At 37.3% G+C, this 72,089-nt stretch overlaps 2 protein-coding genes across 2 annotated transcripts; both read left to right on the top strand.

Annotated features, from left to right (window-relative positions):
- Positions 1 to 13,022: 13,022 nt before the first annotated feature.
- Serpinb2 (serpin family B member 2) lies at positions 13,023 to 26,543 on the top strand. The gene is made up of 8 exons (XM_051147204.1): positions 13,023 to 13,170; positions 17,874 to 18,050; positions 21,744 to 21,863; positions 22,268 to 22,396; positions 22,877 to 22,994; positions 23,288 to 23,430; positions 24,067 to 24,231; positions 25,712 to 26,543. The coding sequence occupies exons 2-8, from the start codon at positions 17,883 to 17,885 to the stop codon at positions 26,114 to 26,116; spliced, it is 1,248 nt and encodes a 415-aa protein (XP_051003161.1). The 5' UTR covers positions 13,023 to 13,170; positions 17,874 to 17,882; the 3' UTR covers positions 26,117 to 26,543.
- Positions 26,544 to 33,426: 6,883 nt separating this feature from the next.
- On the top strand, positions 33,427 to 47,618 carry Serpinb10 (serpin family B member 10). The gene is made up of 6 exons (XM_051147203.1): positions 33,427 to 33,623; positions 37,224 to 37,361; positions 39,169 to 39,286; positions 42,215 to 42,357; positions 43,644 to 43,799; positions 46,815 to 47,618. The coding sequence occupies exons 1-6, from the start codon at positions 33,456 to 33,458 to the stop codon at positions 47,217 to 47,219; spliced, it is 1,128 nt and encodes a 375-aa protein (XP_051003160.1). The 5' UTR covers positions 33,427 to 33,455; the 3' UTR covers positions 47,220 to 47,618.
- The last annotated feature ends 24,471 nt before the right edge of the window (positions 47,619 to 72,089 follow it).

Raw genomic sequence — 72,089 nt, 5'->3', positions numbered from 1 at the left:
CAACAATGAGTGCATGTTCTCCTTATTCCACATCCTCACCAGCATGTGCTGTCATTTATGTTATGTTATGTCATATTATATTATGTTCTGACAGGTGTAAGATGGAATCTTAAAGTATTTTTGGTTTGCATTTCCCTGATGACCAAGGATATTGAATATTTATTTAAGTATTTCTCAGCCATTTGAGTTTTCTCTATTGAAGTCTCAGAATTCTCTGTTTATATATAAACATTAGAAACCCCATCTCAATTGTGTTATTTGTTTTTTGATAGCCAGTTTCATGTGTTCTTTATACATTTGGATATTAGTCTTCTATCAAATGTAGAGTTTGAAAAATATTTTTTCATTCTGTAGGCTGCTGCTTTGTTCTATTGATGGTGTTCTTTGTTTTAAAGAAGCTCTTACATTTTATGATCTCTTAATTTTGATCACAGTGCCTGTACTAAGATTCTGTTCAGGAAGATGTCGTCTGTGCAGATGAGTTCAAGGCTATTCTCCACTTTTTCTTACTTCAGATTCAGGGTATCTGGTTTTATGTTCAGGTCTCTGATGCATTTGGACTTGAATTTTGTGTAAGGTGTTAGGTATGGAACTATTTGCATTCTTCTACATGCTGGCATCCAGTTTGTCAAGCAGCATTTGGTGAGGATGCTGTCTATTTTCCAGCATGTATTTTTGGATTCTTCATTTAAAAAAAAAAGGTGTCCATAGCTGTGTGAATTTATGTTGGAGTTTTCAATTCCATTCCATTCATCAATGTGTTTGTTTTTAGTCTAATACCATTCTCTGTTGTTTGTTTTGCATTTGTCTGTTTGTAACAACTTCAAAATCTGTAGTACAACTTAAAATCAGGAACGGTGAGATCTCCAGCAGTTCTTTTGTTGTTCAGGATCACTTAATCTATCCTAGGTTTTCTGTGTTTCCATGTAAAGTTATGAGTTGTCCTTTCAAGGTCTTTGAGGGCTTTGAGCAACAGCAGTGAATTGTATCCACTGTTCTAGGGTTTAGGTGAGAGAGAATAAGAGAGAGCAACAGAGAGAGAGAGAGAGAGAGAGAGAGAGAGAGAGAGAGAGAGAGAGAGAGAGAGGTCGGGGGCGGGCAGAGAGAACAGAGTAGGGAGGTAGGAGTGGATCTGGGGCAAGTTTGAGAAGGAGGAATGAATGTGACCAAAATATGTAATATAAAATTCTCAAAGAATTAACAAAATATTATTTTAAAAAAGAAATTATAAAATTAAGATAAAACTGCACAAGTCATGAGCAATGCAAATTAAGAATTAAGGAAAAAACACTTAATGAGTTGAATTTAAAAAGAAGAAATCACAACAGATACTATTTAAGAATATAAAGAGAGATGACGATTTCTTGAGAAAAGAAAAATTATCATAATTGGCCCAGGATGAAGGAAAAAGATTAAATAACCCATTAATTAGGGAAGAAAAATTAAGCTGTATATTCATACCTTTAATTAAAAATTAAAAGACATATTATAAAGGTGATATATAAGAACAAAACAATGTATTAAATATGAATATCCTCCCATGCAACCAGCCAGCCCAACAGCAAGACAAGTGGAGAACTACAATAGTGCTGAGAACTGGTGAACTGGTGAAAATAAGACACCGTTTGTAACTCTTCATCATGGTATTCAATCCTCGAGTGCATATTAAGTTTGTCATCCCAGAAAGTGTTGCTGCTTGCCTATCAGAATGGAGATTAGGGTAGAGTAACTGCCCTGACACTTTGAGCCTTGGCTATGTTCAAATCTAAGCAATGTTCTCCTTTTATCTATAAACCATGTCACAGAAGACATAACTCATCACATATAAAGTGGCATGTCTTTCTACTCTTGTCTAAATGAAGATTACTGTTTTTCCTTAACATACCAAACATCAGCTTTCTTATTAAAAGAAAAAAAAAGACAGATTGGGCTTTTTTTCAGAACTATTCACTTTATCTTCATTTTAGTTTCATCTTCCTTGTAGAGAAGATTTACTTAAAACCCTTCCAAAGAATTCTCCCCACTTTGCCACAGTTCCCAATCTAGAACAACATTAACTATGGAAGTAATGCAATGTGAAGTGCCAGCTTACCATGATTATTGAGGACTACACAGTTGCTAACTTCAGTGCTCAGAACTGGAAAGACAAGTATTATTTGGACCACTAAGAGTCTCACAGCTCCCTAATCACAGAACCCAAAATGACCATGTCCACACTAGAAAGAACACGGAATTTACCAGTGAAAAGATCACAGACCTTGGATTTAACTTAATCTTTTGCCACTTACTATCAATGCATCAAATCCTGTGGCTGTTTCTCAGCTGTAAAACTTTTTTGTCTGTTTGCCTCTATGTGTATATGGCGTGTGTGGTGCGCATGCATTAGGCGTGTAGCAGCTTCCTCCTCTGAGCATAGAGCCTTCCATTGTAGAGGGAAGCTCATTAAGACACCAGATATTGAAAGGAAGGCCAAACATTCCATCCTGCAAGGAAGGCTAAACTCAGAACCCCCTGAAAGTGATCAAGTTCACTAACCCCTGACTCCCCAAGCAAATGTAAGCAGGAAGGACTGCTGAGAGACACTCCCAGACAAGCTTAGCTGCCTAGAAGAAGCAGGGACTAGCTGTATTGCGAGGAAGAGGCTACTGAGCTACCTACAGAGAACACTTCGAACTGTGCCTGTGCAGTGTGTTCCAGGTTCCCAGCTCTCATGAGCAGTCAGTCATGCTGGGCTGGACTGTAGAGTTTCAGCTGTCTTTGAGTCACTCCTGTTCCCATAAGTAACCTCAGAAAAACACTTTAGTTCTCAAGTTAGGCTTTGGTGGTGTCCTTCCTTTGGTCTATCATCAACTTTGTCTGAAGTGAGAAGATATTTATTCACGTCTCGAATGAGTAGAGTCACACAACAGCATGCCTGCAGAGGTCAAGGTCAACTGTCAACCTCAGGTCTGGAAGTAGAAGCCAAATAAATATTTTATTTCCAAGATGCTTTTACTTGTGATGTCTGTCATATAATATAGAAGCAGCTATGGGCCCACTATGTAACGGAAGGGAAATTTTAAAAAAGTCTTAGATACGTTCCCACAGCTTTTATTAGATCAGTGTAACATTCTAAGTGGAGGTCTTTAATAGAGTGTTTGTATCATAAAAAATAATATGCCAAGCATTTTTTAAATATCAAGAAACTTTCTAAACATGTCTTTATGTCATTTTATTTATAACAATATTTTAGTTTTACATAATATGGCATATAAATCTTTTTTTTTCCAAACCTTTATTTTATATACTTTCAGACATGCCTGTGTTTCTAACATCAATTTTCCTATACTCCCCCTGTCGATGGTCATTATAGAACTTACATTTTATTTTCTGTTCTCTTTGAAAACAGGCTGGATATTGATTATGGCTGAAAGAAGTGGTGAGACAGGAGAAAGCACTGCTTTGGAAAGAAAGCTGTAAAAAATCGTGATTAAAAAACATGAAATATTTTATCAGAGATAGCTTTGGGTCTTTTTTTTTTTTTTGTCTTATTTTATAATTTTATCCAGAAATGTTGAAACTTATAAGCATTTTACACACACACACACACACACACACACACACACACACACACACACACACACACACACAGACACACACAGGGACAAGAGAGACAGAGACATACAAAGACAGAAACATACATATATGCATACATAGACATAGGAATATATATATATGTACATATATACATACATAATTATACATACGACAGTACAGGGTGTTGAAATCAGCCATTGTGCAGAGTAGAAAAATACTCTATCTCTAGTTAGCATTACGGTAGCTTAAGATAGATTTGTATGCTTTTGAAGCGCAGAACTTGTACTTATGTTTCCACATCAATACAATTAGAAGAAAGGGGATCTTCCCTGCAAGATTATGATGACATGTTAGGAAACCATGCAATGTAATTTCAACATGAGTCACAGAGACCTGGGAAGGGGTCATTACTATTCAGTAGAAAAATGTGATGGCCAGCGTTTTGCATTTGTTAAAACTAATGCTGAAGTCCTCCAATTTTTTTCTTTTGAAATGGGGCTTGTGCATTCAGGTGTAGGCAAGTAAGAATTTGTAGTAGATTAAGAGTGCTTAAGCACTTACAACTCACAAGATACATGTACTTGAACACAGGGTAAGACTGCCTCTTTCCTGAGTAAAGGATAGAGTTTTAACCCCTTCTCTACAGAGTCCACATGGTGCTTATGAGGCCTGAGAGTGATATACTGTGTAGGCAGTTGTAATGACCCAAAGTCCACCAAACATGAGGGTGTCACAAATCATCACAATGTCATGCCTTGCTTGCTTATGAAAATAGAGAAATCTTTCATACTAAGGCAACAACTGTTTATGGGTGTGAATGCTGAAAACCACCACACACCAACACAACTGACATGCCATTGACATTGCAATAAAAACAAAACTCACTGAGAAGTAACATACTTTGGCTAGTCGTTCCCCTTGACTCAGACTTTAAGTAAAGAAGAACGTTGGCTATAAATATGTAGAGCCTAATAACAGGAAAAAATGGGGCATGGCAAGTTCTGACCTGACAGGAATCAGAGTTGTTCTGTTCTTTGCATAATTGCATTCACCAGTCCTGTCAATGCCACGAACATAAATCAGGTCAGTATTTTTTTTCTAAGGTTAATGTTCTTAATACTCCCATGTAATCTATTACCCAGGACATGATGTTTTAAAGCATCTTTAAAAGCATTTTTCTATATTTTTCATTTTGTCCTGTGTATGGCCACAAAAACCTTTAAAAAAATCTTTAAAAAGCTAATAAGCTATCCTTTCTCTGGGACTCCTGTTTTTCATATCATTGTTTGACACTTTCAACATTTGTATAATATATTTTGGTCCTTTCCTTTCACTCCCCTCTCACATCACTTCTCCTAAGTGCTTCCCCTTTCCACCTCCATGCCATCCTCTTGTGTTTTGGATTTTATAACTTAATTTAATTAGAATTTCTTGTCTATGAGTGGGGGGAAAGTTACTGGAATAGGGCATCTTATCAGTGGTTACACCACTGAAGACTTACTGCTCCACTACTAGTAGTCCTGTGGTGAGGAGTAAGCCTCCTAGACACCTACACATCCATGATGAAATGCTAGGGGACCCAACTTTATGTAAGTCTTATTCAGATAAGCACAGCTGCAGTGAAAGCATGAGTGCAGTAGTGAAATCATATCAAAAGGAAATCTTCATGGCACATAGCTTCACCTCCCTTGGAGCTTGCAGTCTTTCTGTTCCATATTCTTCAAGGTTTCCTAAGCCTTGCAGGAGGTGATAGGTGACTTATTTGCCCCACTTAGGGCCAAGAACTCCACCATGGTCTATACTTGGAACTTTGGCAAGTTACAGACTTCTACATTAATCACTGTACAATGATGGAAGAAGCTTCTCAAATGAATGCTGGGTACAACATTAATGTATAGGTTTAAGTGCGGGTATTTAGAAGGAAGTTTTAAATGTGACCATTTAGCAAAACAAAGAAGCAAACAAATAAAACAGTAGTGGACTTCATTGAAATGCCTATGGCCTCCCAGGCACAGCCTCTTGACCAGAGTTAGAGAACATGCATTCTCTCCTGTGGATCTGGCCTAAAATCTAATCTGAAAGTGGTTGGCTACCCCCTATAGTGATAATAACACTGTTTTCGCCAGAGGTACTTTATGCCTCATATGTCATTATTGTATCTCACAGAATTAAAAACTGTGTGATACTGTTGGTGACTTTTTCCTCTCCCAGCTGCCTACATAACACCTTCTGACATTATGATAACTTGCAGGAGTGGATTAAGCTTTCAACTCACTTGATTTCCCTTAGTCCTGTGACCAATGTTCAGACTCCTTCTCTGGCATTTTAAAATATTTACCACCTTTTGTTCTTACTCAATACTTTCTTACTGCTTAGAACTCTTTTGGCCTAGCACTTGTGTGTCACTCAACAAGCCCCTGGATCAGAGGATCCACTTCCCTGATGCTGCCACAGTCTTGGTGGCCAATGCGACCACTGAAGATCATGCTTTCTGTTCCTTTGTTGATGGGCTCCAAAGACTGTGAAGTTCCCACAGCTTCTACACTTAAGATCATTTCTGCCTCACAGTTATTTCCTAGTATGCAACCTAGATTAGAGGGGTTTTTTTCCATTTGCTTAAGAAATGAAGGAAAACAAAAAGGCCATACTTGTAGGCTCTCAATAGTACTATGGAAGACTCAAGTAAGTTGCAAAATTTGCTTTCAGTTCAGTTCAAAGGCATTAAATGAGCATATTCCATAATAGTATGTTAAGTCTATTTGTATAAAAACTAAAGAGTATAAAAAAGAAACAGGTTCTTCTCTCAAGTCTTACAGAGAAAAAATATGCAAGAGCAGAACTTAGATACAATCTAGGTACATTAATAGGGGTCAAGTAATAGTCATCATTAATACTACATGTGTCAGATATGGTGGGGAATGCACTACAGCATTTAATTTAATGATTAGAACTGTGGTAGTCCTTGCATGGATCCAACTTATATAGGCGCAGGCTAGATGTTATCTTATATTTATGGATATATGTTAAAAGTCTTTAAGGAGAGCCATGGCTGAGTCAGATTCATGCTGAAAAGAAAACAAACTTATCATTGGTTAAGGGATCATACACTAAACATAATCAGTTCAAGGCTGCATACATGACAGAGAGAGAGAGACAGAGACAGAGAGAAAGAGAGAGAGAGAGAGGGAGAGAGAGAGAGAGAGAGAGAGAGAGAGAGAGAGAGAGAGAGAGAGAGAGAGAGAGAGAGACAGAGACAGAGACAGAGACAGAGAGAGACAGAGAGAGAGAGACAGAGAGAGAGAGATGGAAGAAGGGAGAAAATTTAAAAACAACTGAAGGCTGTTGCTTTGAAGTTAACTTGGTGATTGCTAGACAAAGAAGAAGAAGAAGTAGATGTGGAGGAACAGTTTTGGGACAGGGACTTGCTGTGTCAACTCAGACAGGTGCACCTGAGAAAGCTGTAAGGTGGTCAAGTGGAGATGTCGATGAGGAGACTAGAGCTGCAATTCTCAAGATGAGAGGAAAGGTCAAGACTGGAGAGACTTCTGGAGTCTCGGTGTTGCTATCCTTCCCCCACCCATCAATCATCTTCCTGTGTCGGCATTTAGTGCTTTATGACTAATGAATGGAAATAATTTTTCCTCCTCCTCACTTTTACTCAGGTCTAAATAAGGCTGTTAGGATCAGAAGGAGACGAAAGTTCCAGCCCTGAGGCAATATTCATATAGTTGTCTTGACACTCATTTATTTTATTTTATTTTTTAAAATAAATTCTTTTTAATGGAAGTGGAAGAGGTATTAAGAATAGGAAAATTATCAATTTAAATAATAGAAATACAGAAAGGGAAGAAGGACATGACTATAATCAAAGATTATTAATTATATGCAGTTATGTAATGGTCAGAATGAAATGTATAATTAAGCATAATTAGTATGATTAGCATATGCTACTGAAAAGAATTGCATTATTTGGTCACAAAAATTTCAACAAATTTTCAAATGTGCATATTATAAAAGAACATGGAATTAAATAACAAATAAGACATTTTTAAGGACTGTTCAATTTTTGTGTCCTTGTTGACACTCATTTAAAATAAAAGATTTACTGATGTTATTTTAAGGAGGGTGGAATCTAAATTCCACGTATACATCATTTTTGTACATTAGTAGAGCTATTGATTGGTATAATATTTTATATACCCTTAAGAAAAAAGATATAGAAACCCATGAGAGGATAAAACAGAAGTAATTGATGCTAAGTTGAGGAAAGATTAATAATCTCCTAGTAGTTTGTCTTCTAAATGTATTTTATAAAATATATCATAAAATTTCTTTCTTTCTTTAGGCATACAACAATGGCTGTAGCAGAGAAGAATTATACAAGAGGAACAGAAACTAAATAGGCTATAAATAAATATTAATAAATATGAATATAAATGATCGCTCATAAATTATCCATGAGGATGATGTAGGCTGGATGATGAGTGCAGTTACATCTATATGAGCATAACGTTGTATCATTAGTCCCTCTAAGGAAACACTAGGGCATAGCATCCAGTTTCATCTGATGTGTGTGCTGAGTGAGTCACAGGAGGTTCTGCACTGTTCTGAGAGTGTTCCGTGCATGCCTTTAGAATGACAAGTCTTAGGGCCTTTACTGGCTCTCTCAGGTAGCTGAGTCATAGAATACTGGATCTTTGTCTCAACATATTCCCAACCAAGGCATATTGTGTTTGGGCTTTTACTTGGTAACAAGATAAATACTCTGTCAGAGGTGTTATGCTCCCTAACAAAGCTTGTTTCTTCTGCAAACATTCTCACACTCAGGCTAGCCTGGGGCTTTATCTCAAAACAGACAAGCTTTGCTGCTGTTGCTTTGGATTCAGAGAACTTCCTTTCCCTGGCCTGAGCCACCCTCACTCAAAGCCTCCTCAGTTCCTTGCTTATCTTCTTCACACACCCCGAAACTCCTTTCCTGCCTTCTTCCCTTCCACCTCCTCTCTCTGTAGGAAATTAGATACAAAGCACTTTTCTTCCTGAGCCATTAATGTGCTGTGTTTTTATTGCTAATGGTAAAAGTAGGTATGTTTGAGGTTAAATGTATTTTCAGACATGTTGAGTGAAAAATAGCTTAGTGAAGATACTCCCAAATTCACACAGTGCTTTTACTGACACTTGTTCACAGCAGCCGATACCTAATGCTTCAGAAGAAATCATCTTACATAAATGCTACGGACAGTTTATCTTGGCTGTAAATTTAAGTGTGTCTTACTGAAAGATCAGTACAATAAGATCACCATGTGGAATTTTTACATATTTCTTTTCTAACATCCACGTGCTGAGTAATTTCAGTGGTATTTCTGCTAATGTAGAGATCGTGAGTATTTCTAGTTTATATGTACCCATGACTGTTCATTCAAAGTAGAGAGAGTATAAGCGCATTGCCACTGCTGTGTACATACTGTAAACTAAGCCATTGAACAGACAGCTAGTGGGCACCAACTAGGAGTCAAGCATCTGGCTTAACTGTTGGAGAGCTCATGGCTGAAGACCTCAAGGTCATTTCTCTCCATCAGGGCAAAGAGACATGAGACATTCTTTTCTTCCTACAAGCAGTGGGTGGTATAGTACATGTAAATCTTCACATTAAAATATTAGAACTTGGCTCAACGTTATTTTTTCTTTGAACATAATTATTTGTATAATGCTAATTGAAGAGAAAAGACTCAAAATAGACTGTTTGATAATGTGGTTCTCATTTTACACAATTCCTGTGGAATAGAAGACACAGCTCCCTAGTAGAGCAGTTGCCTGCCATGCGTGAAGTTCTAAGGTTACTGCCTATAACCACATAAAAGACACAAAACTCTCAACAAGTGAGAAAGTACTACCAAAAGAATAACTCCACAAAGAAAAGTAATGTCTATGTATGATGGAGCATGTGGAAATACCTTTAAAGTATAAAAAATGACAAATATTTAGAATAATATAAGCATTTATATTTTGGAATATTTTTCTCAAGTCATATTTCTACACATAGTTCAATTTATGTAGTTGAAGTCCTATTATCTAACTTTATATCTTTGCCATACTTTTGCTTATTTAATCTTCATTTTCCTAGAAGATAAGATCAGAATCAGAATGTCTGTTAGACTCTTTTCAGCTTTCATAAGAATCATCTGTCCAAGAATATAGTATGGTGGTTTTATGTTATAGAAACATATCTCATTTATTTAGCAGTGGAAAAGGGCTCTGGGGTTGGCTGGGGTGTTGTCACTAGGGACATGATAAGCAGGCCCCACTGCTGCGCTCTGGCCCGTCTCCTAACAATAAAATTCCCCTTCCAGATTTACAGAGTTTCCTTTGTAAAACTGCTTTTTACTCATCCTGCCTTTCCTCTGGAGCAGAGAGGCTGGATTTTAATTTGCTCTTGAGTCCAAGGCTCCTCTGTAAGATCTTTCTTCTTTATAGTTTGTCTTTCTGCTGTGTAATACCAATGCTCCTTCAGGCAGATGACAGGGAGCTACTCAATGCTTTTGCTACCTGTTTCTGTAAGTTGAACACCATTCTCTTTCAGCCCTTGTAGAGGTTTTTTTCTGTGTTGTTTTGTTTTCCTTTACCTCAACTTTTTTCTCCAGTATCCTTTATCAATTCTATCTTTTCCTTCTAAGGACAATTTGGTACCAGAAAACTTAATTTTTGTTTTTATGTTATCTTTTACATTTGTCAAATTGTATATTATGTGAAAGATGCTAAATTTGTGAGTTTTACTAATCTATATGAGAAGGCTGCTTGTAAACCTAACCAATGGTCACATGCTGTTGGTTATGTATACAAGGACAGTATAGCAAATACTGGGCAAGCACTGTCCTATCTCTTCTTCATAAAAGCCTGTTATATCCTTCTATCTATCTGTATATATATATATATATATATATATATGTGTGTGTGTGTGTGTGTGTGTGTGTGTGTGTGTGTGTGTGTAACAAAGCTTAACATATGTGCATAAGAACATCGTATTTGACAATAAGAACAAAAACTGGAGGTTCAGTGGGTGGTTTGGGGTGCTAGCTTAGAGGGGCTCTGATATCAGGAGTATGGTTTAGCATGTGAAAATGTTTAGCCTTTATCTCCAGATATAACATGGCTACAGCTTCTTCTGGCATCACACAGTCATATAATCAAAGTGACTGGAACAGCAGGGGTTGCTGGTGTATGATATGAACTTTTTCCTTGACTCTTCCCTTTTCATCAGGAATGATTTGTTTTGTTTTCTGAAAACATACCCCAACAAAAGTTCTCTCAGAACTTATAGATCAGAACTGAGCTTATCCCTTGATATCAAGGACTACCTGAATAACATACAAGTAAAATGAAGCAGAGGAGGATTGCTTTTACTCTAAGTAAGTGTCGCTCCCAGATGCATGCTGTTATTAGGAAACAAATGCTGACAAAGGTGAGAAACGGCTGCAAGATCATGCAACTAGAAAGCAGAGGAAGGGGAACTTAAAGAAGGTCTTTCTAAACCTTTCAGAATCCCCGTCTTTACACAGCACACTGCAGGGCCTTTCTAGAGAGATGTAGCATTTTACTCAACTCACCAGAAATGATTTAGCAAGAAACCACTTTATGATTCATTTTGTTCTTGCTGGTGTAGCATATTGAAGTTACCTACTTGGAGATAGTGGCCTCAATTTGAGGAAGCAGATAAGATAAACCTGATTATCACACTCTAGGCTCAAGTTTCAGCAGTGTATTTCCAACTAGAAGTTCTCTGAAGCTTATAGGATTCAGAATGGGCTTCTTGAAACTATTGGGAATAGAAGCCACAGATTTGTAACAGTAGAGAGAAAGATGGGATATCCCTTCAGGGGTATAACATGAACAGAATAAATAAGGTAAGAAATGATATAACCTGAAAGATGAGTGAGCTGAAGTGTGGGCAAGGTCTAGGAGCTTCTGATATGTGCGGGAAATAGAGCTGCTGTTGTGTAGATGAAGAATGGTTGAAAAGACATTTAACTAGCTCACATACACATAGCAGATGGTGCTGTCTAGGACACCATAACTAAAACAGGAAAGAGTTCATCAAGCAACCGCATCAGCTGAGTATTTACTTGAAGAAAGGACAGAACACAGGGATGACACAGTTTGCAAAGGTTCCACATCTGCCCCAAATCCCCCTTTGGTATAATAGAATAATTTAAGGAGTTTAAAGATTATTTTTTTTTGTGGGAGGCATGTAGTTATTTTTATTGTGTGACCTGAGGTCTTCCATCAGGTAAAGTGACTTTGCTCTTGACTTCCAGGCATATACAGAAGAACCTGCCTATTGTACTCTTGCTCCCCTAACTCACTCGTCTCTTATGAGACCAGAGATTGTAGTAGCAAGCTAAGGTAGGAATGAGGTCAGGCTCCATGGACACAGGCATACAGAGCTCACACCATCTCCATCTCTGGTCTCAGTCTCCCTGCCATTTGAGTGCTTCATCCCAGTTCTCTAGTAAAAACCATGAGGTCTTCCCAGCATGCTGGGGAGAAGCATGGTACTTCCCATGGCCTCGTGTTTGTGTTCTTATATAGAAGTGTAGAATTAAAAGACGAGAAGTGATCTGAAAGATGTGTTTCTGAGTTCTTTCTAATAAATTCTAGCAATATATTTTTTTTAGATTCATGATTACATTTAGTTATGTGTAATTTTAATCTTTTTGTTCTCAATGTTTTTGGGTATATTTAATGATTTTGTGGGAAATTATTTCTGAGCCCTGGAGCTGGAGTAAAATTTTGGTAATTTTTCCCAAATAATATTTCAAGATTATAATTTTTAGTTAGTATATAAGAGTTTCTGTCCTTTTTAAGTCCATGTAAGCAGTAGCTTTTTGTTTTAGGTAGGGAAAGATCTACGGTGTAATCAAAGGCATATGACAAATTCTTTGGCTATTTCCTGAGACAGTAGGTTAGAGGTCAGCCATTATTATTTGGGTTATTAGTTCTGAGAAAATAAGAGTTTGAAATAATTATTAAATGAGAAAAATTGTGTTTCTCTTTTTCCTTAGACCCACAGGAAAGAAACACTCCATCCTTTATTGTAAAGACTCCCACAGACGGTGGTAGTCCTAAAGTGGATTGAGTATCATGAGATTTAGTGTTATCATTGAAGACTTGTAAGAAAGGAGAAAGACAGAAATGTGAGGGGTGCAGATCTCAGCTAAAAGATTTACATTGAAAATTGCTAAATTCTTGAATTTTTTGAATGATGTCACATTCTCAAGTTGTTTCTGAAACTGAACATTACAAACAAGCATTTCTTTTCTAATGATGTCTTTATGAGTAAACTGTTGAATCATACAAAGAATACAAATTAAAAAGTAAAAAAAAAAGCCGCATGGGAGGGGCAGAGCCTTATAAAACCAGTCATTACCTTGTGTACACTGTGCCAGCTTTCCAAGGAGTACTTCCTGTTTGTCAGCTGCTCAGAAGATAACGAGGTAATAATGTGTTTCAGCAATTCCTCTGGCCATCTCTAGTGAATCCAGGGCTTCCTTTTTTCTTCTTCCTTCATAGCAATATTTAGTATATTGACCTGTGCTGAGGGTGAGTACAAAAATATAACCATGTTCTTTTTTTTTCATTTGTTTAACTAAAGAGAGTTTGGTTTAAGACTTAAATTAAATTTTTGAATGCTACACTTTTAGTCTCAGAAGACAGTAAATATGTATGTATCACTAGCCAAACTGAAATTGAAATGTACATTTATTTGAGTTTTAATGCTAATATTATTGAAGAGGTTTAATATGTATGTTTTATATTAGCTATTGTTTTGATATGAAATTAGACATAAATAGCTTCAAATATTAAAATGTTTATACTTAAGCAATTGAAATTAAACATTTAAATAGATATAAATGAAGTTCAATTTTCGCTTAAAATTAACAGCCTGAAAGTACAAAAATTAAGCTGTAATTTGGGTCAAAACAATTCAGTATCAAAATATATTTATTTAACCTAGTTCTGTAATGGGTCAATTCTGTGAAAGAGAAATATCAAATAAATTACCAAGATGACAATTTACTCTCTAGTAAGCAGATAATTATTCATTATGAAAACTGTCAACTAAAGTACTGCTCCAAGTTCATGGGAAACTTGTTTTATTTTTCATAGGATATTTCCTTGTCACTAGAGTCTTATCTTAGTTCTCATTCATTTTTGAAAGCAATTTAAAAACATTTTTATTATGTAATTACACACAAAAAAAATTGAAATGCTGTGACAAAATCCAATTTTCCACCAAGAGGCTCTTGCGGAGAGGGAATGTGGCAGGTGGTAAGCCTGTGGCACACCTGAATTCATCATCTCTGCCAAGTTTCGCTGGTGCCTTTGCCAAACTTGTATTACAGGAGCAAACAGAAAGAGGAGAGAGCCCAGCCCAGCAGATAATTTCCATTTATTAATCCTAATGTTAATAATAGTGTCATATTTGGAAGCATATGGCGTTTCCTGGTGTATTATGCTGTTAGGAAGCTCATCATATGTGTTCTCATTCAGAGAGGTTGTGGTAGTAACGTCATGCTATGACCTCAAGCTTATGTTGTTTGGGAAGAGCCCCATCCAAACATAAGATGTGGGCTTGTTGGAGAGCCAAGGAATATGAAGCGGATATGTATATTAGTTTGAAGCTTTCAAATATTATATGAGAAATTTGTAGGAAAATCACCAACTCTGAAATGAATTAGCCGTCCAATATCTACATGCTCACATTCTCATTACTATAGCAGAAATCCGAGAGGAGACAGGGCATGTGATCATCCCCATCAAACAAATGTAGCAGGCATAATTGGGTAACTGCAATAAAGACATCAGCTCTCATTTTATGTAAATCTAATTAACAGCACATCATTAAAATTATAGTTTCAGGACAAGGGATGTCGCTGAGATGGCGGTTCGCTTTCCTAGCAGGCAGGAAGCCCCAGATTCAGTTCCTAGTATTGTGTAAATCAGGGTTGGTTGCACACATGTGTAATCTCAGCACTTGGGAGGCAGACAAAGGAGGATCAGAAGTTCAAGATCATCTGAAGTCGGCCTGACAAAATAATTCAGGTTGTTTAGTTCAACATTATTGGTAGACCTAGGGCTCTGAACACAGGTTGCCACACAATTAGTACTCAGTTATATTCTCAGACTGAGATGAGCTTTTGTTTGTTTTGGGGCGGGGAGCTTAGGGTTGTTTGCTTGCTTCTTGAGACAGGTTTACGCTGTGTATCCTTGGCTGTCCTGGACTTCCTTGGTAGACCACGCTGGCCTCAAACTCATTGAGATCTACTTCACTCTGCCTCTCTGGGGGCTGGCATTTCAGGTATTATGCATATATAAAATAAATCAAGAAGAACCACGAAACAATCAGGAATTATATTAATGTTGTATTCCTAGTGTTTGTATTCAGCAACATTGAAGAAAACATTTTCCTATCTTGGAGCATCTAAAATCCTGAATGTAAACCAATATCTATCATATCTCATATCTATCAACTTAAAACATCTATATAGACCTAAAAAAATCTTAACCCCTAAGCAACTTAGCTTAATTGTGAAACTAAACTAAACTAAACTAAACTAAACTAAACTATTATGAGTGACTGTTCAGGCACCAAACTGTCTCTGTCATTATTTGTTTCAAATTGGAAGCTACTAACTTGTACTTCCTGTTTACTCAGGTAACTAATGTTATTCCTTCTCAAGTCTCTGATACCTTTGAAGACCAAGTAGCCTAGTTTCACAATTAAGTTTAGTTGTTTAGGAGTTAAGTTGCTTTTAGGTCTAGATAGATGTTTTAAGTTGATAGAGATGAAATATGATAGATACTGATTTACATTCAGAATTTTAGACTTACCAAGACAGGAAAATGTTTTTTTCAAGGTTGCCAAATACAAAAAGCCAGAACACTATGAACACAACTTTAATATAACTCTTTCTTGGTATATGTAGTTTGTGTGTGTGTGTGTGTGTGTGTGTGTGTGTGTGTGTAATAATTTTATTCCTTCTCAAGTCTCTGATGAGGCTGAGATGAAATCTTAAAGACGTAAACACTCTACTTAGCAACTTTTTGTTCTCTATCAAATTAACCAAAGTACTAATTTAGTATTTACTGCCTTTTTTGATTATGGCCTTGACTGTTAAATTTTGCTAGTACCAAAGTGTGAGTATACAGACTGTTGCTCAGATTTATGAGGCAGAATGATCGGAATGCACTCTCCCAGCACTGATCTCTCATTTAAATTTTCATATAGGAAGATAGAAACATTTTATTCATATTTTAAAATAATGTATTTATTAAACACATGCATGAAGCCTTTTAATTGTAACTTTAAGTTACTGGAGGAGAAATTAATTTCTGAACCACCTACTTTAATCTGGCATCAGTGATGAAACAAGAAGGAAAGCAATACTGTTTTCTTATAAATTAGTATACTTTCAAGGAGCAATATGGACTTGCTACTTTTCTTTTTATTTCCCCTTTCTAGTATTTCTCAATATATCACTTCCATAACTCTGACAGTTGTGGTGATGCATGCCTCACCATGAGAAGCCTGAAAGTCTGTGGGCTTCCTGTGGCAGATCCCAGCCTGCATCCTTGTGGCATTACAGGGAGCTGTGGGACCTCACAAACGTTGCTTAACTTCCAGGAGACTTTGAATGTGGTCTGTAAAACAGTCAGTCATATCCACCTCCTAGGTCATGACAAAGTTATACAAATGAGCTGGGGGCCTGGGTTGTATCTATCCCCAGAACCCATGTAGACATGGAAAGAGGAAAATGGCCCCACAAAGTTGTTTTCTGTCCTCCATACTCCCTCACAATGTCATATTCCCCTATGCTCACACTCATGTGGCCCCTGATCCAACACACACACACACACACACACACACACACACGCACGCACGCACGCACGCACACGCACACGCACACGCACACCTTAATAAATTAAATGAAGAGGCAAGGGGATGGGAAGAATTTGAGGGCATAAGCCAATTTACTCTTTTGTCATTACAAAATGCAACTGCATTATGTTATGAATGACAAATTTTGCTGCAAAGTCTTCTCTTTTCCACAATATGTCTGTAGACAGTCAGGACAGTAGCAACAGGCTTACTTCATCCAGGGGACTCTCCACTACTCCCCAGTTCTGGAAACTCTTTGTTCCAGAACGTTTACAAAGAAATGAGTGTTGTCATTGTTTGGTATTATGTATTTTGGTAATTATAGATTGTTTTAGATTATGATGAAAGAAAAAATAGACAACTAGGAAAATAGTGATCGCCCAGCATCTCTTCTCACACACACCCCTTTGGTATGTCCAAGTCATGAAAGGCATGCCTGTTCTTTATTTTTAGATAGCTATAAATTAAGCACATTGTGTGGTTCCTACATGCTGGACTATCCCTGAATTCCCTGGGCACCTGGTTTGTGCGGCAGGAGAAGAGGGCAGTAACGTGAACTCCCTAGTCCATAGGAAATCCTTTATGAGCAAGGCTGACACATGTATGGGGAGTATGTTGTGGGAAGGGTAGGATCTGGATGCAGATACCAACTGTCAAAGAAGTCTGTGCAGTTTTAAAAACAGAGAAGTTGAAAGATCGTTTCACCTGAACCTAACAAGAATGTGTACAGGTGGCACCCATTTGGAGGTGTTGTGTATTATAATCTGCATATGTATGTATTTGTGCATGATGTCTTTTTGTGTAGTGTTAATATGAGTGAAACATGGAAGCCTCCTTCTTGGCTTCAATTTCCTTTCCTACCCTTTGTTATTGATGACACGGATAAGTAGCTTCTTTTGTAGCCCGAGGAGTAGAAGTCCTTTTCCTCATAGGATTTCAGTGAAGGTTAAATGATTATAGAAATAGTGTTTAGTACAGTTATGTCTCTACAGTCTGCTACATCCATCATGTAGACAGTAAGAATTAAAATGAGTGGTATTGTTATTACTGTTCTTATCATTACAGGAATGCCACAACATGTCATTTCTCATTATAAACTTATTCTTCATTTCTCAGGACTGGCTTACAGCATTTACAGAGTCTGGGGAAAAGAAAAGAGCAGTGCTTCTTGTTTCGAGATGTGATGGGGAATGTTATACCTGGGCACAGTGTGCTGCACAGGGTTCTTGTCTCTAGGCTGTTTTTACCTTCCATCATTTTGTTCCATGGGGGAAAGTCAGAAAGGGAACCTTAGGCAGGACACAGTGAGGCACTCTGTTGAGTTCATCATTCAGAGATTTTTCTCTTTCCATGTTCCATCTAGATCGAAGCAATGGAAGAACTTTCCATGGCAAACACCATGTTTGCCCTCAATATCCTTAAGCATATAAGAAAAACAAACCCTGACCAGAATATCTTTTTCTCTCCATGGAGCATCTCATCCACCTTGGCCCTGGTTTTCCTTGGCGCCAGGGATGACACTGAACACCAGATGGCCAAGGTAAGTTTAAATCTCACAGCAGAACCAAGTGTTTTCTGAATTGAATTATAGACTTGCTCTTGTGTTGTGCTCACATCGTATGGACTCTAAGAAAGCAGGAATGGTGACAGGATTAAGATCACTAGCCATTACAGCAAAGATCCTGTAAGTTTAAGCCTATGAAATGTCCAAAACCAGGAAACTACTCTACCGCAAAGAGCAGAAGTTACCAGAATCCCTACAAGGATGAAAATAGTTACAGACAAAACCTTTCTTTTAACTCATATCATGCTCATACTTTGCAAAGCAAATGTTTTTGCATAATTCACTTCAGTTGGTTTCAAGTCAAATGTCATTGTACAGAGGAGATCACTGGCAACCTGTTCCTATGAGCTCCCATGGCTTCCTACCTTCCAGTTGAGGCTCCTTCTTAACAGGCTGCTATGGCAGTAGGGCTTGGTCTTCTTTCTTATAAAGGATGCCTCCTGATGGCTTCAAGCCAGGGTAACGAAGAAGGAAAAAGCACTGTGGGTTTTGTTGGCATACACATAGAGACACATAGATATAGCCTTAATAGATTTCTCCACATTTTCCAACTCCTAAGCTGTGACTACACAGGGGGGATGGATATTATAGACAGCCAGTCTTCAGAGTCAATGTGGGTAAAATGTAAAGCATCACTGGCTGAGATTTATGTGGCAAGGCATCTGTCCTCCTTTCTTGATGAATGGACCCAGATTCACACAGCAGAGTCTTTCACAGATCTTAGATATTCTTAAACATACTGCAGCATACCTGAAGAATCATAGAATTTATTAAAATTCCATTGCATTCACATGCATGCAAATATTAAAAATATATACTTTGAATATAAGCATGCTTTGTGCTTTCAGTCACACCAAAACGCCATTGGCTCTTCCCTGATTTCTCACAAGAATCATATCTGAGCATAAATGCATTCTTCTCAGGAACATGGTGATCCATTTCAGGCAGCCTGTTTTCAAGCACCAAGTTTCACAGAGACAACATGAGCCAGTCTCACTGCAGATCAGGAGGTAGCTGGGTTCCTCCCTATTCTTATGGCAGTTTAAGCATGGTGTCTTACAACACAGCTCAATTGTTGAACTCTGGTAGTAGCAGGGTTGTGCAATACTTCTTTCTCTTTGTTTTCCTTGCCTTGAAAAAACACAGTAAACCACATTTTACAAAACTTTAGAAAGCATTGGTGTTTTCAACTTTTAAATGTAAAAGACCAGGAGCAGTAATAGCTAGAGCACTAATCTCAGATGAAGTACTCTGGGTTACTAAAAAGTAATTTTGATATACTAAAGAAAAAAATTCAGCTGTGGTCACACTAGACAGACACAGTTTTCCTAAATCAAGAAAATTTTGTCAGTATGTAGGGCCATGCAATTTTCTTGTAACTACTTCATGAAGAGATCTTAGTTCAAGTGATAACTTGATGGGTTTCAAAATAAAGAGATTTTTATTATTTTGTCATTTCAAGACAGGGTTTCTCTGTGTAGCTTTGTCTGTCCTGGATTCGCTTTGTGGGCCAGGCTGGCTTTGAACTCACAGAGATCCATCTGCCTCTGCCTCCTCAGCACTGAGATTAAAGGCATGTGCCACCATGCTTCCTGATTTCCTTCTATGTTAAACAATGTGAGAACTTTATGTGATAAGTGTTATCATTGCCCTCAGGTAAGTGTGTAAAGGCAGTGAAATCCTCCGAGTCTCCATTTACTCATTTATAAAATGGGAAAGAACACCTATGACTTACAAGGTAGATGTGAGGAAGAGAGATAATATGTGAAGCATCTTGAAATATTAATTGTAGTAATAGCTAAAATGTATTAATTCTCTTATAATTCTTATAGATAATCTTTCTGAAGACCGCTCAGAAACTTACATAACTCAGCATACTGTGACATGGATGCAATGATTATCATAGTCATTTTACAGATAAGAAGATAATTAGGACATCAGGTTAGGAAATGGTAACCTAGGAGATGCAATATTGCTATAACAGAAAGAGGAAAGAGGATAGGGGCAGCAATCTCCCCAACCACACAGGGCTACAGAGGATCTCTGTGTAGGCAAGAGAAGTTTGCTAGCTCTGTGTCCCAGCCAAGCTGCCACTTTTGATCTCTGTATGGGCCGGAGTCACCTCACATTCTCTCTTGAAGAGACACTGCCCCCAGTGAAGTTTACAGCAGTTCAGGAACACTCTCTTGCTATCCAGGAGAAAACTTAAGGGTCAATTTTCTTAGGAGGTAGGAAAATCAGAAAATCTGTACAGGAAATATTCCTTCTTTCAGAGGAGGGGGAAAGGAAGGAGGGAGGGAGGGAGTGTGGGAGATAGTTGGGGCAGGGTCTATGGTGCATGAGTTGGAGAGCAGAGAAAGGCCTCCAAATACCAACACCTCCTTCCAGTGTAGAAATTCACCAATCCACTAGACATGTCCACTTCCCTCTTTACAAAGCTCAGATTACTAGCCCATTTACAAGTCGTTTCTTTTTAAAATTTTTTTAATAATTTATTCTTGTTACATCTCAAATTTTATCCCATCCCTTGTATCCTCCCATTCTTCCCTCCCTCCCATTTTCCCATTATTCCCCTCCCCTATGACTGTTCCTGAGGGGGATTACCTCCCCCTGTACATTCTCATAGGGTATCAAGTCTCTTCTTGGCTACCTGCTGTCCTTCCTCTGAGTGCTACCAGGTCTCCCCCTACAGGGGACAAATCGTTTTCTTTTTCACTATGGGCCTTAGTGAGAAACTGCTTCATGACCAGAAGTTCCTGAGACATTAGAGGCAAGAGGCCATGTGAATATCTGTACAAGGAAGAATAAGATGAGCTGGTGACAGATTCATGGAGAAGGGACTTAAGAGGGATTTACAGAGGCCAGTCCATACCCACAACCTTCACAGGGCTGTATGAAGCTACCTACTGAAAATGAAAGAGATTCCATGTATTAAATATCTGCAGTTTCCCCCTGACACAGATATTAATTCAATTTCCTATTAATTTCGCTTTGTGGGTACATATAGTAGGTGTGAATATCTTATGTTAAATGATCCTTGCTAATATTCATATGAAAGCTCACTATGGCTTCGAACTTTCTTCAACCTAAAATGTACTTAGTAGAAAGATCACTTCAGAGAAGAGGGGATGGGTTAGTTGTATTGATTTATTTAAAATATTGAAAAGTAAAATATGGTATTAAAATACTGGTTTTTAAGATAATTGGTGGGCTGGAAGAAATTTAGATAATTCAGGGCATACTTCATAAGTCACCACCTAATAACACTGATTTTTAGAATGTCCAGTATCAAAAACTTCATGAATTTTTATGATGCAGAAAGAGTACTGTGCTTGTTTTCCACATACAAAGGCAGAGAGCCAGACATCGTACCATCAGTGGTTCTTACCCTTCCTGCAACCCTTTAATACAGCTCCTCATGTTGTCGTGATCCCAAATAATAAAATTATTTTTGGTACTTTATAACTGTAATTTTGCTAGGTATGAATGTTAATGCAAATTTCTGTGTTTTCTGATGGTCTTAGTTTATCCCTGTGAACCGGTTTCTTGACCCCCAAGGAGGTTGCAACTCCCAGGTTGAGAAATACTAAACTAGAGGTACCTGAGCCATTCATTCAGAGCGAAGTAATTTGGCATGACTGTCATCATTAGTCCTGATTCTGATTTCAGGTCCTGCAGTTTAACAAAATTTCTGGCTACGACATCACCGCAAAAACCCCAGGAAACTTCAGTGGCTGTGATTTCACACAGCAGATTCAAAGGGGAAATTATCCGGATGCTATTTTACAGGTACCTCGCTCGCTTGGGTCTTCATATTTCTTTTGTACTTTATTGCTAGCAGCCTCTTTTGTCAAAGTCATAGTGTTGAACTGAAAGGGAAAGTGGCATAGTTGTTCCATAAATAGAACACCGAGCCTCAGTATTGTGCGAAATATCCTAAGGGCATCCAATAATGAGGGGCAGAGCCAGGACCGCATCCAGAGTTGATAACTTTTCATTCATGGTTGTTTTTCAATTCTATCAGTGTTCCACCACGTGTGTATATAATGTATTACGTGTATATAATATATAAGTACAGTGTACATGTATAATATATGTATATAACATATGTTGTGTTGAGAAAATGTTATTGCTTCGGGAGTCTTTAGTTAATATTACTGTGTTACTAATGAATATTTCTTCCTTCTATTAAGGCACAAGCAAGAGATAAAGTCCATTCATCCTTCCACTCTCTCAGCTCTGCAATCAACACATGCCTCGGAGATTATGTATTGGAAAGTGCCAATAAGCTGTTTGGAGAAAAGTCTGAAAGATTCAAGGAAGTAAGTGAAGCTTGTAACTAGAAGGGCTGCTTCCAACAGCAGTAGTGAGGTCACTTATCCACAATTCACAGATGCAGGTTCAAAGTTTAAGTCAGTTTTTAAAGGATGGGCTTACTGTCTCTTCTGTGCTGCCAGTCTCTCCCAACCCTGTTGAAGGCGTCTCCTGTGAAGAGCAGCAAATTATAAGAGTGACATAACTGCTTTTCCTAGTGATGTAACTGTCATTCTCCTCTATTTTGGAAGCTATACCTTTGTCCTTATTCATTGTCTTTAATGCAAATTTCAGATGGAATTGGGCCTGGAGTGTAGGGCTGGGCATAAGTGGTGGGAATGAAACTTTCCCCTGGATCTACACCCTCCCCTACCACCTCAGCTCCCTTTCTCTTCATGTCTGCCTGTTTTTGTTCTTTCTGTAATTCATCACATCATCCCTTATTCAACTACGATGCATGCAACATTTAATATTTTCTTGTTTTAAAGGAATATATACAACTCTGTAAAAAATATTACTCTACAGAACCAGAGGCAGTAGACTTCCGTGAATGTGCTGAAGAGGCTAGAAAAAAGATTAATTCCTGGGTTAAGACTCAAACAAAAGGTAAAACTTTAGAAATGTTTTCTTCCTTTCTCCCCTCACACATAGACAACTTTGATTTCTTTTGCAATCACCCTTGAATTTCACTACATTCCATTAAAATTTGTCCAATCAATTTCTCCTACACTTCCTTCTGAATTGAATATACTTCAGACTGCTGAAAACTTTGGAAAACAGTATAAAAGGGAGGAAAATCTTTCCAATTACTATATAATTATACTTTAAATGCAGTATTTATGCAGTTTCTCTTGTACTTTTTCTTATAAAAACCTAAATGTGAATTGTGTTCTCTGTAGGTGAAATTACAAACCTGTTACCTGAAGGTTCTGTAGATGAAGACACCAAGTTGGTCCTGGTGAATGCTATTTACTTCAAAGGAAAGTGGAAAACTCCATTTGAGAAGAAACTTAAAGAACTTTATCCTTTCCGTCTGAACTCGGTATGCGACAAGATGTATTTTCCTAACATGTATGTAAGGCTTTACAGGATACAGTGAACTTAGGGACTGTTCAATGGCTTTCCAACAACTTGTTAGTTACAGCTTATGCGTGTTAGACCTTGACTCTTTCAAGCTACTGAGTATCATTCAATAATTTCTTAAGAGTCAATGTGGATAGACGAGAAGACCATGGGTTGATAATTCCATTTGCCTGGACTTAAGTATTGGTTCTACGTTTATATTGTAACTTAATTTATCATCCATGTGTTTCATTTTTGATCTTTAAAGCTAGAATACTATCTAGTTCAAAATGCTGTTGTAAATATTCAATAGAATTTACCTAAGTTCCTGTCTCATATTAGGAATTTATAATAATAATAATGAGTTATTATTATTATTATTATTATTATTATTATTATTATTATTATTATTATTATTACAAAGTAGTGTCTATAAAATTTTAAAAAATCCATCATGTTTGGCTACCTTTTCTAAAAATATACACTTTGCTTTGTAAATTGAAGAAAATATACTTCCTTATTAGCATTTAAGCAGAAATTTAGTCGTTTAGTCTTTATGTAAATATCTTAAACATTTGAGAATCGACTTTTATTTTTCACTTTTCAACAATATTAGCATGAGAGAAAAAATGTCCAGATGATGTACCTTCGTGAAAAGCTGAACATTGGATACATACAGGACCTAAAGACCCAGATCTTAGAAATTCCATACATTGGAAATATCAGTATGTTCCTGTTGCTTCCTGATGACATTGATGATGCATCCACTGGCTTGGAGTTGGTAATGCATTACAATTTTAATGTTTCAAAGTTGGGCATACAAATTCCCATTGCTCAAAATGAGCACATGTGCCTTGTATATGGTGTGCAATTTGTCATAGAAATAACTGAGTCAGTAGATAATAGATGTGTTATGTCACAAAACGTCTAACTCTAAAACTTAAGTTATGTATGATACCATCTTACAAAACTTGTCTAGTGCATTAAAATTATACATAGTAAAGTTATTTAACTGTTTACTATTTTTAAAAATTTGAAACTATAATCCTAAGATTTTTTTTCTTTCTCCTTTTTTCTCTTAACCCTTCCTATGCCCTTCTTTGCTTTATTTTAAACCCGTGCCTATTTTTCATAAATTCTTATATATATATATATATATATATATATATATATATATGTATGTATGTATATATATATATATTCTTAAATACAACCTGCTCTGTATAATGTTACTAGTATGTAAACTTTCAGGCGTGAACATTTGATATTAGATGGGCAATTGGTGTGCTCTTCCCTAAGGTAGAACATTTCTGTCATTCTCAGCTTTCTTTAGTTGCCTAAAATTTTTTGTGTAGGGTTAAGAGTTCATTTTCCTTTGAACTCTTCTTCAATTTTTTAATTGTTTGAGAGTTTCATACGTGTGTGTGTGTGTGTGTGTGTGTGTGTGTGTGTGTGTGTGTGTGTGTGCCAGGTAAGAGATGTACTCCTTATTCCTATACTTCAACTGTTTCTTTACCCTCTTAGGACTTTTCTGACCAAATTCATAAACTCTTTTCTTTTTTTTTTTTAACCTCAGTGAGGTTAATGAGCATGGATACAAGACTACCTGTTGGAATACGGGCAACCTATTAAGAGCTACATCCATGAAGAAAACCAACTCCCCTTTCCCTGTAGTCCTCAGTGTTTTCTGGACATGACCTCACATAACTAGTGAGCTCAAACAAGAGACTTACAAAAGATCAAGCCACCAAAAACTGGATAGTGGAAGGACACATGAAGGCCCACCTCTAACTGAGGAGCAATTGCAGCTGATATAAATGTATATTTTGTGAAAGAGGCTCAATATGTACCCCTGGCTGGTCTGGCATAGACCAGGGTGGCTTTGAATTCACAAAGATCCATCTACTTCTGCCTCCTGGGTGCAGGACTTAAAGGCATGCATCACTACACTCAGCTTAGAAATTTATTTTTAAAGCATCATCATCATCATTATGTTTATGGCTATATTGCCTACATGAATGTTTGTATACTTCATGTGTGCAGTGTCCATGGAGGCCAGGAGAGGGCATTGGATTCCTGAGACTGGAGTCACTTATGTTTGTGATCTGTTATGTAGGTGCTTGGTATCAACATTGGGCTCCTGGAAAAGTAGTCCACTGAGCCATCTCTCCAGGCACTTCAAGCCTGGTTTTTAACATTAGACATTTGACTATTTTTCCTCCTTTCTCAAATTTACTTTGTTTGTTCCTTATGCTTTTCAGCTGGAAAGTGAAATAACCTTTGATAAACTCAACAAGTGGATCAGCAAAGACACAATGGCTGAAGATGACGTTGAGGTTTACATTCCCAAGTTCAAACTAGATCAACGTTATGAACTCAAACCCATTTTGAGAAGCATGGGCATGGAGGATGCCTTCAACAAGGGCAAGGCCAACTTCTCAGGAATGTCCGAGAGGAATGACCTCTTTCTTTCGGAAGTGTTCCATCAAGCCACAGTGGATGTCAATGAGGAGGGCACTATAGCAGCTGGTGGGACTGGGGCAGTTATGACAGGGAGAACTGGTCATGGAGGCCCACAGATTGTGGCAGATCATCCCTTCATTTTCTTTATTATTAACAAAGCTGCAAATGTGGTACTATTTTTTGGTAGATTTTCCTCACCATAAAAGGAGATAATCTTATTTCTACATTATATTTTGTAGCGTGAGCTATACGCCTCAAAATTGCTTCTTCAAGTGCCAAAAGTTTGAAGACTTTCCTACACATTTCTGTACTTCTGCTATATACTAAATATGAACCTAAAAGTAACCATGCAACTGTCAACAATGATTACAGGATAACTTTATGATTATTTTGTTTCCTAAAACCAGATGATGTTTATTTAGTTCATCATTACCACTTTGTCTTTATAGCTTCAGTTTATACAGTGTTATTTATTATTTATAAAATAGCAGTTTTACAAACTTTTGTCCTCTGTTTAATGAAAGTGTAACAATAAAGAAGCAGTGGATCAGATAATTTTCCATTTTAAAAAAGCAGCCATTTGATGTAATAATGAAGGAAAATACGAGTCCTTTTGTTCTTTCCCATAATAATCACCCAGACAAAAATACCTAACTAAAAGCACTAACATGCTATATTTCTATCATTTTATGTCATATGTATCTGCAACCCATTGATAATTAGGCATATATAATAAGCATGCTTACTAACCCACTGTTGTTTGTTAGCAGTCCTTATTTGTGAATCATATTTCTATTACTGTAATAAAATACATGAGATAATAAAGTTAAAAGTTCTATGTTGGCTTATTGCTTTAGATGTTTCAGTACAAGGTTGGTAGCCCTGTTGTTCTTGTGTCTGTGGTGACGAGTGCAATGTGGTTGAATGTGGTTGAATGTGTCTAGAACATTCCAGTGTACATATGCAGAGCAGAAGAAGAGGCTGGTACTCGACAAGTTCATTAGAAAACATGACCAGATAATTCAACTTTCCATCAGGCTCTGCCTCTTAAATGTTTCCATTACTTTCTAATAACATCAGTCAGAGGAGCAAGCCTTTAAAGTATGGGAATATTCCACAGACAAGCTACAACACTTTGATTCCCAAGAACTAACCACAATGTGTCATGTGTGGGACCATAGAAAAATAAACAAATAGGAGGAAAGAGCATAAATACTTGTGTTGCACAGAGGGCCTATAACAACAGTATATGTCAAAGTCCTATGAAGCATCCTTTGAAGGAAACACAATATTTGGAAGATAATATGATGCTGGTGAGCACAGTAGAGTCCTCATGATTAGAGTAGGTTCCCTTAAAGCATATAAAAGAACCATACCTCATATTTCCAGACCAAGTAAAGATAAAACAAGGAAGTAGCCAGCTAAAGAACAAGAAAAAACTCTCAACAAAATCTGAGTATATGCTCGCTCTCAAGTCACAGGTTCAGCCTCCAGTACCACGGAGATAGATTCCCTTGTTTTCCCAGTTTATGGTATTTATCAATCCATGCCAGGGACCAAGATGACATTGGCATTGTATACTCAACTGCTCCTGGTTGATTCAATGCCTTTCCTTCTAGGTTTCTACTGGAAAAAGTTCTGTTGTACCTAGAGATTTTCTGTTTATAAAAGGTTTGGAATATCTAAGGATTTATACTGCCTAAACATGAATATTGTGTGCATAAGAGGAGTGGCAGTACCTTAGACTCCTACTTGTCCTTCACTTTGTTCATATTCCTCTACTGTATTAGTGACGCATGTGCATAATGTCATGTGTATGTATAGACTAAACAGCAAAGACAAAAACAAACAAAATTATCACAGTAAAAGTAATATATTCTCTCTCTGGTGCTCATCATCACTCTTAATTTTCCTTTGCCCTTCATTTATTTGTGATATTTGCTGTTGAGCCTGTTACCACACACAAATTATGAAAGTGTGTTCTATCACTTACCTTCAACCCAGTATATGTATTTTGAGACAGAGACTTATTAAGTTGCCCAGGCTGGCCTTGAACTTGTGTTCCTTCTGCTTTGGCCACACGAATAGTTGGCATTACAGATCTGTACCACCGTATTTCACTAATTGTTCTTTTTTGCCTTAATAGGAAATAGCTTACTACAGCATGATTCTACTGACATAGACAGTACATTTTATTTTATTTTTTAATTTTAATTTTTGATTTTTTTGAGACAGGGTTTCTTTGTATAGCCCTGGATGTCCTGAACTCACTCTGCAGACCAGTCTTGCCTTGATCTTAGAGATTCCCTTGCCTCTGCCTCCTGAGTGCTAGGATTAAAGGTGTGTGCCACCATGATAGGCTGACTATACATTTTAAAATAAGGATTTTAATTAAGTAGGAAAGCAATATAAAGAAGGTTTAAGGAGGAAAAAGAGAACAACTTTGTCTCACAACTTTCCCAAAGATGAAACTACTTGGTTCATTCAACAGAATCTAGCAATTTATGAATCTAGAAACTATAAGTATGTTTCTATATGTAGATTTCACTAGATGTCTAGAACCGAGATAGCAATATAAATAGCATACACAGCTAGAACATACCTACTCGCTGGGCAGTGATGCAGCCCTGGCTACCCTGTTGACCTGCTGCTGTCAGTCAAGGCAAGTGGTCTGTCTATCTGGAGCCTCTGCAGGAAGCTTTCAGCTAAGAATAGAGCTGGATGTGGATAAGAGTATCTGCTCTCTACAGACCCTGGAGCCACATCATGTTCTTACCACAAGTTTTATTCACTTGTGCAACCCATAGCGACTTTCCACAGGGGACTCTGTATTGGTCTTCAATATACCAAGGAAATGTATGCACATTTGAAAAGTGTAGCAGAATTCAGTGTATGGAAAGGCCTCTCAGTTTCTCAGGCTTTTTTGTTTCTTCTATTATTCCCATAGCTCTCTTCACTCTCCTGATCATTCTCCTGAAAACAACCCTGCTACTCTATTGACTTTTCCTGTGTGATAAAGAAAAGTGGCAATATGGAGGGTAGTGTGGGGGAAAACAAGAAAAGCAGATCATGATGAGCAATGTTGGACATAGCAAAGGTATCCCAGACATTAACAGAAGCCTTGTTCCAGTTGACCCAGATCCGAGTCACACTCTAGGCTCTGCTCTAGTATTGCAAAGAAGAACCAAGCCTGTGCGTTTCTCATGGAACACTTTAAGAGAAACCTTTACCAATCAGCAACAAATGATTCAGTGATAGTGTTTTCTGTTTTATGGCCCATTATTATTCCATTTGAAATCACTCTTTTTTAACAGAAACACACCAGGGGAAATCGTATTAACTGCTGCCAGTTGGCAACCTATACAACCTATACAAGGGACTTAGCTTGGAATGTATGAGTTACAGTGTGTCAGAATTCACGTCTCTACATGCAGGCCCACATGGAAAATCCAGGTAATTAATAATTCAGGCAAGAATTCAACAGTCTGTCTCTCTACCTTATTTGACGTTTTGACCAAGATAGGCCTGAAAAAGGAAGAGTGTGCTGGCTCATGAAAGTGCATTGAGGGTGGGGCTTAGAAGAAGGAGGGCCTACAATTGTTTTTTTCCTTTAAAGTTTCTTCAGTTAAAAGTTTCCTAACTCTTCAACCACAGTCTCTTACTGAAGGAACACTTTGCCAAGTCTGCTCCAGGAGAAGGAAGTAAGGTATTGTAAATATTTCCTTGGTTAAAAATGTTTATGTTTTCTTTACTGTACTGCCTAGGAAATTACTAAGACCTCTACTTGAAACTCAGGGTAATAGGTGAGATTCTGCTCCCTTAACGTTTTTCTACACAAGTCAGATAGTTAACACTGAACCTGCTTGAGTTTTGATTGAATAAGAGAAGGACATGTAATCTCAAGGAAGCTTCAGCTGCTCACTTGGAGTTGTGAGAAACATGAGTGGGTTTCTGTCCTCCAGTCACGTCTGGATTTGCCAACTACTGAGTTATAACTGTCAATTTAACAAAGGGAAGTGCAGCATTCTTGCAATAGCTAAATCCCACCTGTTCTAACCCTTCCCATGGGGTGGCTTGACAGTGTGACCTTTGACCCGTGGAAGCAGTGGTTTGGCCATGCCACCTACATAACCCCTTCTCAGCATTCCATGCTCTAGCTTCTCTCTCTGCTGTGGAACCTCTGAACTCCTGGGCACACTTTACTCCTCAGAATCACTCCAATGTAACACTCCCCCCACAAAAAGGGTACTGGGAAATAATGAAGCACTGGGAAGAAATGAAGATGTCATATTCTGTTATGAACAACTTCATAAAGTAAGATTTAGAAATGTCCTCAGAGGTGACAAGCAAGAGATCTTGGGCATTCTTTCATGGGACAAAGAACAAGCACATTCCCTTTGTCATGTATTCTACTTCTTCCCTATCCTTCTTTTAAACTTTTCTTGCCCCTGTTGGTCCCACATTACTAGTCTTACCAGCAAAACATCATTAGCTATACTGACCAAAGCATGTGTATTCATAGTGGAGAGAATGGGGTGCATTTTCCCTGTTCCATTAGCTATGTCTCATTAGCCAGCTCATCTAACTTCTCTGTTCCTGAGTTTCTTAGAGGAAATAACACTGTTAGACTAGGGTGGGTCTAAGGTAATGACCAACATGTTATGCTAAAGGCATGTTTATTTATAACAGTAAATTTTATGACTTTTTTCATTTTTTTCCAGACAGGCCTTCTCTGTGTAGCTTTGGCTGTTTTGGACTCACTTTATAAACCAGGCTGGCCTTGAACTCACAGAGATATGCTTGCCTCTGCTTCCAGGAATACTAGATTGTTTGATCTTCTTCTTACTTTCTTATTGTTTTATTCAATGTGTATAGATAATATGATATATGTTATAAATTCAGTTTATAACTTCTGAAAATTTCAAAAGAACAATTAATTTTTAAATGATATATTAGGAGGATGGGAAGAGAGTTAAATCAATAAAGTACTTGACATGCCAGGCATGGTAATTCCTATTTATAATTTCAGTGCTAGGGAGGTGGTGACAGGTAGATCCTGGTGGCTTGCAGGTCAGCCAGCCTACCTTACTTAGTAAATCTCAGGCCAGTGACATTCCTCATCTCAAAATGCATGGTGGATATCTCCTGAGAAACAGCATGAAGATTCTACTAGGGCTGGATGTGTATGTTCATCCACACATGCATCTGTGTGCACACATGCGCATGCACACACACACACACACACACACACACACACACACACACACACACACACACACATGGCTGGGGGAGAGGAAGAAGAGAAACAAAGAGAGACAGATAGAGACACAGACACAGAGAGAAAGAGACTATGACACAGTAAGCTTCTGATTGTTCAATAGTTATATCTAAGTTATTTCCAACAAAATCTCATTTAGAATTCTATACCTTTCAGGAATTATTTCTAGCTGTTGGGTTAGATGGTATCTTAATATAGCCTTAACAGTTTTTTAATGGAAATTTTCAGAAAAGCTTCTTGTTTGTATGTCTGAGGCCATACTTCATATATTACTGCTGATGTTAATAGACTGAAGATAAGCGGATAGTAACTTTTCACATGTGTATATCTCTTTTGTTAGAGAAAAGTGTGATTTTAAAGAGCTTTCTGTGCATGAATAAGTTCCATATTAAGAATAATCTTCAGATTGAGATATAAAAGGTTTGGGTCCAGAAATGTTACTTGCTCTTTCCCTTGCAGGTTGGCCACAGAACCAAACATTTCTCTTGTGAACATACTTCGTGAGTTTTAAAACTATAAATTATGTAATAAAAATGTGACCTGAAAGAATATGATCTTAAAGGAAGTGGAGTTATTTATAAGATGGAATTAAGTGGGGCAAGGCTACTGGCATGTTTCTAAGGCTCTGGAAGAATGTAGGGTAACCACAACACAGGAAGAATTTTTATTTCTTCAAAGAGTGTTCACCTGGGCTCCTTAGGAGGTTTCACGGTGGATAGAAACCATGCCTTGGGTGTGACCCAGAGTCTGGGAAGTTGTTTGATCAGTGTGACTTTATGGGTGGGAGGAATTTAAAGAGAATCACAGTACAAATCAAGTAATGATGTAACCAAAATCTACACTTGCCTGTCCTGGATTCCAGTTTTTGACCACAGAAAGAGAACAAAGCCTTTGTTGTAGATTTCTTAGTAGAAATATGATGTTGGTACAAGACTCAAGTCCTCACAGCTCAAGTACCCATAAAAGGTCCCAGGCTTAGGCATTCAGTGTCAGCTATTTAATCAATTTGAAAACTATTTGCCTATAGACTGGTAGTAAGTTTAAATATAGATATATAGATACTCAGTTCTAAAAGGCATTTTAAATTAAAATACCATGGCAATTAAAGGTAAAATTCAGAAGATGAATGTAACATAACAAAATGGAAAATTTTTAATTCTCTTATTAAAGAAAAGTGAATAAGAAAAAGGGGACACTACTCCCAATTTCTGGCTAATAATTTTGAGCATAGTTCATAATATCAAGTTAAAGTAAATAATACACAATGTATCCCAAACAGTATAAACTATACATAAGTAATAGAAAAGTACATATAAAAACTATTTGTGGTAAAATGCCTAACAATATGCTGTTAAGTATGCAAAGAAATATATAAAGAAAATAGTATTCTCAAGGAGCTTAGGAAGGCTTCACAGAGGCATAAAAGTAGCAAAGGACAGGAAATGGAAAAGCTATGTCATGGTACTCATCTGTTAACTAGTCAGAATCTAGCTATTCTCTGTGTCATAGAAACATAAACCTTTGAAGTAAGCCTCTTACATTCTTTGTTTTTTAGTGTTAGAATATATAAGACAATCGCAGTTTTGGAGGACCCTGATGTTTGAAGTTGAAGTCCTCCAGGCCTGGATAGCCTTTCTGAGATCAGCACTAGACAGAGGCCTCCCTCTCCCCAGCTGGGCTTCCTAGTCTCTGCTTGACCTCATCTGGAGAGTCTTTAGGCATAGACACTTCTAAACATAGCTGGTACATGACCTTTGGCAAAGTTCCCTTCCACTCCTCTCCCTCCCTACACCTATAGGATAATTAGGTACTGTGTTCCATTCTTAGAATTGGACCCTGCTGTCAAATGCAAATAAAACGTCCTTGGAATTCCTAGCTCTAAGGAATTATGTATACCTATCCTGGGAGTCTGCCACCCACTCCCAAAGGACTATATAGCCTTTATTCACCCTGAATAAAGGTGGGCTATGTCCCTGAGGTGGTTACTGAATGTCATTCTGTCATACCTTTTGGCCATCTGAACCCTCAGTTTGTTGCTTCTGCCCCGTTGCTCCTGAGGACTGGTGGCCAGTGACCCAAAGATCAAGGGAGAGCCACACAGGTGTGGATGGATTAGAATTTTGTTAAAATCAACTCAGTTCTTATGAATAGTTGTACATATAGCTGAGTCTTTATTTGGACAAATGGTTTTAGAGAAGTAAATTAAATGGAAAAGATTTAACATTTATATGTTCTCTGTCTTACACTTTTTATAGGTTCTTACAATGGCCTCTCTAGTAACGTCCATCAACCAGTTTGCTCTGGAGTTTAGCAAAAAGCTAGCTGAATCTGTTGATGGTAGAAATATCTTCTTTTCACCTTGGGGAATCTTTACTTCCTTGGGTATGGTGTATTTGGGTACCAAAGGTACCACTGCAGCACAGATGTCTCAGGTGAGTGGGAAAAGCCATTCATCCTCTAGTGTATGAAAGGTGAATAGAGTTTTTGGCTTTTTATTTGTAGCCCACATTTTACAATAATATCTCCCAGAATGCTTACAAAATACTGCATCATAAAAAAAAACATCTAGGGAGAGAAATCTATTTTAAGTTGTTTAGGGACAATTGTTGTGGCTCAGGACTTTAATCCCAGCAGGCAGATCTCTGTTGAGTTCAAGGAAAGCCTGCTTTAAATAGCAAGTTCCAGGCTAGCCAGAACTCCATGGTCACATCCTGTCTGAAGAACACCAAGAGACTTCTTCTTTGGGAAATCTTTAAGAACCTGTATCCTTCAGAAAAACACCTAAATACATAGATCATACATTTTGTTTAGCACCAAACACCATTTTATTTTATGAGAAACCTGTTTTTAAAACTAATAGTCAAACTTTAAATAGTAGAACTAGTCAACATCCTGCTGATAGTGAAAATTAAAAAAGCCTAGCTGTGTGCGGTGGCTCACTCCTGTAATCCCAGCATTTGAGGGGTTGAGCCATGAGTTCTAGACCAGCCTGCAGAGCATAGTGAATTTTATGCTATGCCAAAAATACAAATCAATACCCTATTTTGAACAAAATGACCAAAACACCAAAAGAATTCTGTTTTCATATTTTATTTGATCACATCTTTATTTAGATCCCAGGTGCGTGTTTCAATCTAAAGAGCTCAGAGATAGTATTAATATGTGAAAACATTGTATAAAAGTATTTGTTTGAGTTGTTATAAACACACTCAATGTGCATTGTACACAGACACAAATACACATGCACACATATATACATGAAAACACATACACACAAAGAGATAACCAAACAGCCATTCTTGTGTACATGTATAATCAGGTATGTGAATACAACTGAATAATGTTTTTTAACTGGTTTATAAGGCCTACTCATAGATTTGTTCTTAGTTGTTTTCTATTTTGAGTCCACTTTGTATGAATTTATCTGTGGGCAATGCTTGTCCATGCTGTAACTATTAATGACTTCAGCTGCTGTGAGTCTAATGAACTTGTTATGTACCTAATTATTTTAGGACAGGTGGCCTTTACTCTGTTATTTTGAGTCAGTACATTTTGTGGTAGGATGTTCTTACTGCTGTTGCAATCTGGGCACAGGATGTTACACTGTGCCCCACTTTAGCGGAAACAGAAGAACCACATTCTTCCTGCTGGCTTCCAAGTGAAAAGTCGGCATGAACAGGAAGGTTATGCCTCTTTGTGTCTACTTGTCATTTATTATGAGAAATAAAGAAATCAGTTAGAAAAAATTAAAATCTCTGAGTTTTCCAGACAATTGAGGCAAAGGCAGTTTTGATTAAATTATCTAGATGCTGGTATCAATTGAACACTGTGACTTTTCATTTTTTTTTTTCAGTTTAATTTTTATACTCATTACAGGGTACAATGTGATAAAACATATATACAGTATATAATGATCAAATGTTTCTCTTCTCAAATATTTGCATTTCTGTTTTAGGGATCTCTGAATCCCTGTTCTCTGATTGTTTTTACAATATATAATAGACTGCTGTGAATTACCTGCACCTTGCTTTGAACAGACTACTCAACCCTATTGTTGCTGTCTGGCTATATTTTTGTACCAGCTAACCAACCTCCCTCCATCTCTCCCTGTTTCATTTGAGGATATTGAGATAAAACAAACTTAAACTTATTTTCTTCTAATATAGGTTTTACAGCATGCATTACTTCTCACATTAGATGTATAGAGGTCTTTTACACAGTACACACTCAAATTCACTAAACTCTGCTACTTTGTACCCACAAATATCAGATCCCATAGCTGAAGCCTGGGTCCCCAAGATATTTCTTCTTTATTTCAGGTACAGTCAGAGCTCCAGGCTATTTTTACCTGGGCTTCTGACCAAACAGCTATAAACCCAAGTTCCCATAAATTTACTAGTGTGGCTCACAGAAGTTTGTGAAATGATTATTTATTGGATCACCATAAAGAATAGTAAAAAGGATGTAGAAGGAGAAATGGATAAGGTAATGTTTGGAGTACAGAGGCTTACAGCTTCCATGACATAGGCCACAACCTATAGGAATTTCTGGATAGTCACCAACTGTGTGAACCATGCCATCTGGTGTTTTAGGGAGATCCCACTGTGTTTTTGAAAGATGGAGATCATATAGCAAGATAACTGGGCAAGAGTGTGTGACCTGATGCTGACAGAGCAACACTGAGGAAATTCTGCATTACTAGCTATCCCAATTTTTCTTCGTCACTTTATGCAGTATTCTTCCTCTAGATGTGGAGCAAGTGGTTCTTTTCTAGGGACTTCTAGCAAAGAAGAAAGTTCAGAGGGTGTCTTGATGGCATTGTTAAAGACAAAAGAATAGAAGAAGGTTTTATTTTTAGTTTCTGTGATCATGGGCTTAAAACAAGCAGATAAAAAAACAGGCCAAGAGAAAGTTAATGCACAATGCATAAATATTGTTCTATTTTGTGCCCGCCCTAAAGTTATTCTAACTACTTGGGAAATTATAAAGATTATGGGAATTAGGATCCAGAATCTTATTATATGAATTACAGGCAAAATATTACACATCACATATCATAGAACTTTTAAATTTCTATGAAATTAATTGTGTAAGTGTCCATATATGGGATGCTAGCCCTATCCTCTTTGCCACCAAACCCCAGGGTTTTCTCCCTTTACTCACTGAGTAGTAGCCCATTGTATAGAGCACATTTTTCTCTCTGCATGCAGGGGTTAAACTTAGTGGATTTTGTATTTTTGACACAGCTCTCTTTTCAAAATATCATTGAGCAAAATATGAAAAACTAGAGAATTTTACTTTAGGATATTTTCAGCACTGCCATAAATATTCTGAAGTATATGACAATAAAGCCATGAGCAACTTAAAAAGGGGTTTAAAAAGTTTCACTTAAAGAATTTTTGAGTCACTCTACTGGCATTATATGAGCTCAATCAGAACCATTTTGGATAGATATTTATGTGTTCTATGGTCATAAATATTACTGATTCGTATTTGATTTCATATGGACACTCTCTGTAATATGTATTTATTTGTTTTTTTATTGAAATTACAGATATTTTAATTTAGCAAAGGCCAAGGCTTCAAATCTGGTCCTGAGAGTGAAAAGAAAATAAAAATGATGTTTACACATTTGGTATTCATTTGTCAGTTGGGAAGAGGGTTGTGGTCAGTTTAAGCAATCCATTTTTTACAACATTTGTTGCAAACATTGAATATGTCAGAGTATTTTTCATACTTCAGAGTGTCTATGCTTTGTAAGAATTGGGTTTCCTTCTTGTATTATCTCCCATTTTATCCCTTTCAAGGTTTTGTTTTACTTTCTAAGTCGTTCTAGCCTGCCCTTGTAAACTATGAATGAAAGGTTCTTTCATTAAAATCTTACGTTAATTCCATTGAAGAAAATATTTTTATCTATTTTAAATAAATTCCATCTTCTGCCTACAATACACAAAATACTTTCATTTAACTGTAGGTTGGTCATATATCACTTGTCTTTTTAACATTTTTCTCCAATCTCCATTCTTTTAAAGGAACTTAACTTAAGCAAGGTTGAAGAAATAGGCTCCAATTTCCAGACCCTTGCTGCAGAAATCCTCAAGCCTGGAAGTTCCTATATACTCAAAACAGTTAACCAGATATATGGAGAGAAAACATATCCATTTCATAATGTGAGTGTAACTATCTTTTGCTGATTAAGGGAAAAAGAGGCAGAGAAGAACAAGCAATAAAATACACATTTCTCTGGGGCCTCCAGGGAAATTGTAATGTGGACAGTGTTCCCTGGAAAGCAAACTTTTTCCAACAGTCTGTGAATGCCAAGTTCTGAAGAAAATTAGTAATGGGTCTGACACTGGAATGGCTCATGAACACACATACACATGGGCCCCTCAAGCTAACCTGTTTTGCAAGAAAACTCAAAGTCACATAAAAATAGGGTAGATCTGAAAGAGCCAAAGATGATGTCTATCACAGGACTGTTGCTAGAGGCTGTCCTTGGGAGCAAGCTGATTTTGAGATGAGAGTGGAGGAAAGTTCCCCCATGAAAATTTTAGAGATTTTTGCCAATATGAAACATGAAATGATGCCAAGCTCCTTCCTTTGCTAATGGTCAAAATCCTACCAATGGAAACATTGGTGACCCTGTCTTATTAAGACACAATATCTCCTCAGAGACAAGGCAATATTTTTCTTTTCTAAACTTTTGCATCACACCATTTGAAAAGTTCAAAAAGAGTAGTAGACTCAAACAGGTAAGGAGCAAAGAGCAAGGGAGAGATTGGACAGGTGTGAAATGGTTTCCAGCATGCTATGGCTGCCCACATGAGTGAGTTAGAAGAACTCAGAGCCTTGGGCTTTGTTAATCCTGAATCCACAAAACTATCTAGGTATAGCCTAAAACACACTCTCAGAACTGGTAGGTGTTTGGACTCCTGCTTGACTTATAACCAAGAAAGATTTGAGCTCAGTAACACTGGGCTCAAAACAAAAGGGATACAGACATTTGCACATCTTTTCATAAGAGCACAGGTGAATTAACATATTTATGTTTTCTTTTTTCTGGATTATAAATTCCATTGTGTTCCTTACAACCTTTAAGCTATTTCTCAGGAACAGGATTAAGTAGCCACTCTTTACTTCTTACAAGTCATTCAAGAAGGAAGCAATCTAAAGAAAGCAAAACTATAGCTTTTAGGGAAAACAAGCCAGGATCCATGGCAGGTGCTGCAGTGGTTGAACCTTAGGTACAGCCAGCTGTGATGAGTGCCATGGGATGGAACACCAAAACTCCAGAGGTGGATGCCTTGCTCTCTCCCTCCAAACCACTGGAGAGGCCTTTGACCTCGCTCCAGCTATCATTTCCTGGCAGAATATAGTTTTCTTCAGGCTTCTCTAAGTTCCTGGTGTGTTAGAAGCCACAGCAGTCAACTTGCATACCCCATGCCTCCCTCACAAAGCAAAGCCCATCTCCACATACCATTTGGCCACTGGGTAACTTCTGTGATTTATAGTCTTCTCTTTCCATTCTACTCATAGTTGCAAACCTGAGTAAAACAAGACATACATTTGAGTAACATTATGTAGATTAAACAGGCTGTATTTACATATTCAGGAATATATGTCTCTATACATATTCTTACACGTATGTAACAAGTTATAAAAACAGAAGCCTTGAATTTGGAAGAATCAAGAAGAGGTATATGGGAAGGCTTTGGGGGAGGAATAGAACAGAGTAAATACTGCAACCATAATATATATATAAGATATAAAATCTAAACATAATCAAGAAGGGGTGCCAATGCACCAGAACCCTGAGTAGGCAGGATTACATTTACATTTTTGGAAATCCTGGGGATGAAGAAATAGAGATGAGAGGGGTGGAGTGAGAGCCTGCAGCTGCTCTCTTCAACTGATTTTTGTTTTAAATAATGTATACAAGGTTGATTTATTACTTTTGAATTTATCTATATCTTTCAGAAATATTTGGAGGACATGAAAACATACTTTGGTGCAGAACCACAGTCTGTTAACTTTGTGGAAGCCTCTGGCCAGATGAGGATGGAGATCAACTCCTGGGTGGGAAGACAGACTGGGGGTAAGCTGTGGCCAAGGGCTTGCTCCAAGCTTCATCTTACTTGTATGGAATTGTGCCATGTAGGACTATGTGTGAGACACACACTAAATATTCATAACTCCCTTTTCTATGAATACCTGAAACTTTCAGATTGATAGTCTTCCCAGTAAGTCTTATATAAAATGCAGAAATAAAACCTCCACTTTCCCAAGTAAACAAGAAAAAAAATTGTAGCTTACTGATTCCAAAAGGGAGTCTAGGATAAAAGGGAGAAAAGTAAAATAGAAAATACGAATGACATTTGTGATTTTAAAGAAAAATAGTTATTAATTAATAACAAAAATACAGTGCTATGTTACTGGTACATGATCATAAACGTCTTGAAATTAAAATCATTTGTTAAAGTTTGGGGTAGAAAATATTCTGCTACAGTTCTGGAGGCCAAATGTCAAAATCCATCTGTCTCCAGGGAAGGAAGCTGTGTGTGCTGTGGACTGATGTGGTCACTGCCAGTCCAGTCACACCTCGGAGTGAAGATATATCATTCTAATCTTTGTTTCTGCTGCCACTAAACTTCTTTGGGTCCATTTGTGTTCCTGTGTATTTGTACTGTGTTTTTAAATGTCTGTGTCTAAACTTCCCTTTTCCTATGAAGGCACGAAGCACCAGCCTGTGGCTTACTCTATCTCAGTATGATATGATATTAACTTGATTAAATTTACAGAAATTCTCTTTCTAAATAAACACATATAATATCCTGGGGGTTAGAATGTAAACAGTTTGGAGGGATGGAAAATTAGACATACTATGATTTCATCACAAAAATAAATATTCTTTTTTAATTCACAGACTGATCATAGACCTTCCCTCTGCTCACTTCTCTCCCACCCTCATGCCTCTCCCCAATTCCCTCATCTCCTTATCCTTAGAGAAGGGGAAGCCCCCCATGGGTACCAACACCCTCCAGAAATATCAAATTATACCATGACTAGGCTCATTCTTTCTATCTTTCTGAGGCTACAAAGGCAGTGTAGCTACAAGAAAATGATACAAAAACAAGCAACAGAGATAGAGACAGCTCCTGCTCTAAATGTTAGGGGATCCATATGAAGAAAAAACTTTACACCTGCTATGTATGTGTAGGAGGCCTAGGTCCAGCCCATGCGTGCTCTTTGGTTGGTTTTTCCATCTCTGTGAGCTCCTATGGGCCCAGGGTATTTGAATCTATAGGTTTTCTTGTAGTGTCCTTGGACCTTCCACCTCCCTTAATACTTCTCCCCAGTCATCCACAAGATGCTCTGACTGGTGCTTATGATTTGACTGTGGGTCTCTACATTTGCTTCCATAAGCTGCTAGATGGAGCCTCTCAGAAGACAGCTGTGCTAGGCTTGTGCCTGAAAGCCGAGCTGAGTATCATTAATAGTGTCAGGGGTTGGTTCTTTCCCATGGGGTGGGTCTCAAGTTCGGCCAGTCATTGGTTTGCCATTCATTCAATCTCTGCTTCTTCTTTATCCCTGTACTACTTGGAGGCAAGACATATTTTGGATTAAGGCTGTGTGGGTCTTTTCATGTCCCCATCTCTCCACTGGAAGTCCCTCTTGGCCACTTCAAGCTCAATATCCTCTGCTGGTAGAATCCTCAGCAAAGGTCATCCCATTAAACCCCTAGAAGCCTTGCCTACGCCCAGTTCCAGGTTTCAGAAATGTCCCACTGGTTTTCATGCTCTCTCTCAGCCTTTCCCATCTCCACTCCTGATTCTCACCCTTATTCTTCTCCCATTCCTCTCCCATCAAGTTCCTTCTCCTTTTCTGCTTCATATGTGTATTTTATTTCCCCTTCTGAGTGGGATCCATGCATCTTCCCTTGGACTGTCCTTGTTACTTGGCATTTTTGGCTCTGTTGATTGTAGCTTGGATATCCTTTATATTATTTTGAGGAACAATGAGATAAACTCAAATTGGAAATTTGAGGACATTCTGCACAACAAAAGGCAATCCCCCTACACAAAGTCCTGGTCATCAATAAGCAATGAATAAAGATAGGGTTGTTCATAATAAAAAATACAAAGAAATTACAACTAAGTGAAGCTTGAAAGACTGCTTTGATATCTGGGGTGTGTGTGTGTGTGTGTGTGTGTGTGTGTGTGTGTGTGTGTGTGTGTGTGTGTGTGTGTGTGTGTGTGAGTGCGTGCATGCGCGTGCGTGTGTGTGTGTGATTTTATTAGAACTACTGGTGTGTTGAATCCTACCTATTAAGAACATTTTATTGAGATAACTTTATGTTTTGATTCCTTGGCAGAAATCTGTTTCTATGGTTTGATAATATTTTTGTAAGCTGGTCTTAGTGGCACATACTTGTAGTCTCTTCCCACTGGAGACTGAGTCAAGAAGATTATGAATTTGGATCCCACTTAAACTTTGTGTTGGGTTCTCCACACTAACTAAGCCAATATTTATCATCACCATTTTTATAAATATGACATAGCACCAAGATGCAACTCTACCAATCCTATTATCTATTGCTAGGAGAAAAATATATTGTGGGAGAAGTAGTGTATTTCAACATTTAAAGAACTTTTCATTTTGTTTCCCATATTATCTGTAAATAAAAACTTTGTGTCTCCCTACTATGTGACTAACACATTTCATTTTCCTACCTTGATTCATGTACCAGTGTTTCTGGAAAAAAATTCTAAGTGACAGAAGTCCTCCAAGTCTATGAACACTCCTATGTATTTGCTTGTGTGGCTGTAAAATGATGATTAGTAAAGAAATTAGGGTATTTTTCTGGCACTTCTCTTTTTCTTCATAGATATTGGAAAAAATTATACTGATAAATCTAAAATTGTTCTGTTTCTGGAATATCTGAAAACAGAATTTTAAATGAAAACTTAATTGCGGAAAAATAAAAATCTGGTTAGCCATTTTGAAATGTGTCCTTCTTTTGTAGGTAAAATTCCAAACCTCCTCCCAGATGACTCAATAGACTACATGACTAAGATGGTTCTGGTGAATGCCCTTTATTTTAAAGGGACCTGGGAGCATCAGTTCTCAGTGCAAAACACCACTGAAAGGCCTTTCAGAATAAACAAGGTACGAGTTGGCTAAAAGACACTTGGACACTTAGAATCTTCACATTATTTTGCAAAAACAGATTCTATATTAAATCTTTTCTATTATTAAAAATATATTATATTAAAACTATTCTGCTTTCTAATGATATCTTCTTGTGCCCTGGCTCTAATCAGGGAGCGGAAAGCTGGACAGGAAGCTCTTTGTTCTCATCTACCTAAAACGTCCCATTTCTGGTTTTTTCTCTAAATGGAAATTATTTGTATAATTTATCATTTTGGGTTGCTAGGCATGTAGGAGCTCAGTAAGGTAGGCTTTATACTCATTTCCCACTTGAGAACTACAGGTAGCTAAGGGAGTGGAGGTATGTGCAAGTTAATCATCCTGAAACAGAAATGATCCTATTATAAGTTTTATTGGTTCTATTAATCTCATTTTAACAATGTTTCTGTGCATGTTTGTTGGGGGTGCGAGTTGGCACAGAGTTAGAGAAAAATAGGAGAGTTTCCAATGGCTGTCAACTTGCCATCATCATCACAAAATACCTTAGAGAAACAACTTGAAAGAAGGAAAGATGGTAGCTCATGATTTCAGAATTCTAGTCCATGGTCATCTGTTCCAGTAGAACATTAATGCAGAAAGTCAATCAGGAAGCAACATTATTCACTATATGGGTGTTGTTGTTAAATTCTGTATTCCTAGTATTATTAGTATGTCTGGTTATCAATCAATTACAGACACAGACACTTGTTATATTTTGAATAGCCTTAGTTAACCTGGGGCACAGTAGATATCAATCCCCTAAACTACCTCCCATAGTGGGTCAGGTATGGGATGCCTGCCCTAATCCCATGGATGGGAGGTAGCTTAATAAAAGTATTTAGAAGCACATGGCATGAAATTTGGGCAGGTATTTCTGTACATGTTTTAATAGAAGCCCATTCTCTGATAATATTTTTCAAAACTGTTGCTTGCTTTTTTTTTAATGTACTTCAGGTTTATGATACTAAATATACTTTTTCGTGATTCTTAAGTATTTCATATAAAATGGCTCATAGTTCCTGGGTTATTCACACTTATGTGTTTTTCATACATTGCTCCCTTTAAGTTCTTGGTAGAATCTACCTATTGTGGCATAAACAGGTTGCCTGGTAGATGTTAGAGATAAGAGTTAACTTGTTTCCTATCATGGATACTATTAGTAGAGTTTTCCAGTTTTGCTTACGTCCAAGATGAAGGGAAACTGATAGTGACAGCATGAAAAATGTTGCAAAACTTCTTCTGTGACTTTATTTGCATTTTTACAGACCACAAGCAAACCAGTACAAATGATGTCCATGAAAAGGGAGCTTCAGGTCTTCCACATTGAGGAGCTGCAAACTATAGGCCTTCAACTCTATTATCAGAACCGTGACCTCAGCCTGCTTCTGCTGCTGCCAGAAGACATTGGTGGCCTGGAACAGGTAGATAACAGCTGTCTAACGGAGTCTGTGGATGCTTTCTCTCTAAAGCTGCTAGACAAATTGTCCTCCATAATTGTAAATTTCTGCACAACGTGGCAATTAACTAACATGCTTTGAGCCCTGGCTACTTTGTCTTCAAATATTGTTCATACTTTACAAGATTCTAGAAAGTTAATATAACTATTTTTGTAGAGAGATTAGATAACTGTAAACATTTCCAGCCACATGTACATGGATATAGAGGTTGTTATCGCAAATAGTGATCACACATAGAGCTGTCTTGGGTCTTCTCAGGCTGGTAGAAACTACCTAATTCAAGATTAACTTTTATTGAGAATTGCTTCCTTCTTTTTTTAAAAATTATTTTTATTAATTTATTCTTGTTACATCTCAATGTTTATCCCATCCTTTGTATCCACCCATTTTTCCCTCCCTCCCATTTCCCATTATTCTCCCCCCCCATGACTGTTCCTGAGGGGGATTACCTCCCCCTGTATATGCTCATAGGGTATCAAGTCTCTTCTTGGCAACCTGCTGTCCTTCCTCTGAGTGCCACCAGGTCTCCCCCTCCAGGGGACATGGTCAAATGTGAGGCACCTTCTTATTATATTAAACAAACCAGCAAGTTATTATACTTATACTTCTGCTTTGAAAGACAAAGGCACAAAATGAAGTACAATTACCTTAGACCAAATAAATACAGCCACATCATTTTAAGTCTTTATCTCATTTCATCATACATTGATGACAATTTTCTCATAATGTGTCATTTGACATGTCAGTAGCTGAAAGCTAGTAAGCTTGAGTATGTACAGCTTGACATAACTTTTGGAAAGTTGATATTTTCTTGCTAAGCATGACTGAGTGGTTTGTAACTAGTTGGGGGAACTCTAGTTCTGGCAGGGGTGAACTAGAATGCTCTGGAAAAAGTACCTAAATAATGTTGTTGGGGTGCAAGGGTACCCTGGATATCAACTGCTTGTGGAAACCATGAGTATACCTACCAAAGAAATGACTTGTGGGAACTTTGAAGCCATACAGCGTGCACAAAGGGCTTTCATGTTCAAGTCTTTGTTTTTCCCAGAAGGCAGGACTACATGGAAGCCATGTGCTGACCCCTTCAAATTAATGGACACAAAACTCTTAATGAGGATTAACTTCTTGTATCATGCCTCAGATCAAAGCCACAGCTCTTGTGTGCTAAGCAGGATTTCTAGGATGGAACTATATCCCAACCCTAGATGAATCTCTTTAATTTTTTTTAAAATTATTTTTTGTGTGTGGATGTTTGCCTGCATGTATATTTCCATATTATGTGTATATAGTGTTTGTGGTGACTAGAAGAGCACATTAAATGTCCTGGAACTGGAGTATATAGATAACAGTAAGCCTCAGTGAAGATGCTGGGATAAGAATTTGAGTTCACTGGAAGAGCAGCAGGTACTCATAACCAGTTAGGCGTCTCCACAGACTTCTCAGTAACATTTTTAATCAGTTGTATTTATATATGAGTACATATATTTATATGTATGGTATGCTACACAACCTTTTTAAGGAATTGTTTTTTAATCAAGCAATCAGTCTTCAGGAGGAAAAAACCTTTCCCATACGATCTCCATTTAGACTACTCATCCATTTATGCTTGACCAGACCATGCATCTGAGCAAATACATAACAAAATGGAGCATTTGCTTCTCTTGCAATAGATATCCTGTGTTTTCTGCCTATTTTTGACTTTTTCATGTGTACCCAGCTCTTAATGTTTGTAGGTTTCCATGGCTCTGCTACTATACAGAAAAGACTATTATATTGCCATTAAGAATGTAGGAAACTGTGGAGGATAGTAACAAGTCTGTGTTGAGTGATAGCCATTACAGTCATAACAAGTTGCTTCTTAGGAATTCAGACTCCTAAGACAAAGATACTGTCACATTATTAATATATGCCATTCACATATATGTCACTTATAGCCAATGCTTGGTTTTATAAAACTCTCAAATGAGAGCTCAAATGAGCAAAAGTGTAAGCTTTGAAACAAACATATTAATAAAATGGTAAATCTATATACATATACAAATATACATATACACACATTCATACATTATATTTAGAACTTTCAAATTACAAAGAGGAGTCAAAGAATCCTATGCCTAATATAAAAATGTACTCATAAGATTTGGAGTTTTTCTTTGTTCCCCTTTTAATTTTTCTTGGCATAGATAATACTACTTTGATTATAAAGTATAGGCATTTTTTATTTTTCTAAGATTTTGTTTTCAATGAACTGTTTTCCATGCTAAGAAGATAAGCAGTTCATGCCCTGTGTTAGTTAGTTTATTGTTACTGTGGTTTACTCCTAACAGAAACCTCTTATGGGAGAAAAGATTCATTTTGGTTTTGATTTCAGTCCATTCTGGCTAAGCGGTTGTGGAAGAGTAGTACACATCGTGGTGGGCAGGAAGCAGTAACAAAAGGGACCATACCAAGATAGAGCCATCAAGGACACACTTCCATGGTTCAGCTGGTCACCACCTTCCACAGTTCTGGTACCATTTGTCAATGGATTAACATTATGTTAGAGTCCTCACGATCTGATTCTCTATAGAAATGCTGTCATGGACACAATCAGAGATATACTTAACTAATCTGTTAGTGGCTTCTAATCTAATCGAGTTGACAGTAAAGACTCATTAATGTCCTAACATACAACTTACACTACAGTATATGCTTTGTGTAAAAAAAAAAATCTAAATGCTTGTTTATATTGGGATATTTTAGTACAGTTAACATTTTACATATTGTGGTAAAATTACCTCCCTTTCAAAATAAGGTCTAGTTTTTTTTTTTCTATTTCATGAGAGCTTTTATCTGCAAAACAGAGACTCTGTAGATCTTCTACAGAAAGTTCACATTACTTAACAAGCAGGCTTCTACATGTGTGTGTTGTGGTAGTCACCTCTTCTATGGCCTTTTTTCCTTTCTGACTTACTGACTTTCTGGATTACAATCTTGCAGCTGGAAAAGGCCATCACTTATGAGAAACTGAATGAGTGGACGAGTGCAGACATGATGGACACATACGAAGTGCAGCTTTACCTCCCCAAGTTCAAGATGGAAGAGAGCTATGACCTCAAGTCAGCCCTGATCAGTATGGGGATGACTGATGCATTTAACCGGAGCAAAGCTGATTTCTCAAACATGTCTTCAGGGAGAAACCTATTTTTATCCAATGTTTTCCACAAGACTTTTCTGGAAATAAATGAAGAAGGCACGGAAGCGACAGCTGGCACTGGAAGTGAAGTCAGTCTTCGAATGAAGGCACCTTCCATTGAGTTAAATGTAGATCATCCATTCCTTTTTCTCATCAGGCACAACAAAACCAATTGTTTCCTCTTTTATGGAAGGTTCTGCTCCCCCTAAACTCTGCATCTCTCACTTAACGAAAACATCTTATAGTACAAAGCAAACAAACAAAAATCTATGTCGTGAGATGAAAAACAAGTTATCACAAAATTACCCCATAGTCTATATACATTTGATGCTTGCATATTAATAAATTAACCTTACAGAATGTTTTCTGGTGATCCTGTTATGTCTGTGTAAAAAGGTGAGAACATCTTTAGCTGTTATGCCTGATAGAGAAACAGTAAAAATGAACAATGAACAGGTGTCCACAATGACATAAATGTGCTTTAAGTTCCCAAACTGAGGACATTATGAGATGACCTGTACTGTTTCTAGATGCTGCACTACAAAGAGCATTCATTGTGAACAGAATATAAGTTTTGAGGTTGAGAGTAGTGTTATAAAGCAATGTGATTCATGGATAATTCCATATGTTGCACGGAAACACTTAGGTAAGTAAATATCTGTGAGGATCTCTAGAAAGCAGAGCACTCTACCATCTTCTATGGTATCTGTAAATACTGCTTGAGGAAAAGATATCAGGTGAAGATTGATATACTTTTAGAAAATAAAAGAGCATGTATTGATGCAAAATAAATTTTTATTGGAAGGAATTTTTTATCAATTTGAATGGGATGCATAGGAAAAAACTATTGCTGAGTCATCTGAAGTATTCAACAAAAACTCCCACTGTTTTTTAGAATAAAGAATACAAAATTTTATTAGGTCTTGGCTGAACAATTGTTTTGTGTGAGAACTTCGTAGAATCACCAGTTCAGCAACCATAAGCTAGTATGGAGTGATAACTTTTTTTTTTGACTGATAGAGAGATATATGCGTTCTATTGGTTATTCATACCAGAGCAATCCTATGGAGTTGCTGGAAGAATGGATAACTAGCAATGCGGAAACGGCATATGATATGAGATACATGGAAGCTGAGCAATTCTATGTGCATTTTCTACCTGTTGTGATGCTAAACATGCAGGCTCAGTTCATTCTCTAGGAGATGAAGGATCAGGATACACCTGAAAGATATCACATACATGTGGCAGTTGGAGTGTGGGAGTTTTCGACATGGAGTATAATCCAATTTATGAGCCCTAGAAGTTTTTGAAATCATTTAATTTTAAGATGTCCTTCCTAATTTCCAATCTTTGAGAAATGATTGCAAAAGACTTTATCAAGTTTCCTAAATACAAAATTGGAATGGTATGTTAAATTTTCTCAGGAGCTATAAGAAATCCATAATGGGTTAACCCAATTTGTATTTCAGCAAACAGATCTACCAGCACTCTATTATCTTCAGCAGAATGCAGTATATAATCCACACAATTATAAATGTAGAATAAAAGGAACTTTTCAGCTTTCCCTAACATGGTAACAGCAACTTTTTTACATAGTTGAAGTGCTGTTTTCCCTTAGCAGGCCACAGGCAGAGATAACCTTTTGGTATAGGAATCCCCAATATTAGGACAGAGGCAATGGATATAATCATTAATAGTTCATTTATTTTTGAAAGGGATAGATGTCCCTCTGGTATACAGAAACAGCATTCTCATATTTCAGTTGTTTGACAATAAGTAATCTCCATCAACCACCAGGTGTCCGTCTGCCTGCAAAAGACAAGAAATAAAATGTTGATATGGTTCATCAGGCCCCTGTCTAATTTTATAAAGTTCCTCTCTCTTCTTCCAGAACCCAGTAACTTATGCCAAAGCATTTACTTGTCCATAAACCTCAGGAGGATGCGTAATCTATTGTTGAGTATCACTATTCATGCTTTCTCCTGCTAACATTTCAAAAGTCATAGGCACATTAATTTTGCTGATTCTAATAGGTTAGTCTTGACATTTTTCTGAATAACCAGTCCTGCATAGTAAATATTCACCCCCAGTTAAAGAAGCTATTGTTAAGATCTTCAAATCAGAGAGAACAAAAGCATCTTCAGAGATAGAATCAAGGAAATAGGATGTAAAAGAAGGACTAGACCCATATTAAGTACAAGTCTGCTTAAGATCCTTAGAAGTCTTAAATGAAGTGGATATATAATTTCTAACTCTATGCTCCAGGTTATCAGAATTGCTAATTTCACTCCAGAGGAAAAGAAAGAATTCTTTCATATGGATCTCTCAGACTTGACCTATAATATGGTTTTAAAAGGCTTGATTCTCTTATATCTTTGGTTGTGAGCTTAGCCTTTAATGGCTGAGTCATCTCCACAGCCTGGGCTGATTCTATTATTGGGTGAGAAACCATTTCAATAACCTCAGTAAGAGATGAATCAAAGCAGAGGAAAAGTCTCCATGTTATCAGGAACTTCACGTGATGGACTGAGCTTAGAAATGGAGGGAATTAAAGCAAGGGATGGAAGGCAACATTAGCACAAAGAGGAGGAAGATGGTCAATCTCATCACAGAGAGATACTAGTATCTTCAAGTTATAATTTTTCTTCTATTCCCAGTGTTAGTTCTGCTTTTTCCTGATTACTTTTATTTTTAATTAAGAATTTGGCATGATTATCAATTGCTGTATTTACTTCTTTACAAAGCTGAAAATCATAACTAAAAATTTTCTCTAGTCCTTCTGCATCTAATTCTCCCTGAGTTGCTCTGTTTAAAGTGAACTAAGTCCTGGGATCCAGAAATCCCTCCTTAGGGAGAGAAAACTGAAGTTTGCTAATGGATTCCAAAAGTTGCATCAACTGATGTCGTGTTTTAAGTCTTCCCACCAGCAACAAAGTGTGTAGAACTTCAGAAAACAAATGCCACTTCTTTGATCTTGCCTGTCTCATATTTACCTCCAATTAATTGATCCCTTATTACACTTGTGTGTGTTCTACAAAGAGGAGCTCCTCACCTAAAATGTTTATTTATCTTACATCCCCATATTTCAACTCCCTGTTCAAGACACCAGCACATACTTACTGAACCAGGGTCTTCTGATATGGTCAGTAGGAATGAAAGCCAGACCAGGTTGGAGGGATCTCAGCAAGATTGGATTGGGACAAATTTATTGAAAGCAATCAGAATTTCTATACCCTTATCAGAAACAGGATAATGGTTGTTGTTAGAAAAATACAATTGTAGTTGCCAGGATACAATGCCATTTCCAAGCTATACAGGGTACACAAGGTTAATGTCTAACATCAATTTATTTGCCAAATTTCTCTGTGCTTAGCTGACTTCTAGAGCACACAGAGATACACAGAAGGCTGGAATGCTCCACTGCCTAAGAGCATGCCTCAGGTTGTCATGAACTGAAATACACACAGTTCCTCAAGAGCCATGGACTCTAACCTGAGAAACCTATGACACATACCTATTAATGCAGTTAGACAAGGCTACATCCAAAATTCCTTGCAGCATCTAATTAAATGCTTTACAGTTCTTGAGCTAGCTAGTTATTGTATTGTTTCTTATATCCCACAATTGTTGATTAGTGTAGTTCTTCATTAATGCCTTAGGATATCTATGAAACATTTATATATATTATTATTTGATAATTCTTCAAATTAATTTTATTCTAAAGATGCTTATAGTGAAGTTTATGAGGTATGTTCTTTATTGTGTATAGGAAAGTGTAGTTTACATTAGTAGTGATGTGTGTGTTGGTGGTTTATTTGCTCAGTGTGCCATGATTTGTCAGAATTAGAGAAAACTTTCTTGGTGCATGTGGAAATCCCCTGTATAACTTTTGTAACTATGCTTTGAGTCTAAAATTATTCCAAAGTAATTAGATATAATTATAATATATATACATATATATGACATAAGAATAAATGAGAATAAAAATCTGCCATACTCATATTCACTACTATTAAAATTTTTATGGATGAGAAAAGTAGATTTTTCATTTATATAAGTATATTCTATTACATGTAAACCATATTTTAATTAATTTATTTATTCACATTACATCCCCATCATAGACTCCTCCTAGCCCCACCCTACCTCCTTCCTTTCCTACCCCTTAGAAAAAAAGAGTGCCACAGACTACATTGAAAGATTTATAATAGACAGAAACTAAATTCAAATGAAATGAATCAGGTTGTAGTCATGAAGTACAGTTGCTCAACAGGTATCCTGAAGAATGAAATAAAGAACTAGCCCCTCCAAACGCTGCCTAATACAGGCATCATTTTATTCTGCACTTGTCTCTCAGTAGAAAGTGTTTTTTAAAACCTCAGTGTTCCAACATGTGAAATTAAAAAAAATAAAGTTTACCTTATCCCTTCCATTAAGGTCTTCACTAGCGTTCAATTTTTCCATTATGTGTGTACTATATGTCAAGATCCAAAGATAGTTATAATAGTTTGTAATGTTACAGATTTCATTTTGTTTTGTGGTAAACACATGTATAAAAATCCAAGAAATGTAAGTGATGCTCTTGGAGGCATGTAGATGAAAACTGTGAGATTCCAACAGGAGCAAAAGTAAAGATAAAAGGTGTTTCTCAGAAGAGAATACTTAAATCAGTTTGGAAAACTATAAAGAAGAAACGGACTGCATGCCAATTACATCCTGACAGGAACTTGGGGCATAATAACTGGAAAGAAAAAGTAGTTATATATGTAATAAAATATGGAATAACAGGATTAATGAGTAGTGAGCTTAGAAAAGTAAGACTAAGTCAAATTTTGAAAAGCTTTGTATGCAAAAAGAGAATGTGTGAACTTCACTTGAGGGTTCATCTTCCATGTAAGTACATCAAAGAATATGTGATTGCTATTGGAACTGAAATTTCTAATTATGCTTATACTGGCTATATGCATTGTATGTTATCATATAATATATTTCTATGTTTAATTAGCTATTATAGTATATAAGACAAATACTAAAGTAATGGTTCTATATGAAAAAAATTTTTAAAGAGGATCCCTCCAGAAAGTCCTTGTTAGAGACAGTCCTTGATCCTCTTACTAGGTGGCTAATATGAAGATCAAGCTACCCATCAGGTACATATGTGTAGGGGGCATAGGTCTAGTCCATTCATGGTCCATGGCTGGTTTTTCAGTCTCTACAAGCTTCCCTGGGACCAGGTTAGTTGGCTCTATTGGTCTTCTTATGGAATTCTTGTTTTCTCCATGTCCCTCTATCATTCTTCCCACTTTCCACAAGGTTCTCTGTGCTCTGCCCAGTGTATGGCTGTGAGTCTCAGCATCTGTTTAAATACACAGCTATGTGGGGCCTCTTAGAGGACACCTATGCTAGGTTTCCAAATGCAAACATAGCAGAGTATCTTTTTTAGGAGAGGGGTGCTTTGAGACAGGGTTTCTCTGTGTAGCCTTGGCTGTCCTAGACTAGCTTTGTAGACCAGGCTGGCCTTGAACTCAGAGAGACCCACCTGCTTCTGCCTCCGGGGCGCTAGGATTAAAGGCATGTGCCACCACCACCCAGCAGCAGAGTATCTTTAATGGTGTCAAGTGTTGACTTTCTTGCATGGTGTGGCCAGACACTAATTTGACATTCCATCAATCTCTGCTCTTTCTTTATCCCTGCATATATTATAGACAAGGTAAATTTTGGGTGGAAATTTTTTGTAGGTGGATTGGTATTCCTCTCCCTCCACTAGGTGTCCTGTGTGGCTAGAGGGTAGTCCCTTCAGTCTCCATGTCCGCTGCTAGTAGGGGCTCTTGGCTAGAGTCATCCCCATATCTGCATGGACTCTACCCTGTCGTAGGTCTCCATCCTGTCTCAGAGATGCCACAGCCATGGCTTCTCCTCTCTGCAAGCTCTCTGTTCTCCTGCTGCTGATCCCACATCAGATACTCAGTTTTATTTCCCTCAGCATACCCTCTCCTATCCTGACTTTCTCTTAAAGTACTTCCTCTGTCTATTCTAGTTTGTGTTCTCAGTGACATTCATATATCCTCACTTGGACCTTCCTTGTTACTTACCTTCTATGGGTCTGTGAGTTGTACTATGGTTATCCTGTAATATGTGGCTAATATGTACTTATAAGTGGGTTTATATCATGTGTATCTTTCTGTGTCTGGATTACCTCACTTAGGATGATCTTTTCTAATTCTATACATTTGCCTGCAAATATTCCATTGTGCAAATGTACCATAGTTTATCAGTTCTTTGGTTGAAGGACACCTGTTTTTTTTTCTAGCTTCTGGTTATTTCAAATAAAGCTGCTTTGAGCATAGTTGAGCAAACATCCTTATTGTATGATGGAGCATCTTTTGGCTATATGCCCAGGAATGCTATAGTTGGGTCTTGAGGTAGACTACTCCTAATTTTCTGAGAAACCACCAGGTTGATTTCCAAAGTGGTTATACAATTTTGCACTCTCACCAGCAATGGAGGGGTGTTCCTCTTTCTCTACAACATCACCAGCATGTGCTGTCATTTGAGTTTTTTATCTTAACCATTCTTATAGGTATAAGATGGAATCTCAGTAATTTTGATTTCTATTACTCTGATGAATAATGATGTTGACCATTTCTTTAAGTTCTTCTTAAGCCATTCATGATTTCTTTGTTGAGAATTTTCTGTTTAGCTATATACCACAGTTTTTAATTAGATTATTTGGTTTTGTGGCATTTCATTTCTTGAGTTCTTTACATATTTCAAATATTAGCTCTCTGTCAGGTGCAGGGTTGGTAAATATCTTTTCTAAGTCTATAGCCTGCTCCTTCATTTTGTTGATGTTATCCTTTGTCTTACAGAAGCTTTTTAGTTTCAAGGGATCCCATTTATTAATTGGTGTTCTTAAAGCCTGATATGTTTAGGAAGTTAACTCCTCTGCCAATGAGTTTAAGGTTCTTCCTTACTTTCTTTTCTAAGAGATTAGTGCTTCTGCTTTTATGTTAAGGTCTTTGATCCACATGGACTTGAGGTTTGTTCAGGGTGATAAATATTGGTCTATTTGCATTTTTCTGTGTGTAGACCTCAGTTAGACCACAGCATTTGTTGAAGATACTATTGTTTTTCTATTGTATGGTTTTGGTTTCTTTGTCAAAAATCAAGTGTCTCTAGGTGTGTGGATTTATTTTGGATCTTCAATTTTATTCCATTGATCCATCTGTCCATTTCTTTGGCATTATCATACAGATTTTATTATTGTTTCTCAAAAGTATAGCTTGAAATCAAGGGTGGAGATAACTCCAAAAATTCTTTTATTTTACAGTTTTGTTTTATCTATTCTGGGTTATTTTTCTCTATGAAGTTAAAAATTATTCTCTCAAGGTCTGTAGGATGATCTTTTCTAGTTCTATACATTTGCCTGAAAATATTCCATTGTGTAAATGTACCATAGCATCTGTAGACTGCTTTTGTTAAGATGACCATTTTTCTATGCTAATCCTTTAAATCAATGAGCATAGAAGATCTTTCCATCTTCTCATAATCTTCAGTTTCCTTCCTCAGAGACTTGAAGTTCTTGTCATACAGGTCTTTAACTTGCTTGGTTAGAGCCATACCAAGATACTTTATATTATTTGTGGTTATTGTGAAGTATGTTCTTTCCCTAATTTACTTTCTCACCTTGTTTGTTGCTTGTAGAGAGGAAGGCTATTGAGTTTTTAAAATTTAATTTTGTATCCAGCCACTTTGATGAAGGGATTTATTAGGTCTAAGAGTTCCAAGATAGAATTTTGGGGTCACTTATGTAAACTATCATATTATCTACAAATAGTAATATTTTTTTGACTTCTTCCTTTTCACATTATATCCCATTGATCTCCTTTAGTTGTCTTATTGCTCTAGTTAGGACTTCAAGCACTATATTAAAGAGATACAGAGAGAGTGGGCAGCCTTGTCTTGTCCGCAATTTTTGTGGAATTACTTTGTTTTTCTTCATTTAACTTGATGTTGGCTATTGGTTTGATGTATATTGCCTTTTTTTGTTTAGGTATGTGCTTTGTATCCTTGATCTAAGCCTTCTCAACATGACTGGGTGTTGGATTTCTTTTTTTAAAAATTTTTTTTATTAATTTATTCTTGTTGCATCTCAATGTTTATCCCATCCCTTATATCCTCCCATTCTTCCCTCCCTCCCATTTTCCCATTATTCCCCTCCCCTATGACTGTTCCTGAGGGGGATTACCTCTCCCTGTATATGCTCATAGGGTATCAAGTCTCTTCTTGGCAACCTGCTGTCCTTCCTCTGAGTGCCACCAGGCCTCCCCCTCCAGGGGACATGGATTTCTTTAAAATATATTTCAGCATCAAATGAGATGATCATGTTTTTTTTCTTCCTTTCAGTTTGTTTATATGGCAGATTACATTGAGGCATTTTTTTATGTGTCGACATCCTTGTGTACTGGGGATGAGCCTACTTGATTATAGTGGGTGATAGTTTTGAATTTCCTGGATTCTGCTTGCTAGTATTTTATTGAGTGTTTTTGTGTCAATATTCATAGGGAAAATTGACTTCAAATTCTTTGTTTGTGTGGTTTAAGTATCAGGGTAACTTTGGCCTCATAGAATGAGTTTGGTAATGTTTCTTCAGCTTATATTTTTTAGGATGTTTGGAGGATTGATTATAGCTCTTTAAAAGTCTTGTAGAATTCTGCACCGAAGTCATCTGGCCCTGGGATTCTTTTTGGTTCAGCGACTTTTAATGACTACTTTTATTTCCTCAGGAGTTATATATATATTTAAAAATGTTTGCCTGATCTTGATTTAACATTGGCAAGTGGTATCTATCAAGGAAACTGTCTATTTAATTTAGGTTTTCCAATATTGTGGAGCACAGGCTTTTGAAGTACAACCTAATGATTCATTGGATTCCCTCAATATCTGTTGTTATGTCCCTCTTTTCATTTCTAATTTTGCTAATTTATATACTTTCCTTATGTCTTTTAGTTAGTTTGGCTAAGAGTTGGTATATTTTGTTGTATTTCTCAAAGAATCAGATTGTGCTTTTGTTGATTCTTTGTACAGTCCTCTTTGTTTCTACTTTATTGATTTCAGCACCGAGTTTGATTATTTCCTGCCATCTACTCCACATGAGTGTGTCTGCTTCTTTCTGTTCTAGATATTTCAGGTGTGCTTTTAAATTGTTTGTATGAGATCTTTCCACTTTCTTTATGAAGGCACTTAGTGCTATACGCTATGAACTTTACTCTTAGCACTGCTTCCATTGTGTCCCATAACTTTGGGTATGTTGTGCTTTCATTTTCATTGAATTATAGAAAGTCTTTAATTTCTTTCTTTATTTCCTCTATGTCTGTGTGGTCAATGAATAGTTCGTTTTTCATTTTCCATTAGTTTGTAGGCATTCTGTTTTTTCATTTATTGTTGAAGTCCAGCTTTAATCCATGGTGGTCTGATAGAATACAAGGTATTATTTCAATTTTTCTCCTATCTGTTGAGGCTTGCTTTTTGGCCAAGTATATGGTCAGTTTTGAAGATGGTTCCATTAGGTGCTAAGAAGAACAAATATTCTTTTGGTTTGAGATGGAATGTTCTGTAGACATCTGTTAGGTCCACTTGACTCATAATATCAGTTAGTTTCATTACTCCTCTGGTTAGTTTCTGTCTCAGTGATCTGTCCTGTGCTTAGAGAGATGTGTTGAAGTCTCTTACTAGTAATATGTGGGGTTTGTTGTGAGATTTAAACTTGAGTATTGTTTCTTTTAGAAATGTGGGTGCCCTTGCATCTGGGTCATATATGTTCAGAATTGAGACTTCATCTTTATGGATTTTTCTTTGATGAGTATGAAGCAACCTTCCCCATCTCTTTTGATTAATTTCTGTGAAATTATATTTTATTAGATATTAGAATAGCTACTAAAGCTTGCTTGTGTCCATTTGCTTGGAAAACATTTTTCTCATTCTTTATTCTGAGGTAATGGTTATCTTTGTTGCTGAGGTGTGTTTCTTGTATGCAAAAGAATGATAGATCTTGTTTTTGCAACGACTCTGTTAGACTCTGTCTTTTTATTGGTAAATTGGGGCCATTGACATTGAGAGATGTTAGTGACCAAAAATTGTTAATTCCTGTTATTTTGATGTTAGTGGTTTTAGTGTGTGTGTTTGTGTGTGTGCTTCCCTTCTTTTGATTTTGATTCTGTAGGATTGATTATTTCCTGTGTTTTCTTGGAAGTAGTTACCCTCATGGAGATGGAGATTCCTTACAGTATTTTTTGTAGTGCTGGACTTGTTATTTGTTGATAGATATTAGTGACTTTTGGTTTTGTCTTAGAAAATCTTGTTTTCTTCATCTATGGTTATGGAAAGTTTTTCTGAGTATAGTAGTCTGGTCTGACATCTATGATCTCTTAGAGTTTGCAAGACATCTGTCCAGGACCTTTTAGAGTCTCTGGTGAGAAGTCAGGTGTAATTCAATAGGTCTGCATTTAAATGTTACCTGGCCTTTTTCCCTTGCTGCTTTTAATATTCTTTCTTTGTTCTATACATTTAGTGTTTTGATCATTATATGGTGGAAGGATTTTCTTTTCTGGTCCAGTCTAATTGGTGTTCTGTATGTTTCTTATTTATTTATAGGCTCCTCTTTATTTAGGTTGGGGAAATTTTCTTCTATGATTCTGTTGAAAACATTTTCTAATCCCTGGAGCTGGGACTCTTCACTGTCTTCCTTTCCTATTATTCTTAGGTTAGTACTTCTTAGAGTATCCCAGGTTTCCTTGATGTTTTGTCCCAGGATTTTTTTGAGCTTAAATTATTTTTGACTCATGTATGAAATTTTTTCTATTGTATCATCTGTGCCTAGGATTCTTTCTTCTATCTCTTATTATTCTGTTGGAGATGCTTGCATCTGTTATTCCTGTTTTCTTCCCTGGTTTTACACCCCTGGGATTCCTTCACATTGTGTTTTCTTTATTGCTTCTATTCCTTTATGCTTCATTTTCAGGTCATGGGAAGTTTTACTCATTTCCTTAATTTGTTTAATTGTTGTTTTCATGTATATCTTTAAGAGATTTATTGATTTTTTTCTTTAAAAACCTCTATCATCTTCCTGAGACCAGCTTTAATGTCACTTTATAGTTCCTCAGCCATTTTGAGAGATCATAGGCTTGCTGTAGACTGATACCTGTTTTCTGGTGTTGTCATTTTGCACAAGCTCTTTGTATTGTGTTTTTTTCACTAGCCTTTATCCATCGGGTTGTCTCTGGTATTGGTTGGTGGTCCATACGGTCCTCCAGCTTATGGGAATGCATGTAGGTGTAAGGTCTAGTAAATGGAAGGTGCAGGGGGGCAAGCATGGCTCACCTCTGCTGTTTCTCCTGCAGCCTGGTAGTCCCTAGGGGGCCTAGGCCTGTATCTTCTCCAGGTGGGCACTGAGAGCCTTGAGAGATCAGGAAGGGACCTGGAATGGAGTGCTCTGGGGAAGGAGGCAACTCTCTCCATTGCTAGGTTTTTGGGAGGATAGGACAGGCTGGGAATTATGGTTCATGAGGTCTCACTTGGTAGTCCTTGGCATTCAGTAGCCCTTAGAATTGCAGGTGTGGGTGAGGTCCAGAAGATGGAGGATGCGGGGAGCTGAATGTGGCTCACTGCTGCCATGTTTTCCCAGTGGCCTGGTATAAGCATGGGGTTGGCACTTGGAGATCATATTTGGCTTTCCCAGGTTTCCACCATGGGCCTCCCTCCAAAGATGAAGCACTGGGCCTGGAATGGGATATACATGGGATGGAGCCATAAAACATATTTTTAATAATACTATGTTACCCAGAAAAAAACTGGCAGTGTTTTTAAATATTTTACATATACATTTATATTATTACACATATAAAAAATAACATATAGCAAGAAGAACCAAGAAACAATCAAGAATTATATTAATATTACATTCATAATGATTTGGCTATATATATTTGGCAACCTTGAAGAAAACATATTTCCTATCTTGCTGAGTCTAAAATTCTGAACATAAGTCAATATCTATTACATCTCTTGCCTATCAACTTAAAATATTTATCTAGACCTAAAAACATATTAACCCCTATACAATTATGCTTAATTGTAAAACTAAAATCTTTGGTCTTCAACCCCATCAGAGACTTGAAAAGGAATAAAATTAATTACCTGAGTAAACAGGAAATGCATGTTAGCTTCTTCCAAAGTGAAAAAAATGACAAAGACTCTTTGCTGCCTGAAGAGTCACTCAAAACTCTCTATAACATTGTAGTATCATCTTCAGCCTTCTGGCCCAATATCGCTGACAGACATATCTATGAGGCAGGAACTATTGAGGACATGCTTTCCCTGTCTTGGCAGAGTTTGGCTATTGACTCTGCTTGCATCCAAGTTTGCATGTTTTTATGCAGAATTCTGTCTGTATCTGAAACAAGAACATTTTGCCTAGTGGCTTGTTTGCCACATTTGAAGCTATCTCCATAAGGAGGGTCATTGACACAAACCATCTTTTCTGAGGTAGGCTGGGTGTTGCCAGGAGTTAACCTGACTTTTTGTTAAAGAATCTTTAAAACAACAAAAACATCTTTAAATGCCATATTCTGTAGGACTCTGATGTTTTTGAAGACCTTATCTAACTATTTTGCCTTATGTATCTATAGAATCATATCTATTTGTTACACCTAGGATGCATAGTCTTTGTGATAAAAATAGTTGAGCAAATGACATGGCCATAATTTGTTCATCTAACAATTTACTTGTATTATTTACTATTCTAAATAGCCTGCAATAGTACTTTCAAAGTATTGAAGGTAAACCTTATATTCTATTTGAGTTTTTCTAGGTACAATACAACTCAATATTAGAGTAGAAATATATGTAATGTGTGTGTAGAATAATATTAAATTTAAATTATATACCAATGTATCAAAATTAAAATTATTTTGGATCAATATACAAAAATCTATACCAATGAATTAAAAATAACTTTTGAGCAATAATAAAGGCCTTATGTTGAAGAGTAGACTCAACAGTCTACTTTTTGTCCTATCATCCCTATATATTTCTGTATTCCCCTTTCTTTCTTTCAATCACTATCTCTAAACCTAAGAAAGAAAGATACAGGAGAAGAGAAAGATCCCTGAGTCCAACCTTGTTTTCTATCTGCATAAGACAAATGGTTACTTATAACCAACTCCCAAAGAAAATTAGCATCTATAGCCCAAGAAATCAGACAAAAACCTACCCATCTCCCCTTGTTGAAAATGGGGCATCATTCTTTTAAGGTTTCTTCCATCTGCTTTGGGATAAATACTACCTGATATATAGTACATATTTTTCATTGTATATGTAATTATATATTTGAAACATTTATTTCTCATTACAAATAAATGAAATTTAGTCTTGAAGCATGGTATAGCATGGGTAACAGTTGTAATTAAGTAATAGTAAAATATATTCCTACATTTTGTGACAGTTTGTTTAAAAAGCTAAAGTCAGTGGAAAGGTTGATATTGCTTTTTTCTCACTAGACAAGAAATTCTCTGGGTAGTCTTTGCAAGTGCACAATGAAGAACATCTTCCACAAGTCTACTTCTGTGTTTAGACTTGATAACACTGTCTCACAAAGATATGTTGTTGGAAGTGGATGAAGGTGCAACAGTCTCAGATGGAACAGGATGTGACCACACGTGCTTGATCCAGAAGTTTGCAAGTGACACTGTGATGAAGCCAATGCCCACTGCATCACTGTAGTATCCTCAGTGAACTCTCCTGTGCTGCTGCAGGAATATGTTCAACTTTGACTGGGGACGGGATTCTGGAGAGTGCCAATGAGGTGTCATGTAGACTTGGAAAATATGATGTAATTTTGTCTGCCAGCATGTGCAACTGTTTGTTCACAAAAACTAACATTATAATCATTTTGTCTTGTCAAAGTCATGTTCTTCAAAGATAGCAGATAAGGTAGGGAACATGTAAATTTTATTTTTACCTTTTCCTTCCCAAAGCTGAAGATTTGTTTGATCAGTTCTTTTCATATAAATTGAGGGATCTTGCATTTGGGTTCTGCAATGATAAACTTAACTCATTCAAGATGGCAAAGATCCCAACCACATAAGCTATTTTCTGCAATTTACTTTTACCACTTTTACCACTGAAAAGTGTTTCAAACTACAGGTTTGCTTTCACGAGCAAACTTTTCCTCTCCAGTGTAAAATAGCAGAGATTTATTCAACACAAGCTTGTTCTACAGTTTAAAGTGCTCACCATTACAGAACTGACAGAAGTTATGATGCATTGTGACTCTTGTGGTAGCAGCTTCATTGCTAATATTTGCCAATGAATAGTAGAGTGAGTTCCAGTGACTTTTGGGTACTTATTCAGTAATTCTATCAAGGAACTCCTACAGATGAAAAACACCTTCAGCACAGTGGCTGAACGCAAAATCAACTAAAAAAAAATCAGTAGCCCTCCTGTATAAAGATAACAAACAGGCTGAGAATGAAGTTAGGGAAACTACACCCTTCACAATAGCCACAAATAATATAAAGTATCTTGGTGTAACCCTAACCAAGAAAGTGAAAGACTTGTATGAAAAAACTTCAAATCTCTGAAGAAATAATTTGAAGAAGACTTCAGAAGATGGATATATTTCCCATCCTCATAGATCAGGAGAATCAACATGGTAAAAATGGCTGTCTTACCAAAAACAATCTACAGATTCAATGCAATTCCCTTAAAAATATCTACACAATTCTTTACAGACCTTGAAAGATCAATTCTCAACTTCATATGAAAAAACAAAAACCCAGAACAGCTAAAACAATCCTGTACAATAAAAGATCATCAGGAGGTATTTCCATCCTGGATCTCAAGCTGCGCTATAGAGCAATAGTAATAAAAACAGCATGATACTGGCAAAGAATTAAGCTGGTTTATCATTGGTCTTGAATTGAAGACCCAGAAACAAACTCACACACCTATCAACACATCATTTTTGACAAAGAAGCAAAATCTATACGATGGAAAAAAGATTGCATCTTCAAGAAATGGTGCTGGTCAAACTGCATGGTTACATGTAGAAAAATGCAAATAGATCCATATTTATCACCCTGTACAAAACTCAAGTCCAACACAAAACCAGACACACTAAATCTGTTAGATCAAAAAGTGGGGAAGAGTCTTGATTTCATTGGTACCAGAGACAACTTCCTGAACAGAACACCAACAGCTCAGACTCTAAAATCAACAATTAATAAATGAGACCTCATGAAGCTGAAAAGCTTCTGTAAGGCAAAGGACACTGTCAACAGAAAAAAAATGACAGCCTACAGACTGGGAAAAGATTTTCATCAACCCTACATCCAACAAAGGGCTAATATCCAAAGTATATAAAGAACTTAAGAAATTAAACACCACCAAACCAAACAACCCAGTTATAAAAAGGGGTACAGAGATAAACAGAGAATTGTCAATAGAGGAATACAGAATGGCTAAGAAACACTTTAAAAAATACTCAACGTCCCTACTTATTAGGGAAATGCAAATCTAAATGAATCTGAGATTCTATCTTACATCTATCAAAATGGCTAAGATCAAAAACTCAAGTGACAGCACATGCTGGTGAGGATGTGGAGAAAGGGGAGCACTCCTCATTTGATGATGGGAGTGAAAACTAGTACCAAACATTTAAACCCATATCAACATGCAGTGTCATGTCTGGATTTCTTGAGCCCAAAATCTTTGGTCCTAATAGTCTATATTTGCAGATAAAGATCAATGCTTGCTATGAATGTGGTGGTTTAGCTTTTTCACCTTCACAGATTTGGTTGGTAGAACTTCAAACAAAGAATATGTTGTGGTTTCTTAATTTCTTCTGTGATTATTCAGGAAAAACCATACTATAAAATATATTCACCATATTTTCTTTTCTTAACATTCTTCATTACACAATCATTACCATGAGATGGCTTTCTAATGAAAAAATATATAACAATAGTTTTAATAGAAATATTATACATGGTATAGTTCAGTCAATACAGTTTTTTAAGGTTTCCTATGATTTTCCATTCTCCGTATTTTTAAACATCCATTAGTTGATGATTTTTACGGTACATGATTTCAAAGATTTATTCTGTAATTATAATTCACAAAATGTCATTTTTACCTCTAATACTGCTGCTTTCAACACAGTAATGGTCCTTTATATGTGTGTGATTGGTCCACATAAATACTTTATGACCAACCCTTTCACATAAACTTGTATTTGTTAGGGATATATGTGACTGGTTTGGTGAAATGATGTCATCAATTCCTGTACTCCTATGTGAGCATGACAGCATGTGGGTAGAATCCCTGAAAATGACTACAGGAGTGACATAATTGAAAATATGTGTTTTCCAATGATCTTAGAAGGCTTCTACGATCGACATCCAAAGTCTTTTGAATCACAGGTTTTGAAACACTGGGTTTGTTTTATTTTGCTTTGTTAATTTTTTTCTTTATTCTTCTCTCCTACTATGCATCCCATCTGTAGCTTTCCTCTCTCTCCATTCTTCTGAGTTCCCCCTTCACACACACACACACAAATTCCTCTCACCCAGATGTGCTTCACAACTCCCTCTCTTCCTGTCTCCCTCAGAAAGAACAGGCCTCCCAAGGACATCAAATAATCAGAGTACAAAATAGATACAATAACCCCAGGCACAAACAAGGCTTGTAGAGGCAAAAAAGTATGAGGAAAAGGGTCCCAAGAGCATGCAAAAAGTCAAAGATACTTCCATTCTCACTGTCAGCCATCTCCTCCCCACCACTAAGCCAACAACCATAACATATATGCAGAAGACCTAGTGCAGGCCCACATAGGCTCTATGATTAATGCTTCAGTCTCTGTGAGCTCCCATGACCCCTGCTTAGTTGATTCCTCATAATGCGCTTCAACACCTTTGCCTCCCACAGTTCATCTTCTGACTCTTCCTCAGGCAAAGAAACTTCTAGAGAAATGTGCTATTCAAAGCAACCTAGGCTTTTGATGCCATCTGGTGGCATAAAGAAGCATTGACTCTGAGTTAAGAATCCACCATTTTAAAAAGCAAACAAAAAGCAAGATAGAAGGCAAAGATTAGGGTATCTATCAAATTCTTCAGTACAAAAGCACAGATCCAAACATATAGGAATTAAGAGCAGATAGAGAACAGTGTAATCATCAAATGGAACAAAGAAGATATCAGTGACTGGTGCAAGATGGGAGGACTTTCAGATCAAGTACTCTAACCACTATCTTGAAGAAACTAAGTCAACACTAAAGTAATGTCAACATACTACTGGGAAAATTTCCAGGAAATTTAGCAGAGATTAATGTGACACCTACAAATCTCAAACAGTGATTGTAGAGAAAGGAACCAAAATGAATGAGCATTCAGAGATCCATGCATCAAAGTAAAAGAACCGATAGCACTTCACATGATAGAAGCCACTCCTGTTTCTGGAAGCCTCCCCAAATAGACAGGTGGCTTGAAAGAAAATAGTCCCTATAGACTCAAAGGGAGTGGCTCATAGGGAGGTATGGCCTTCTTGGAGTATATGGTACACTCTTGGAGGAAGTGTGTCTCAGTTCAATTCCTTCTGCCTGTAAATCTGGATGTAGAAATCTCCACTTCTTTTCCAATACCATGTCTGATTGCAGGCTGCTATGCCTCCTGCCATGATGATAGTGGACCATACCTCAGAAATTGTAAACCAACCCCTGTTAAATGTTTTTCTTCATAAGAGTTAGAGTGGCCATGGTGATTCTTCACAGAAATAGAAGCCTAAGACACAAGACCATAGGATCCAAGATGGCAAAGCTGATAACACACATTGTCTGATCAGCAGGACAACAATGACCTCACAGTAACTGAGGGACCAAACTGTAAGTTCCAAAACAGCAATACTGATGTTTCCTAAATGAGAGGGGGACCACACAGTATGGAACACAGGTGGGTCTGGCCTTGGGTCACCCTGCTAATCAACAGAAAAGTCCCTGGGTCCATGCAGGCATGCCTGAGGTCTACAGCATCTAGCCACATTCCAGCATGCAACACACTGTGCTCAGTGTCTCAGACTAAACTGTGTATGGGCCACAAAATACCAGTGTTTGGGTTTGCCAGCCCAAAGGGGAACCCACAGTGTGGAACAGTCTTGGATCTGATCTCAGATCACCCACATAGGCATGGTCTCTAGCATCCAGCCACACACCTGCCTGCAGCACACTGTTCCCAGTGTCTTAGATTGAATTGCAGTACATAAAATATCAGTGTCTGAGTCTCCCTCCACAGTATGGAGAACAAATGGATCTGACTTCAGGTCACTTGGATGATCCACAGAACATTACTGGTCTGGCTTAAGGTCACCTGACTGGTCCACCAAAGGGTTCTCTTGTCTCGACAGGTGCTCATTCTCAGCCTATAGCCTATGATCTTAGGAGACTCCTATGATCAACCTCCAAATTCTTGTGATCCACTCTCTCAATAGCCAGTGAAGGGCACAAGAAATTGCCACACACCTTCTGAGATAGCCAGGTGGATAGAGGACAGTGTAAAAACACAGCAAAATCCAAATCAGTATGGTATCTCCAGAACCCAATTATCTAAAGCAATCAACCTGGGACACTTTAACACAACCGAAACATGTCCAAAAAATGACCTAAAATCTTTTCATATGAAGATGATAATGGAGGAAATGAATAAAATCCATAAAGAAATACAAGAAGATAGATTGAGACCTTTTGAAAGGCCACGAGATAGGCCTATAGAGAGAAAATGAAAGAAAAAAAATCACTTGAAGAAATTCAGGTTAATGCAAACAACAAGGTGAAGTAAATCAATAAAACAGTTTAAGATCTGAAGATGAAAATGGAACAATAAAAAAGGACAAACTGAAGAAATCCTGAAAAAAGAGAATATAGAGAAGAAAACAGGAGCTGTATCATCAACATAATACAAGAGATGCAGGAAAGACTCTCAGTTTAGAAGATACAATGGAAGAATTTGATGAAGAGAAATTGTTAAAAAAAAAATTCCTGACACAAAACATTGAATAAATCAAATGCACCATGAAAAGAGGAAACCGATGAATAATAGGAACTGAGAAAAGAGAAGATTCCCAGATCTAATGCCCAGAAAATATTTTCAACCAAATTGTAGAGAAAATTTTCCCAATTTAAAGAAAAAGATGCCTATAAACATACAAGAGGAAGTTCCAAGCTGGAGGCACCTATCACGCACTGTATCTGTTCTACTGCACGGAGACCAGGGACTGGACTGGGAGCCACAGACTGCAAGCACTGAAGGACACTAGGTTAGTGGGGTCCTGCACACTGCAGATCACAGGCAGGTCTGACCCCAGGTCAACCAACAGCCCACAGAGGTCCTGAACCCACTGTCTAGACTTTGGAATGGAAACCACCTGTGGACTGCAGCTGGCCAATATATGCCAGGTACAGTGTATGCGACGGTGACACACCAAAGCCCCTGGCCTGGGGAAGTCTCAGGGAAATAGGTGAATCTGTCCATAGAAATCCCCCCAACCCCCTCTAGTCCACCAAGAGCTCCAGAGGCCACAAGGAAGCCCACACTGCACAGCCACAGCACACAGGGTTTGAACAGACTCACACTGGAGGCAGTCAGCTAGCCTCAGCAGATTGAGCATACAAAATGGGGCAGATAAAACACTCCCCAGACAGTCCCCATGGCCTGGCAGGGACTCCCATGCTCTTGAGAGAAGCTGGACAACCCTGAGGGGTCTGGATGGAGTCTGAACTGTGGCCACAACTCAATGGGGCAGAAGCACCACAGTCCTGCTGTATGAACAGGTCCAGGTTGGAACCTATCCACCCACCAGAGCGGTCCATGCCTCCACAGTTGGGCAGTTAAAACCTAGCTTGGCCAGTCACCATGGCCCGTCCAGTCCCCACTGCCCGACGGGGTCTCCCACACACTTGGGAGAGGCTGTACTGCCAAAAGAGATCATGATAGAAAATTAAACAGCAGCCCCCAATACAGCTGGTGTGAATCCCCTCAATAATGTGAACGGAATCAGGCAGAAGCCTACCTATGCTAACCCACTCAGGATCTTAAGATGAAGAGCAAAATCTCTTGGAGCAGAAACCAGGTCACCTGCTGGTTCCAGGGAAGAAGTCCCCGGTCCCCACAGGCAAGGGCACATGACCTATAATCACTCACCAACTATCCACTCTCAATTACCAGTGAAGGACACCAGAAGCTAACACCCAACATCAGTGAAAGAAAGATGACTAAAAGACAGTCTAAGAATGCAAACAACAAAAACAAAAACAACTTGGCATCTCCAGATCCCAGCTATCCCAAGGAAAGCAACCCTGAGAACTGAAAGACAATCGAAATACAAGAAAATGACCTCAAATCCTTAATAGTGAAGATAATAATGGAGGAAATGAATAAAATCCATAATCAAATGTAGGAAAACTCAGCCAAACAAGTAGAAGGCATAAAAGAGGCCTATAAAGAGGCACTGGAAAAAATTCAGGAAAATACAAACATCTAGATGAAGGAAATCAATAAAACACTTCAAGATCTGAAGATAAAAATGGAAACAGTGATAAAAGGACAGATAGAAGAAAAACAGGAATGAGAGACTTTAGAGTAGAAAGTAAGCAACACAGAGGAGAGCTTCTCTAAGAGAATCGAAGAAATGGAGGAACAAATCTCAGGACTAGATGATACAATTGTAGAAAGCAAAGACACCATCAAAGAAAATGCTAAATATGAAAAATTCCTGACATGAAATATCCAATAAATCAAGGACACCATGAAAAGAAAAAACCTGAAAATAATAGGCATCAAGGAAACAGAAGGCCCACGACTCCAAGACCCAGAAAATACCTTCAATAAAACCATAGAAGAAAAGTTCCCCAATTTAAAGGAGATGCATATAAACATACAAGAGGCCTACAAAATATGAAATAGAATAGACAGGAAAATACAATCCTCCCTCCACATAATAATATAAAAATACACAGAAAAAAATATTAAAAGAGTCAAGAGAAAAAGGCAAAGTAACATGCAATTGCAAACATAACAGAATTACACCTGACTTCTCAGCAGAGACCATAGAGCCTGGACAGAGGTTCTGCAAACCATAAGAGACCACAGATGCCAGGCCAGACTGATATACCCAGTGAAACTATCACTAACTATTGATGGAGAAAACGAAATATTCCATGACAAAAAAGAATTCAAACAGTTCTTTTTCACAAATCGAGCTTTACAGAAGTTACTAGATAGAAAACTCCACCCCAAAGTGACAAGCCACAATGAAAACTACACAGGAAATAGATAACTACACCATCACAAAAACACAACCACAAAAACTCTCTACTGTAACCAACATAAAAAAATTAAGGGACTTAACAGTCACTTGTCATTAACATCTCTCAATATCAATGGTCTCAATTCTCAAAAAAAAAAAAAAACCAAAAACCAAAAAACAAAAAACAAAAACAAACAAAAAAAAACCAACACAGACTAAGTGAATGGATGCATAAACAATATCCAATATTCTTCTGAATTCAAGAAACACATCTCACCCACAAGGACAGGCATTAACTCAGGGTAAAAGGTTGGAAAAATATTCCAAGCAAACAGTCACAAAAAGAAAGCTGGTATAGCCATTTTAATATCTAATAAAATAGACTGTCAACCAAAATTAATCAAAAGGGATGAGGAAGGACACTTCATACTCATCAAAGGGAAAGTCAACCAAGATGACATCACAATTCTGAACATCTATGCTCCCAATACAAGGGCATCCACATTTGTAAAAGATCTGCTAAAAAAGCTTAAACCACTCATTGATCCACATTAATGGCGGGACACTTCATCATCCCACTTTCATTGAAGGATAGGTCATTGAAACTGAAACTAAGCCGAGAAATAACATCACTAACCCACGTCATGAATGAAATGGATCTAAAAGGTATTTATAGAACTTTTAACCCAAACACAAAAGACTATACTTTCTTCTCAACACCCCATGGAACCTTCTCCAAAATTGATCACATAGCAGGTCACAAAGCAAGCCTCAACAGATACAAGAGGATCGAAATAATACCTTGTATCCTATCAGATCAACATGGTCTAAGGCTGGACTTCAACACAAGAGAAATAACAAAAAACCTACACACACATGGAAACTATACAACTCTCTACTTTATGACACCTGTGTCAGGGAAGAAAGGAAGAAGAAATTAAGAACGTCCTGAAATTCAATGAAAATGAAGAAACAACATACTCAAATTTCTGGGACACATTGAAAACAGTGCTAATAGAAAAATTCATAGCACTAAGTGCCCTTAAAAAGAAATTGGAAATATCCCACATAAGCAACTTTAGGATTCATCTGGAAGCCTTAGAAAAAAAGTGAAGCAGAAACACCCAAGATGAGTAGACATCTGGAAATAATCAAACTCAGAGCTGAAATCAATAAATTAGAAAAAAAGAGAATAATTAAAAGAAACAATAAAACCAGGAGCTGGCTCTTTGAGAAATTCAACAAGATAGACAAACCATTAGCCAAACTAACTAAAAGGCAGAGAGACAGTATCCAAATCAACACAATAAGAAATGAAAAGGGACCTGGTAGGGGTTCGAAGCTTACTGCCTATATTCTCCTTGGCTGGTACCATAGTTTGAGGAGGACCCCAGGATCCAGATCTGCCTGTCATAAAGTTCTTCTTGTAGGTTTCCAGGACCACGTGGGTCCTACTATTTCCTCTTTCTTCCATGCTACTCTTGCCTAAAGTCTCAATCGTATATCCTCTCCTCTGACCCACTTTCTTGGTAAGTAAAGATTTTCATGGTACGTATCCTTTGGACTAGTGTTTTGATATAAGTACGTATATACCGTTTGTCTCTTTTTGCTTCTCGGTGAACTCACTCATTATGATGATTTCTAGATCAATCCATTTGTCCACAAATTTCGGGAATTGCTCGTTTTTAATAGCTGAGTAGTATTCCATCGTGTAAATATACCACAGTTTCTTAGTCCATTCTTCTACTGAGGGACACTTAGGCTGTTTCCATGTTCTGGCTATTATGCATAGATCAGCTATGAACATGGTTGAGCATATGTCCCTGTTATGTGGTAGGGCATTTTCTGGGTATATTCCAAGGAGTGGGATGGCTGGCGAACATGATATTCTCCACCGTTGAGTGGAGAGTGAGATCTGACTCTCACACAAACTCTGGTGCCCCTTTTCTGACCATGTCCCCCGGATGGGGAGACCTGGTGGCACTCAGAGGAACGATAGCTAGTTACCAAGAAGAGACTTGATATTATAAGAGCATATATAAGGGGAGGAGGTCTCCCTCAGTCACAGACATAGGGGAGGGGAGAAGGGGAGAAATGGGAGGGAGGGAAGAATGGGAGGAAACAGGGGAAGGGCTAACAATTGAGATGTAATATGAATAAATTAATAAAAAAAGAAAAAAAAAAGAAACGAAAAGGGAGACATAACAACAGACACTGAAGAAATACAAAGAATCATAAAATCCTACTTTAAATGCATATCCGCCATAAAATTTGAAAATCTAAGGGAATTGGTCAGTTTTCTTGATCAATTCCACTTACCAAAATGCAGTGAAGAACAGATAAACAAGCTAAATTGTCTCATTTCCCATATAGAAATAGAAGCAATCATTGATCATCTCCCAACCAAAAAAAGCCCAGGGCCAGATGGTTTCAGTGCAGAATTTTACCAGACCTTCAAGGATATACTAATACAGATACTCTTCAAGCTACTCCAAAAGATAGAAATGGATGGAACATTACCAAATTCATTCTATGAGGCCATAGTCACATTGGTATCTAAACCTCACAAAGACCCAACAAAGAGAGAAAACTTCAGAACAATTTCTCTTATGAACAATGATGTAAAAATACTCAATAAAATACTTGCAAAATGAATACAAGAACACATCAAAAATATCATTCACCATGACCAGGTAGGCTTCATTCCAAGCATGCAGGGATGGTTTAAAATAGAGAAATTCATCAATGGAATCCACCATATAAACAAACTAAAAATTAAAACAAAACAAAACAAACAAACAAACAACAACAACAACAACAACAACAAACACATGATCATCTCCTTAGATACAGAGAAAGCATTAGATAAAATCCAACAAGCATTCATATTTAAAGTTTTGGAGTGATCAGGGATACAAGGCACATACTTAAACATAATAAAGGCTATATACAACAAGCCAATAACAACATCAAATTAAATGGAGAGCTACACAAGGAAATTCCTCTAAAATCGGGGACCATAAAAGGCTGCCCCTTTCTCCATATTGCTTCAATATATTTCTTGAAGTTCTATCCAGAACAATAATACAACAAAAAGATATCAAGAGGATCCAAATGGGAAAAAGGATGTCAAATTATCCCTATTTGCAAATGATACCATAGTGTACATAAGTGACCTCAAAAATTCCACCAGAGAATTCCTACAGCTGATAAACACATTCATCAAAGTGGATGAATACAAAATTAACTCAAAAAGTCAATAGCCTTCCTATATACAAATGGCAATCATGAAGAGGAAGAAATTAAGAAAACTACACCTTTCATGATAGCCACAAGCAATATAAAATACCTAGGAGTAACTCTACCCAAATAAGTGAAGGACTTGTTTGAAAACAATCTTCAAATCTCTGAAGAAAGAGATTGTAGATGACATGAGAAGATGGAAGGATCTCCCTTGTTTGTGGACTGGGTGAATTAACATAGTAAAAATGGCCATCTTACCAAAAGCAATTTATTGATTCAGTGCAGTCCCTATCAAAATACCTACACAATTTTTAAAGCCATTGAAAGATCAATTCTCAACATCATATGGAAAAAAAAGAGAAAAGCTAAAACAATCCCATAACATAAGTCCTCGGGAAGAATCTCCATACCCAATCTCAAGCTGTACTATATAGCAACAGTAACTAAACCAGCATTGTACTGGCACAGCAACAGGCTGGTTGAGC

The sequence above is a fragment of the Acomys russatus genome, chromosome 6 (assembly GCF_903995435.1).
Source record: "Acomys russatus chromosome 6, mAcoRus1.1, whole genome shotgun sequence".
Classification (NCBI taxonomy): Eukaryota; Metazoa; Chordata; class Mammalia; order Rodentia; family Muridae; genus Acomys; species Acomys russatus.
Note: the sequence above shows the minus strand (reverse complement) of the source record. Positions and strands in the feature narration are given on the sequence as shown.

Bases quoted from the DNA above. Each gene is read 5' to 3' on its own strand.
- Serpinb10 (XM_051147203.1), top strand. From the start codon at position 33,456: ATGGCCTCTCTAGTAACGTCCATCAACCAGTTTGCTCTGGAGTTTAGC. The intron at 33,624-37,223 runs GTGAGTGGGAAA...ATTCTTTTAAAG, and splicing joins CTGCAGCACAGATGTCTCAG to GAACTTAACTTAAGCAAGGT. The intron at 43,800-46,814 runs GTAGATAACAGC...ACAATCTTGCAG, and splicing joins ACATTGGTGGCCTGGAACAG to CTGGAAAAGGCCATCACTTA.
- Serpinb2 (XM_051147204.1), top strand. From the start codon at position 17,883: ATGGAAGAACTTTCCATGGCAAACACCATGTTTGCCCTCAATATCCTT. The intron at 18,051-21,743 runs GTAAGTTTAAAT...TTCTGATTTCAG, and splicing joins CTGAACACCAGATGGCCAAG to GTCCTGCAGTTTAACAAAAT. The intron at 24,232-25,711 runs GTAATGCATTAC...TATGCTTTTCAG, and splicing joins CATCCACTGGCTTGGAGTTG to CTGGAAAGTGAAATAACCTT.